At 38.6% G+C, this 72,089-nt stretch overlaps 2 protein-coding genes across 3 annotated transcripts; one reads left to right on the top strand and one right to left on the bottom strand.

Annotated features, from left to right (window-relative positions):
- Positions 1-16,433: 16,433 nt before the first annotated feature.
- Positions 16,434-23,789, bottom strand: GPR65 (G protein-coupled receptor 65). 2 transcript variants are annotated; one of them, XM_041471977.1, is made up of 3 exons: positions 23,717-23,789; positions 21,779-21,874; positions 16,434-18,907 (listed from the first exon to the last, which is right to left on the bottom strand). In XM_041471977.1, exon 3 carries the CDS (start codon positions 18,784-18,786, stop codon positions 17,749-17,751), a length of 1,038 nt encoding a protein of 345 aa, XP_041327911.1. In that variant the 5' UTR covers positions 18,787-18,907; positions 21,779-21,874; positions 23,717-23,789; the 3' UTR covers positions 16,434-17,748. The 2 variants fall into 2 exon arrangements, with proteins under 2 accessions (XP_041327911.1, XP_041327912.1); XM_041471978.1 differs by lacking the exon at positions 23,717-23,789 and having other exon boundaries at positions 16,434-18,910; positions 21,779-21,793.
- A 3,775-nt stretch (positions 23,790-27,564) lies between these two features.
- GALC (galactosylceramidase) lies at positions 27,565-59,106 on the top strand. The gene is given in 19 exon segments (XM_041472080.1): positions 27,565-27,735; positions 27,738-27,823; positions 27,825-27,999; positions 28,880-28,948; positions 30,847-30,910; positions 32,847-32,960; positions 34,311-34,450; positions 36,542-36,580; positions 41,738-41,868; positions 44,062-44,217; positions 46,240-46,364; positions 47,551-47,678; positions 48,133-48,222; positions 49,433-49,522; positions 49,884-50,028; positions 50,417-50,597; positions 52,867-53,030; positions 54,620-54,696; positions 56,434-59,106. Coding segments are annotated over 19 exon segments (2,289 nt in total). The 3' UTR covers positions 56,578-59,106.
- The last annotated feature ends 12,983 nt before the right edge of the window (positions 59,107-72,089 follow it).

Here is a 72,089-nt window from a genome sequence, read left to right as displayed (position 1 = left end):
GTAGGCTCCAAAGTTATAATGATTTCAGTTTAGATTGCAAAACGCCTTTCATGAAAGGGGAATGTGAAACAACAGAAGGCAAACTTCTCCTTAAAGGTAATTCTTACCTACAGATTGCTGTACTGACATTACAGAATGTAAGTCTGTAAATTTGCAAACCTGTCATAGATGTTTCACCAGAAAAAAAAAAAAAAAAAAACCAAAAAAAAAACCCCAAAAAACAAAGCAAAAAATCCAACAATATTCACACATTTAAAGGGTACTATTGAAATACAGAAATATTAACGTGACACAGCATAGCTCTTTCAACTAAAATTTTTCCTATTACATGTTTTAAACACAATGTCACATAAAAGCAAAAACCTTTTGTCTTCCTCACAGGTGGCTGCACAATGCATTTAGCATCTACTTTACTTTGCTGTGCAGAGCCTCCTGATTCTCAGGTGAATATCCCATTTTATTCACAGCCAGCAATCATGCTGGGGAAACCAGCTCATCTGTGCTTTGGACCTCCGACTCCTGCTGTAACTCCTCAATCTGTCTTTCTGTTTCTGTGTGTGACATTTTATGCCCTTTCATTCATTCCAAATAGGTTTTCTCTTTAACCTTGTGGTACCAAAACATTTCATTGTATTTGAAACTAATGGCATTTGGTAATTGGCTATGCACTAAGTGGCAAAGGGCACCTCCAGTAATTCACTTGAATGCTGTTTGAAACGGAAATAATTTGATTTTCAGAAAAGAGCTGTAAGCATACTAACAGTGTTTTCTGAGCCATTAGCATAAAGAAGCTGTCTTGGCTCTGCACTGTGTCTGCTTTAAAATTAATAATTAACACATACTGATGAAGAGGATAAGTAGTAAAAGCTTAAGGGGGTTTGGAAGTATTTTTATAGCTCTTTTTGTTATCTAGGTTATATAGTCCCTTTACTGTAACTTTACATTTCAATATTTAATCAAAAATCCAAAATGTTTCTCATGTTGAAATTGTAGTTTTCTGGCTAATCCTAAGTGTTATCTGTATGCACACAAGGCAGAGAAAGAAAATGAATATAAATATATATTTATGTGTGAACAAAAAAGGGCATATGTACAAAATTCACTGTGGATTAAAAGGCAATGTGAGGCTGTGTATAGGGCTCAGAGTTGGACATTAAACCTTATGATGCTTGAAAAAAAAGGATTGAAAGGTATGACTGACCATATGAACTTTACATGAAGTGAACAGTGTGTCCTCAGTTTTTCCTTCTTCAAAGTGGAAATGATGAATTCATTCTGTGGAGCATTTTGGAGCCTTTAAATACATATTTCAGGCAAGGAGGACAGGCAGAACAGAGAGTCTTTCTAGCTTCTATTATTTTCTTCCGTTTGCATAACAATGTAAAGATTTGTTTTGGCCAAGTCTATCGTATTTAAGTTAGTCTTGTTCATCTACGAAGGCATTATTATCTAATAATTATCAAGACATAAGTATATCTATTTTGTTAAATTACAGATGGGAAATACTTGCCTAAGCAGGAAAAGAGGGGAATAAGGAGAGACACACATGGATGGCCGCTAGCAGATTCACCTGAAGTGAATTGCAAAAAGATCTGACTGACAACCCCCACCAGAAACAGAAGAACTTCCTAGGTGTATATTTTGATATGCAGTGCAAATTTTTTTTTGCCTCCTCTTTCTCAAACCACTTCATTTTCATTCAGAACAATTCTATTCATTTACATGTGATTATACAATGCTGATGGTATGTTTAGTGACAAGAATCACAAAAACCTGCAGGTTCAGCAACAGTTCAACTAACTGATAGATGTTTGTTCCTTCTTAATGGCATTAATTTGGGTGGCATTGGCTTTTAGTGCACATTATTCATGCTCAATTATCATGGAATAGATAAAGAATTGAAAGACACAATCACATCTGTGTTCCTGAATGAAGAGTCTTTGTGAAATGCTTATAGAGATTGAAGTGTCCTCCAAGTGAATTAATTATAACAATCTGTTTCCCAATTCAATTCTGGCAACTATTTCCTTTTCAGAATAGCCAGCTTTGATTTTGTTTACAGATTTTACACAAACTTTGCAACAGACCCATAACCATGTCACCAATTCATTGCTTTCATGAAGATCTAGGGAGGCAGCTGTGCAGGTTCCAGCAGAACTGAGCCCGGGGAGGGAGGGGTGGTCTCCATTCTGTGCCACTGCTGGAGAGCATGAGGGCAAGCCTGTCTGTCTGAGCCGTGGATCAAATTTCTGAATATGGATCATGAATGAGGGACCCCAAATGACTCTGGTACTCAGTCTTTCCAGTTCTGCTCTCTTGGAATGTCACAGAATCACAGAATCATGGGATAAGCTGAGCTGGAAGGGACACACAAGGATCATTGAGTCCAGCTCCAGGCCCTGCACAGCACCATCCCCACGAGTCCCACATGTCTGCCAATAGCACATAACATTGGTGTGGGAAGTGATAGTTTGATTGTTTTTCATAGAGGATTTTGATCTGTTCATGTTGAAGTCTATAGGACAAAAAAAGGCTGAACTTGGCTCAAGTTTGTCAATGTGGATGCACAGAAGTAGTAATAATTTTTTTTTTTAGACTGAAGTTCCTTTTTAAACTCATAAAAGTGTCTTGTAATGTTTATTGCTATGAGATTTGTCTTCAAACCACAGCTGAATTTCACACGTGCTATCAGGGTGCCTTTACCACCAGCTCTCAGAATACACACTTTCGTGCTAATACTTTTTTGTGCTAATACTTTTCTAGACTCCAAATCATAACTTTAAATTGACTCCTTCCTATCTTTACCCACTTTTCCTTTAGTGGGATATCTGCAAATTAATCCTGCAAAAAGCCAGTACTAAACCGTGCCCTGTTCAAGAAAAATTCAGTTCATGAATAAACAGGATCTGGGTTTGCATCTCATTACAGCAAGTCTGAAACTGGCTCTTATATTACTTTGATGTCTGACATAGTTTAATTGATGGTGATCTTGAACCAATGTTGGATGGATGTTGAATATGTGTATGGAAGTACATCATTTCTCTCAAAAGCTATTTCATGCCATTTTTCAATAAGAAAGGAGAAATGCAGGTTGAGGGAGGAATTATTTTAATTGAAATATTAGGTGTCTCATGGTTATTCAGTAAATGAATCCATCATGATAGTGCTGTTTCCAGAGAAACTTTGAAAGTTATTCCCTAGAAACAAATTGAAGATCAATTATCTCCTGCAAAATGCAATCACTTACAGAATGGCTATGGCATGCAATGGGAATAGTGGCAAAGACAGGTTTTTTCCCTTTAGTATATCAGTCATAGTAATCAGCTGCTTCTTTCTTTGTCCTAATAGATAGATTATGAGGAGAAAGTGCTATTAATGTAAGGAGAGATGCTTTCTTGCCAGCATACGCCCTTTTTCTATATGGTGTTGAAATATCTTTAAGAAAGGTGTACTGTCTGTGCCAGTGTGGCACCAAGAGCAATGTCACAGCAACGGGGATATATATATATATACATATAAAGATATATATACAAAGGAGGTCCCTCTGCTAGCTGCTTTCTACCACAGGGCAGACTTCCTCTGATGCCTCAGCCAGAACTTGTGTACTGGGTTTGCTTTATCTGCTAATGGCCATCCACAGCAAATCAGAGGGGGATTCAGAGCCCTTCTTTCCGCAATGTAGGAGAAAAACAGATTTTTAAAGGTGAAAGAACAGCATGAAATGCTGCAGAAATAACTCCTTTAATGATTTGTGAATCTAATTATTATTATTAATGATGATGCCATGCTTAGAGTCATTAGTACAAATCTTAAATAAATGCAGAGAAAGCACTTTTTTTTATAGCCTGGAATTACACATTCTAAGGGATATTCATAAGTAGAAAGCTGCATTATAATATTATGCATTATGTTTGTTATATCGGTTAATTCTGCTGAATTTGTCTAATTTTTGGATTTGCTTATACATCTTAATTAGCCACTGTGGAATTGAGTGCAAATAAAAGATTACTGAAAACATATTAAAATGTTTAGATAAAACCTGTTAAATTATGAGAATGAATTCTGTCACTTATTAAGAAAAATAAATTAATTGACTTTAAATTTTACTGCAGTCATAGCACAAAAGCACATTTTGTTCCTGGTTTTCAATATTAAGAGCAAGTTGGCTTTGTTGCCTGGAAGCAAGGGACAGTAGACTCTTATGGAGATGCCATCAGTCAAGGAAGCTACTCATTTAGCAATGATGTCTTCTATCCTCTGAACTTAGATGGACAACTGTCTTGAAAAATCATGTGCATATGTAAAATGCAGCCTGGCTTTGTCACTTTCACCACTAAAGTTTCATATGCACCACCAATTACATTTTTATAGGAACTGTTTCCTTTGGAAGTTTTGAGGTGTTGATGAAAAAAATCCCATCAGCAATGAAGAGATCTACAAAGTAGCTGAAGAAATGTTTATCCTCTACAGAACTGGAGACTATTTGCTGTATTCTGCTGACCTATCTGAATACCTCCACATCCCACACCCCCTCATCCCTCACATCCAGGGAAAAGATAAGTCTAAGAAAAAACCTGATAGCCCAATGGGAACCAATCCCTGCCACTGTTGCTGGAGAAATGGAAACCCAGAGATTTTTATAGTGAGAGGCCTTAAGATCCCTCTGTGCTACTGGATTCTGAAATGCCTCAGCAATTCTGTATGGTTGCCTATAATATGTTACCCCCCCCAAAAAAAAGACCCCACATCTCTCAAAATAATGTTTCTCCAACTTTCTCCTATGATAAATACTGTTTTAAATCACACAGTGCACACACTGAGCCTCATGCTTTTGTATATTTTTGTCCCTGCCCTCAGTATTGAGTTACTGATTTCAGCATTAGTGGCTGTAGCTGTGATATTGAGGGAGCAGCAGGAAGGAAACTTCAAGGCCCAGTCTGTTCCTCGCTTTGTGTTGCGCACGTGGTTAAAGCACACTCCTGTGCTAGCTGTGCAGGAGGTGGGGCAGCTGCAGCGCCTTCAGCCACTGTAGAAAATCTCTGCTCCTCCTGTCACACACACCTTTTCAGTGTCTAAACATGTAAGAAAGTGATCAAATTACTTCTCAGCTTTCTTCTTGCGTGATCAAATATCTTGAATCCTTGAGACATGCAATACATTTTTCTCGTGCCTGGATCTTCATTTGTGAAATTTGGACTGTGAAGCAGAAAGCGGTTCACATCTTCTAAAAATTGGCATGCACATAGCATTTTATCATACAAAACAACCAGCAGAGAGATGCTTCTCTCCTCTTGTGAACTCATCTGTGCTTCACTCCTAATAAATATTTATTTCTCTTTACTGATGTATTGACAAAGTGTCATAAGTGTTGAACATTTATTTAGCCTTAGTGCCACTCATAAGACAGCACTAATTATTTCTAGGAATTACTCTGCCATAGTTAGTGGTACTAACAGAGATTTGGACTATACCTCATGTATTGATTTCCAGTCACACCAAGAAGAAATGCATTATTTCACAGGTGTGCCTTCTCTGGGGTTACTAACGCAGACTTGGACTTGAGCCTTTTTTACCTGAAAGGTCAGTAATTTAGTAATGCCAGCTAGCTGGCTCCTTTCTCATTAATGTAACAAAGGGTAGCTCTATCCAGAATGGATATTATGGAATATATGTCATGGCCATCTGTTACAGTAGGATGTGGAGAGCCTAGAGAGGATGATTCACAGTTCTGAGGCTCCTATGGAAAGCATAGGGCATACTGGCAGATGGGAAGAGATGGATCCGAGCAGATGGATCTGGGTGTGGCTCACGTCTCACGCACTGGTTTACACTGGGACAGAGCACTGGGGCTAATTTCTTGCCAGCAGGAATAGCCTGCAATGTGCACTTGCAGCAATCACCAGCAGATACCAAAATAACTCTGCTGAGGAGGCAGGCGTGCTCGCAGTGCTGCTCATCCCAGCGTGAGCACTGGCCCGGCAGCGGCACAGCAATAGCCAAGGGCAGTGTTTCGCTTTCAGAGCAGAATGCCAGGGTGAGAAACCACATAACATGTTCAGGTATGACTGCTGATAGTGTCTGAGTGTGCTCTGGATTGACTGGCAGGGCTCCCCAGATGCCCACAGTTTCCAGTCAGTGACAGCGAGGAGACAAGCACATTGACAGCAAAGGTACTGTACCACAGCATCTCCTGAAACAGTGACAAGTAAAGGAATGCCACCATTTGATTGAAGAAGGCAGTTCTTGGTAATGTTAGAGATCATAGTTTCACTTGCAATGTAGTGTTTTCAAACAATATATTAATACCTGTGATGCTCCATAAAAGCAGCCTAACCAAATGAAATGTTTAGCAATGACAGTGTTGTGGAAAAATGAATCACACTGATTAAATAATACTTTCTATTTTAAATTTGAACTTGCCATTACTAATATCACAAGTGCTACTCATTTGATGAAATAGAGCATAGCCCAGAGCTCACCAAACTCCCCAGGAATCATTCTTCACAATCTGACAGGAGCTAGTTTATGCCTTTTGTACACTCATATTGATTTTGGAAAGAAAGTTGCTGCATGAAAAAAAACATTAACAAGGTTAGAAAAGATTATGAAAATGAGAAATAAGTTATATACCTTGTCACAAGTGCTTCCCTTCACTGTTGCCATACCCAGGGAAACAATTTTATTTTTACACTTAGCTGAATTAATTTATTGAATTAGGGAACACTATTGTTAAAAGTCAGCATGTACATGTAATTTTTTATATCTGCATATTTTACGTGAATTCTCAAGTGCAATAGATACAAAAATGAGAGCCACATTGGAGACAAGGGGGTTCTTCCTTTCTGGGCTGAGATGATGACTTCTTTAATATCCTCTTTATAGGAATCACTGTGGTTTAGCACCTCATATGAAATTTAATACTTTTCCACAAATAGCTGACAGTGAGGGAGAAATACAATTATCTCAGGATAAAAAAGTTATTTTTAGAGCTCTGTATTGTCTGCTTGGCATCGTTTTTTTGTAACACTTGATATGTGCACGACATATATAACACATATATAATTGGACTACTTGCTGCACTTGTATTCAGACTCTGAGCCGCACTGTATTCAGACTCTGATCTTATTTATATCTTTGCTGTGGGAGATTTATATCCAGGTGTGGTGGCTGACCACCTCAGCCATAGCTCAGCCATAGCTTTTTTCACTGTCTGGCACAGTCACTGGTAAGGCAAATACTATTGGTAGCAGCAGTTTGCTAGCAGTTAATATAGAAAAATAAAAAGTGTATTTGAAAAATAACAGCTATTATATCTCTGCTTTTAAATTCATTAGGAAAGAGGGACTGTGCTAGTGATGGATGTTTAAGATGCCATAATACTGGTTAGGTAGGAGTGGCCATGCAATACAGGATCACAGCATCCCATAATTCAGGGAAGGGTATTTCCTTGGCTACAGTGATTCTCTGCAAAGACATTTTCCAGCAGCCTTAGATGTCTGTGAGTGCATGTCTATACCTGCACACATGCTGCTCCCCTGCTGCCTGCATGCACTGTGCCCTCAAGAAGTGATGCCCAGCACAAGCAAAGAGCAAAATAACATCCCAGGATGGCAGCATGGCAGGAGCGGGAAGAGCCTAGGCAAAGTGACTCCAGCCTAGCAGACACTCAGCACAGTATCAGGGCTCACTGTTCCTTTAGTATCTGTTTCACATGATCACTTTCCCACAGAACCAAATGTTTCAGATAACTTCCTTATTGATAAAGCTTTTGGGCACATATTTTCTTGTTCTGTCTTGAATGCCATAGAGGGAGAATTATTGGGATGTGTTATTCTTATGGTAAATTACACAACCATTTATTCTTGAAAAAATATTGTGTAAGTGGGAAATAATAATAATAAATATTATTGCTACTATAATTATTTTAAAAATAATATTAATAGTAATAGTAATTATGTTGGTGGGAGCTACTGAGAACATTACCAAAACAGATTCTGAGATAAAAAACAAAGACTGTTTCCAACACTTGAAGTAACAGAGCCTGAAGCTGAAATCATGTTTTCTTGACAAAGATTTATATTCCCAGCATCTGAACATACCACTGGTCCTCCTGACACATTATTGGTTAGTTCTACTTTTGTTGTTGATGCGCATTGTTGGCATTGTTGACAACTACAGACCACAACAGAGTCAATACTGATTGAGGTGAGAGCGGGAATCCTCCCTGCATTCAGCCCTGCATGCCATAACTATCCCAAGGTTGCAAAAGGGAAGAATGGAAAGGTTTTTTGTGTGTCTTGTATGAAGCTCCATGGTCAATAGCTGGGAGACCATTTAAATGTGTATAGCTCATATAGTTATTTGGACACCTCATTGCAATGCTTATATATCTACAAAACATTTCAAAGCAAATAAAGACATTGAATACTTTTCTCATTGCCACTAATATCTGAGAATATGGAGAAAATGTCTTTTTTCCCTGCTTTTCATTGCAAGAGGAAAAATCATCTTATTTAAATAAGTAGTTGTTATTTCTGCCCAGCATAGCACTCTGCAGTTGTTCTGTGTTTATTCACATATAATTATTAATATGATGTAAGAGCTCAGCAAGATTCTTCTTCTTCTCTTTTCTGATCCAGCTGATTTGTCTGTAGTAATTTTTTGAAATTCAGTATAAATTTAGATCATGCTCATGGTATTCTAAGGTAAGGTAAAGACATGTTTATTCTAGTAAACAACTTTAAATTTTAAAACTGCAATTTCTAAGTTACTTCAGTTGCATATTAAAGAGCTCTTCAGAGAAGTAACTGACAGGGACAAAAATAGCCCAAATATAAGGGGGAAAAAAAGGGGGAAAAGCACAGAAGATTGCAGTAACAAGGAACCCGAGTTGAATGTCATCTGTTTATTTTGCCATCACATTCATATGAAACTTCATAGTGATTGGCCCTGGAACTCATTTAAGCTCTGAGAAAATTCTCCTGAATCCTGCTTGTGGCCGCCGTTGTGGTAAATATGTCCTTCCTGACCTAGCTAAAATACTGATACCTAGTGAGGTTTTTTTTTCCTTCCCCAACAACATGACAGTTCCATGTGCTGTGCCATGGCTCAGGGTTGCTTGAATTGGTATTAAAGATGTGAGGGGTTGAGCAGAGATTTCTAATAAATATTATTCAGGACACATAATGGACCAGAGTGGAGCAATATAGAAGAATGAACTTTGGAAAAAGAAAAGAGCAAATGAACATAAGGATTAGCAAAATGGAGGTAGAACAAGGAAGAAGAGAAACCTAAGGCTTTATATTGGATGGACTAACACAGCGTAACACTGAACATTTTTCTTTGTTAAATGTGATGTTGAGATACACATGACTGAAGCAGAAAAATGAGAGCTCATGGTGTACTGCTGTGGACAGCTCCCAAGGCTCGTGTTGGATTTACTCCTGGGTCTGATGGTTGGCAGCCTGACAGCTTGCTGGAGCTCCAGGCAGAGGCTCAAAGGACCGGGGTGGCTCCCTGCAGCCCCATGGGAACTCGGGGAGCAGTGGCCCAGCTCCGTTCTCAAACTTTTCTTCAGTTTAAGAAATACAGCTTTAAACTAGGGACGTTTTCATGCTTTTCCATAAAGCCTGCCTAAACAGACCAAAATCGCCACCTAGTGAGGACAGTCTCTCAGCTCACTCATTTTACACAAGGCTTTTGTAAATACAACTGAGGTAATCTTAATATTCCACTGCATTTAAGTTTGAGTGATAATGATAAACATTATTTTGCAAGAAAAAAACCCAAGAATTTAAGGAAAAACATATTTTCTGAAGTGACAAGAACTCAGGCATTTTCCATAAAATGATATGCATCCAAGCACAGGTGTTCCTACCACCTTTCACTGCAATCATTAATCATTTATTGTCTTCAGAATATATTTACAGGAATCTTGAGTGAAGAGCCAGATTTAATGTCTGTGTTGGGTGTCTTATGCCTCTTGCACAGGTAGTGCTGCAAAAGGTCTCTGAGTTCCTGCTCCTTCTTCCTCTTAATGAATTACTAAAAATAAACTGCATAATTGGTTAAAACCCAAAGAAGTATCCAGAAGTGGTTGTTCCTCTGAATGAATTGCTAAAAATAAACAAACTGCATAATTGGTTAAAACCCAAAGAAGTATCCAGAAGTGGTTTCACTTTTAGTATGTGTGTAATGAATTGAAGTGAATGTGCAACAAAGAAAAGATAAACTCCTATGTACCATGTTGGCACATAGGAGTTTATGTTGGCAAGTTTTTGAAAGGCTTCCAGCTAAATCCATTTTGCAGGTTCCTTTTCCTTGATCTGAGAGATCAAGACACTTTTCTATTATTTCCACCATGACACACCACCTGTAAGTTACATTGAAGAAATAAACTGACTATTAAGGTTTTAAAAAAAGCATAGCAAATCACTTTTAAAATTTTATTTAAAAATCAATTACAGTTAAATATAATATATTTTAGATTCTTTTTTCCTGGCCCACATTTAGTCTTCTAAAATTAAAATTGTAAATACTGTACATTTATAAACATAAAACAAAAGAAAAAGTAAGGGAAAATACACATGAACCTCCAAGAGGTACAAGAACTGTGACATTCAGGTAACCACATGAAAGAATTCTGAAGAAATCGTGAGTATAAACAAAACTGAGACAGGAAGAATCAGGGTTTTTTTCCCAGATAAAGTTATTTTCTTTGACTTGCCTTGGTAGAGAGACAGTTATGGTGCTTACTGCTGATGACTATTTCTAGATCTTTTTGAAACCGCATATGTCAGGCTTATATAAAACCAAAATTTGAATCTACTAGCAGTGTACTAGGGATCAAAAAAACCTTCAGGATTTTTTTTTCTCTATAAACAGGTCTAATTTTAAATTGCTAGATGCTACTGCCTATATTTATTTCCTGCTTTCCACAGAAGTAAATCATCCTCTAAGTTTGACCAGCAGACTTCATCATTAAATGGTCTTCTTAGAGCATGGGGAATTTTCACAGCTGCAAAACTCAATGCAAAGTTACATGTGAAGTCACAGGCAATACACAGCACCCTTCACAATACACTGTGGTATCTTTCTCTTTCTGTTCTGTTCTGAGGTCTGAGTCATACATGAACATTAGACTCTGCGCTGGGAGCCAACACGCATCAGACAGGGAAGGAAGACTGGCACTGATCACATCAGAGCAGGTGTCCAAGAAATTATATCCTGTATTTCACACTTTTCTGGCAGAAACTCTGTAACAAATGTGACTGCAGCATTGTTTCCCTGTATGTCTCAGGATGAAGCTTTTTCCTAGGCTGGTTGTGCTCTGCAGAACCTATATTAGGTTCACATATACTGAGCTGCCAGACAGTGACATGTGCTTGTTCTCTGCATGCCAGGAAGGAGAGCTCACATGTTTGCATGGGGTTACCATGAATACATCAGCAGTCCTCAATAGTTTGACCTTTTTTTTTTTCTGCAATACATTCTGAGAAGGAACAGAAACTTTGGTTTTCCGAGGCTTATTTGTTGGGTTGCACTGCTTGAAGATAAGCAAAGACAGTGAAGCCATGTGTTTATGTTCTCTTTCTGAGTACACAGTGAATCTCAGGAATCGCTTGATAGGTATTTGGCAGAGTTAAGAATTCCTTTTGCCCACTAAGAACTACTTTTTTGTTTAAGAGTCCTTGGGTCTCCTGTGGTGAAACAATAACTAAGAAGATGAATTGCCCTAAGCCAGACCACCTATTCAGACATGGCACTTCAAATTAGGATACTCACCTCAGCCTCACCAGTTCATTTCATTTAAGGATGTGAGCCTAAGGATGTGAGTCTAAGGAATTCCTGATTTACAGGATCAACAGAATGCTCACAGTTGTTTCCTCACACATATAAGTAAGTATGTGAAACAGAACACAGTGTATGGATCTCTCCTTCAGACTGTAGCTTTCTGGATTTAGTACTTGTTGGGACATCTGGTAAGGTACCAGCTATCAGATGAAGGAAACTGTGGTGACAATTTCTCCAGTCATTCAATATATGCCTGAGATATGACTAAGATTGTGATGCAAAAACTCTGTGCTAAAATGCTAGAAATTTGAAATAAGATTGTTCCTGGGTGTAGTTCTTCATGTGGGGTCAGAAAAATAGCTATTACTTTGTTCTTCTGTTAAAAAGAAGGAAGATTTTTTTTAAACAGGGAGAAATGGCAGGTAAGACCAAGATTCTACAAGAAATCAAAATAAAGCTGCAGCAGGTATGAAATATAGCACAAATTTAGGAAATTAATAACCATCTCTCATGGAAAGCTTGTGCAAGTCATTGTTTATGTTAAATGAACTTCAGTAAGTAAACTGAAAGGCAATGTGCTGTATCTAAATGGCCTGAGGAATCATCAGAGAATTATAGAGTGGCTTGGGCTGGAAGGCACCTGAAAGATCACCTGGTTCCAGCTCCCCTGACATGGGCAGGGAAAGTTTCTAGCACTCCAGGTTGCTCCAAGCCCCATCCAACCTGGCCTTGAACACCTCCAGGAATGGGGACTCTACCACTTCTTTGGGCAACTTGTTCCAGTGCTTCACCACCCTCACAGTAAAGAGTTTCTTCCCAGTATCTAATCTAAACCTACTTTCTCTCTGTTTGAAGCCTTTCCCCCTTGTCCTATCCCTACATGCCCTTGTAGAAAGTCCCTCTCCATCTTTCTCATAAGCCCCCTTCAGGTACTGGAAGGCCACTATTAGGTTGTCCTGAAGCCTTCTCTTCACCAGGCTGAACAAACCCAAATCTCTCAGCCTTTCTTCATAGGAGAGCTGCTCCATTTTTCTGATCATCTTGGAGACCCTCCTCTGGACTCACTCCAACAGGTCCACATCCTTCCTGTGCTGGGGACTCCAGAGCTGGATGCAGCACTGCAGATGGGGTCTCACCAGAGCAGAGCAGAGCAGAGCAGAGCAGAGCAGAGCAGAGCAGAATGGAGGGGCAGAATCCCCTCCCTCATCCTGCTGCCCACTGCTTTGGATGCAAGACAGGATTGGCTTTGTGGCTGTGAGTGCACATTGCAGGGCCATGTCCAGCCTCTCATCCACCAGCACCCCACAAAGGTTATATGTGATTGGGCACTGGTACAGTGCTTCTACCCACCCTGTCACCAGCTCTGTTTTTCATCCAGCAACAGATTTGACTTTACCAGGAAAATTAAACAAAAGAAAATAAAAGAATCTTTTATTGCTGTATTGAACCTTTAGCAGTTGCTATAGCAATAACATTTCTCAAAATACTAAATTAAAAGTACCAGCTTTGCTCTTGAGACATCATCTTTTATTTTTTCATCACCTTTTATTTAAAGAAGCTGTGAGTCTGTGCTCCCACCACCAAAATACTCAAAGTTAATTTTGAAAAGAAAAAAGAAAAGGAATTGACCTATTTTCCCACTTTTTTTTGCACCTCCCACTATTTTAGCACTTCCATGACACATTAGTGAAACGATGTGTGTGCTCTGATATACAGTGAGAGATACTATAGAACACACACTCTGCTGTACAGAGGCTGGATGCTGATGACAATACCTCTAGGTTGGCAGAGATGAGAATCTGACTCTCTTTTGTGCAATATCTTCATAATTCACCTGGATCAGGCTTTTTTACATATCATACGATGCAGTCTTCTCCTTAATGTTTTCAGTCTTGTTTTTGTTAGTGTGTTTTTTTTTTTTTTTTAAAAAAACTTTTTTTTTTTTTTTTTAATTTTTTAAAAAAATTTTTTTATTTTTTTTTTTGTTTGTGTTTCTCTTGTCTGAAGCCCCAGTCCAGAACATACTTCATCTCCTTCTAATGTTTCAAAGGATTTAGGTGAAGTAGCTTGGTTACTTTTAATTCATAGCTGAATAGCCACAACTTCCCTGTGTCAGCTTAGGCTAGCAATTTGTCAGTAACACAGCCTTTGTGGTGCAGCAAAAAAAGAAAAAAACTTCATGACAAACACATGCACAATGTGTTTTGCTCTTTCCCCTTATCAGTGCTAGAGCATCACTTATCAGCTGCTGCCTTGGATCAGCCCTACTGGGGCCCTCCAGGTGCAGAGGACTTGGTGGCCTTGGGCAGGGGCCAGCTGCCATCTCGCAGGGCTTTGGGACCACCAGGAGCTGCTGTCTGAGGCAGAAGAATTTTTCAGCAATCTAAGAAATTAGATAGCTACATTTTATTATCATAAAGGGATAGGACCCTGGACTTACCTGAGCTTTTTCATGAAGCCCAGCCACTGTCATGGTTTTCCTTTATCTGGAAGTGAATCTCCAGCAATGCAGGGAGGTACCACAGGAAATGATGCTATGAAAAACATCCACAGATACCCATGTAAGCTGGTCCATGCTATGCCTTTCATAAGCATTGGTGGAATATTAAAGAATATAGAATCTCAGGGTGAAATTTTGTGGAAATGAAGCTTTTTGCAGAAGCTCAGGGTCACTTTACCAACAGAGTCTGTGGTCTCTTCTCCTACTACCTTAGGAATTAACTGCCTGTGCACAGGCCAATGCTGACATGGTGCTGCCATGTCCAGTCTTGTACCTTGCTGATCCCAACCTTGCCTTCCTGACTTGGCTTCCCAGCTTGACCTCCAACCTGCCTTTTCACCAGAAATTTGTCTGGTGGCCAGAGAGCAGTTGGCCAGACCTGCATTTCTGCCTTGCTGGGTGCGTGGGACTGAGGCTTGGAGACGATGCTGCCCAGTCTGCCTGGCTGTCACCCTCACCTCCTGACTCACTGCCCCTTGTGGAGCTGCCAGCTCTCACTACTCCCTGACACAGAGGTTAAATTTGACTCAGTTTTGTTGCTTAGCTTCAGTTTTCATTGTTCTTTAAATTAATTCTTAAATTATTTAAATTAAAAGCCCAAACAGAATTAACATTCCAACCCTTATGGCATGTGAAAGATTTAAAAATGAACCACTGAGTTATTTTTTCCATGAAGTTACAGTGAAGTTTGGTTCTGCTTTCATTTCAATGCTACACTGAAATTTGACCTTCTGTTGCAAAATGCAAAGGTCAGCAGTGGAAAAAAAATCATGATTAAGTAACTTGCACTGCTCCTTGCATAATTCTTCCTTCATAATATATAAGAAGGAACTACAGAAAAAAACCCCCAAATCAGAAACACAAATCCACATCAAAACAAAATTCAGTAAATGTAAACAAAAAAGAAGGGAATGTAATTTTCTAGAGAGGAAAGCAACAACCAGAATAGTGACTACCCACAGGATCACAGGAGACAATTGTGGTTTGAAGGGACCTCAGGGAATCCCAAGTGCAACCTTCTGCTAAAGGGAAAGTCACCTACAAGATCAGATGTTGCTCAAGCTTTGTTGACTTGGGTATTGGAAACTGCTGAGGATGGAGCCCACAGAACATCTTGGTGCAACCTGCTCCACTGCTTATCAGTTCTTCATAGCTCAGAAACTCTTCCTTATATCAACTCTGACCCTTCTTGCTTCAAGTTTTACACACGATTTCTTGTCCCTCCTTGTCCTGTTTTCAGCTCAGGTAGAGTTAAGTTCCTTTCAACAGGTGTTACAGTGCTGTGTTTTAAATTCAGAATGAGAATGGTGTTGATAACACATTGTTGTGTTTTGGCTTTATTAAGTGTTTATCCTAAGTTAAGGACTTTTTTTCTTGTCTCACGCTCTGCCAGTCAGGAGATTTGCAAAAGAAACTGGGAGGGGGCATAGCTGGGACAGGTGACCTGAACTGGCCAAAGGGATATTCCACACAATAGAATGTCCTGCCCAGTAGGTAGCCTGGGGGAAGTCATCCAGAAGGGTGGCTGATCTGGGCTCAGGAATTGGGGTCTGGCACTGGTCAGTGGGTGGTGAGCAATTGTGTTGTGCGTCACTTGTTTCTTCCCTTATGATTATCATTATTATTATAATTTACCATTATTACTGCATTTTAAATTTATTTTTGATCATAAAACTGTTCTTATCTAAATCTACAAGTTTTACTTTGATTCTCCTTTCCATTTCACCTGTCTGTGCGGGGACAGAAGGGGGTTGATCAAGTGGCTGCATGGTCTCTAATTTCCAGCCAGGCTTAAAATACACCACTCCTGCTATGAGCTCTTGTGCAGAGCTTGGCTCCATCTTCTCAATATCCTCTTTGCAGGATTGCAAAGCTGTCATTAGGTACCCCTAAGTCTTGTCTTCTCCAGGCTGAACAAGCCCAGCTTGCGCAGCCTGGCAAGGTCCCATTTCAGAACGTGAAACTAACAGAAAGTATAGACACACAGAGCAACTCATGAAAACAATGGAAATGCTCTTTGCAATGGAGAAATTTTTTTATTTAAACACAGAGGGACTTTCTCATAAGAAGTATCTTATTGCTTGTGACCACTTTATGCACATCCTCCACACATAATGTCAGACCTAAAAGGGTGCTGAAGAGTGCTGGTCAAAATCTTTCCACCACACAAATTTGCTAGAAGGCAATTCCTTTTTTTTTTTTTAATTGGAAAGAAAAATTCTTTCCCTATGAAATAAAAAACAAACATCACCATAACCAAATACTTTTCCTGGAAATTGAGCAAAAGTAAAAAGGTTGTGAGAAGAGAAAAAAAAATGTAATATTTTAACTCTTTTCAGAGGGTCGGGTGTCTGGATGGGACAAGGAACCAGGGAGCGAGGCAGCTGTTTCTGCCTGTACATGAACAGTCCCTGAATTAACAGCTGCACTTCTGATTTGTGCTAACTCCAACTTTTTAAAAATGTGGGTTCTTTTGCTTGCATTCTTACTGTTTGTTGGTACATTCATGCTCTTTGCTGGTTTTCCAGTATTGCTGCCTGGCTTGTTTAATTTTTTTTTAAAACTGCCAGACTGAAAGCCCTGGAACCTCTAGCTGAGGCCTCCATGTGCAGTTAAGTAAATGGATGTAAACCTTACCCTAGTGAGTCTGAAAACAGAACCACACTCCAGATTTTAGTCACAATAAGCAATTCTGAAGGCTGGCCCTTTACATTGCTGAGATGTGAAACCTCACCTTTCTATCCTTCTGTTCCTCCCCTCCATGTATCAGGAAACATTTCATCCAAATTAAAACACTGGTGGCTAGAATTTTCTTCTTTATAGGCACTTGAATTAATGAATCTTCAACTATCTGAAACCCAATACTGGTATTGTAATGAAACTCATGACTTACAGCTATACATTAGAACATATATTTTTCAAGGAAAACAAAAGCTTAAATGCAGGTAAGTGTCCATACACAGGAGGTAAACAAAATACGAAGTGCATGGTCTGAGGGGTATGCTAAAGAAGAATTGGAGTCTTTAATGAAACACAAGAACCAACATAGCAGCATAAATAACAACATGAAATTTACCACACTCCCTCTGTCTTATCAGGACAAAGAGGACTTCAGCCTCCCTCCAGCTTAGTACATTGCAGTAGGCTGGCTAGCAAGCTGCAACAGCAGACAGTGCTGTGGGGGATCCTCAGTAATTCTGTCAGCATGTCATCCTTCTTGACTGTGTGTTTGTTTGTTGTCACTGATTTATATACCACACATGATTTCAAGAAATGTGTTGTTACCCCATTGATTTCATTGACCCTATAGTAAGTTGTTATTGGCTCCCACTACTGGTTTTGCTTAGACTGGTATATCTCTGACTTTTGGGACATTTCCTAGGTACACAAGCTCCTAGAACATTTTTTCTTTCTTTTACTTTTAGGTTATCCAGTATTCCTTTGCATGTGCTGGTTCAGGAAATTTTGACAGTCTGTGTTTCACCAGAACTTCTGTAGGTGATCAGTACAGAGTTCTTTGTAGCAGAACTGCACGGAGCATGTCCTTTCACTTGGTCTTCCCCACGCTTTTGTAGGCACAAGCAACACCTGAGCAAATTCACTATCTCTGTCCGTGAAGTTTCACTCACAAAGCAGTACAGAATGGGATCTGTGATGCAATTCAAACTTGTTAAGGCCTGTGTGATCCTGTAAATCTTATACATCAGCAACAAAAGATGTGGGTCAGAGGTAGAAGGTTCTTTGATGCTGCGGATAAGCAGTACAACATGATAAGGAGTGAAGCAAACAATGAAACTAACTGTGATGTTCACAATAAGTTTCTTAACTTTTTTCTTTTCTTCATCTACTGTGGCTTGGTTATACCTCACTGCTTGGTAGATTTTATGGTAGCAAAACACAATGATTATCAAAGGGACCAAGTACCCCGAGCATATCCGGAATAAATTTATGTTCGCCTGCCACCTTTCCAGGGGGTAGTTATCATAGCATAATATATGATTAGTGAAATTGCAAGGATCATTGAATACTTCTTTGTGCACCAATATGACTGAATTAAAGATGCTTTCCAGAAGCCAAACAATTATGCTGACAATCAATGAAAATCTTCTTGTGCGCAAGTACTGGAGCTTCAAGGGGTGAACTAATGCCAGGTACCTGTCAAGAGAGATGCAAGCAAGGAACGCAGTGCTGGTGTAGAAATTCATATATGTAAGGAAGGCAAAAATCTGACAAAGCAAGGCAGAGAGCCTCCAGTCATCTCCATGCCAGGCATAATCAATCCACAGAGGCAGAATCAAAGAGTACAAAAGGTCAGCCAGAGACAGGCTAAAGATGTAGACTGCCAACTCATTCTTTTTCCTCACCTGAATGCAAGATGCATAGAGTGATATGCAGTTGATAGGAATACTGATCATCATCACAATGCTGTACACAAATGGAAACAAATACTTATCCAGGGTGTGATCATCGTGGCACTCAGTGTTGTTGTTCATTGTCCACCCCGGTAGTATCCTTGAGATAATTCCAGCCTGTGTGCAATAAAACCCCCTGTTGTAGTCTGATGGGTTGTCATCTGTTAGTTCTTCAGGACCTGATTGACAAGATTCCAGCTTTCTGCTACCAAAAAGGAAAAATGTCAGCTATTACATTTCTGTTGTTTTTATGGGATTCTTGGTGTCTTTTTTTTTTTTTTTTTCCTAAAAAAGAGAAACTGTTTTTATGAGATCAGAGGATGTTAATGTTCCCGGAGTTATGAATGCATAGGAACCCAAAATCAAAGGTTGTCAAAGTCACTTAGATGGAAGCTTCCACAGCAGAAGTGGAATGAGTAGTTAAGACTCATTCTTCAAGGAGTGGGGTGGTGTCCTGCAATCCTGGGTCTCTCTTGTGGGAGAGTTAAAGGAGATCAGAAAGTGGGCCACAAATAAAATAACAGAAGTGCACTTTCTATTATTATGGTAAACACTGCTTTGGGCATACGAATATGGCAGATTTATTATTTCAAACAACCTCCTCCCTCCTAAGGCAATGGAGAGACAAGGATAGAAATACAGGGATTCAGGTACCGCTGGATGTTGGGATCTGCTCAAGAAGGGGAAAATGTGTGTCTGGTATCTTTCTGTATTGCAAATCACTCTTGTCTTGTTTGCATCCTCACACATCCCTGCTTCCTCTCTCCTCCTTTATATGTGATCCCACAGAAACCTGCCATCAAGTGTGCTGTTCCAGCAAGACTCACTGCATGTACCAGAAACCCTCGTGTGAAACCCGCCGGGCTATGGGGTTCCTGCGTGCACATGACAATCTCCTGGGTTTCCCTGTGAACATGTCAGGTGGAGACTGAGAACAGTTTTTCATTAACACTTTTTCCCTCTAAAAATTGCAGCTGTGATGCATGAGCTTATAAAGCCATGAGAAATTAAACTTTTCTTAGTCACTTCCAGGACTGTGGTTATCAACAGCTTCAACATGAAAATGTCAGTAAAATGGCAGTCCTGACTAAAGCAGTGGGACTGGAGGTGTTGTGTGTGAGCCTTAGGAACATGTAGAAGAGCTGACCTTTAGAAAGGGTGAAGAGAGGGTAAGAAAGGGTGTACATCTGTAGTTGTGAGACAGCTGACACTCATAGTATCACAGCTCTGACACTCGGCAGTGCCTTTCTCTAGAGAACTAATTGTTACATTCAGGAAATATAAAAAAATGGAAAATATTGGTTGCAGACCAGTTATATTGCCAAATATACTAACTGCTTGAGAGACTGCTGTGATAGCTGGATCTGTGCTTTGAGCTGCAGCAGAGGTGAAGAGGCTCAAGAATGAGTGGGTTGCAAGATAGCACGTCTACAACTATTCTCACGTGGGAAAGAACTCCAGTGCAATACATCTTGTGGGCAGAAACTTTTCCATGTGGTAAGAAAAAAATCAGCCTTTTATAGGTTTGATGTGTTTGTGGGTTTATCAGAAAAACCCAAAACAGGTTTAGTGTCTGGGCTGAGAGGTTATTATATGGATCTCTTGTCCACAAAAAAGCCTCTTTCATTATTATTCATAAAAAAAAAAGAGCAATGACAAAACTACCCAGAAAACACATACTCAGTTTTACCTGCCACTGCCTTATTTGATCAAGTTGCCTAAATTATCAGCTAAAGCTAATCTCATTCACAAGCTTGAAAGCCTAGGAAAATTCTTGAGAAGGACTTGCCAATTTGGTCCATTGAGGAACCTTATCAACATAATGACTAATTAAAAAAAATGCAGTGTCTATATTTAGGACAAGCATAAGATGTCTGCATTTCAGCTTGGTTTCATAAAACCACACAGTAAATAAGGCATTGTAAGCTTATCAGTACAGGTAAGTATCACAAAATAAAAACCTAGCTCTAGAAATTGGATGCCAGGGTTTTGTGACCCATTTCTCACCAAAGAGAAATCAAATGTATGCAGACAGACCAGATGAATCAAAGACAAAATACCTACCTCTTCTCCTAATCACACTTTAGCATCTCTTTTCCTGTGACAGGTCTCTTCATGTCTAAGAGGGAAACGTGCCCTTTCAGAAGCATGTGTGTAATGCAGCAAGTGTATGAGGCAGTGTTTCCTGGTCTCGTGACTGAGGAATTGGAATTCCTTCTCCCTCCCCCATAAACTCTTTCTCTTTTGTTAACTTGTTGTATTACAGACTCAAAATCCTTGTAAGCTCCCAACTTCTCTCTTATTACCCACAACAGATTCTTTTGTATCTATTCGTAGACCAACATGCTAATTTCCTCATACCACTTGGGTTTTTTTCAGCTTTTTCATTTTAGCTCATTATTTCTTAGAATTTCACTCTGTTGATCTTACTGATAATAAGGTAAAACACTTCTCCTTTTATTGCTCTTATCTGAATAAACCACATGTTCTTTGGAGCACGACTTTGCTTTGCTCTTCTGCCACCTGTCTTAAGGAACTAATATCTGAAAGTTTAATTGTCTAATGGCAGGCTGGGACACTAAAAATGATATTCAAAGAAGTCAGTTGAGACCACTTGAAAAATTTTTTGTCCTTCATATTTATAAGTCACCATATCCCATTGCTTTCTTTTCTTTTTAACCAGTATGTTCCTTAGTTCCTATGAACACAGCCCTGGAGGCTGTGCAGCATTCCCAGGAAATCCATGTTGAACTTTGATGACACATTTATGGTACTTACAAGAGGACATGCTTACAGTGATGGTAATAACAAGAAGTGTGTCATTCTGGCACGTATTGATGACCTATACTTAAGTGTGTCAAAGAGCCAGCAAATGAAGCCTACCTCAAGGCACGCTGCAGTTTCTTGCACAGAAATATAAAAGCAGAGAGCACCACTTCGCCCTGATTACAACACATTTCACTCAAATTGCTTGTGGCCTTATTTCAGAGGAAGTAGTCCATATCACACTTTCTTGCTGAGTTGTTTTTTTTTCATAATTAGGACTTTGTAATGCAAGATGATTTTTTCTTACCTGAACGCATGATCTGAAGCATTCCCAGATTTTCTCTCTGCTACTGAGCAGAGCTGCTGGTTTTGCCTAGGAGGATGGTATTGGCTTACAGCTATCCTAAAAAACAATATTTTATTATTTTCCCCAATTATGTATTTTTTTTAACCATCAAGGAATTTTCGTTTAATGATATGGTCTAATGGTTTGACTTTCATGGTCCAAACCAACTGTGACTAATTCCATATATTTGTGACTTATTTTACAGACTTGTTTTGGCATCAGATGTTTCAAATAAAAAAAAAAAATTAAAATTCTTAACAGTAATTTGTTCTTTCAGATACATTATCCAATTATTACCATAGTTTCTGCCTCTGCTATTTTGCTACAGAAAACCTGCTGTACAGGAATTCTGAAGAGTCAGTAAGACAAAAAAATTTAGAGAAATGGACTAGCAAACTTTACGCTTCAAGTACTGTATGCAAACAAGCCTGTAAAGGAGCCCTGTGAGATTTTGTAGTGAAATGTACTCATTATACACTGTATTTGTATCAACACATTTCTACAGCATCTTCTTCAGGTTCACAGAGAGCTTTATATAGTCTCTCCATTTATGACATTTTGAAAGTCACAAAGTACAAAGTTAAATTTTCATAAGCTTAAATACAAAAGGATATTCCCTACTCCTGTCTGTAAAAAAAGATAGGAATATTCACTATATAATAGTATTATATAGTAATTATACTATATAATACTATTATTATTATTACTATTATTATACTAATATTATATTATATAATAGTATTATATAGTATTACTATATAATAGTATTCCCTATTTGTAAGGTAAAAAAGGAACAATGCTGTGAGAGCTAGTGCAGTAGCTGCTGTACTGGTGATATGGTATATCAATCATAAGATGGAAAGATAGATTGTTTTCCTTTATCTCTTTAAGCAATTTCAAAGTATACTGCTTTGTGTTCTCAAAATAAGTTCTATTGCCAAGTTGAGTTCTTCAAGTACAGGGGATGTTCCATAGCTGATTCTTTTTACCTAATGAGATCTTACATTTAAATTCTGAAAAACTTAGCAGTTTAGGAGAGTTTAAATACACCTTTCAGAAACATGGCTTTTTGCATAAAATTAACAGCAGTTTTCCTCATGAAACAATGAATTTCACCCACAGGTCTCCATGAGATTCTGTAGAGACTCAACCAGGTCTAAAAGAGCTCAGCCTTTTTAACTTTAAGATATACTTTACAGACTGTTTCATTGAGCATAAACATTCACTTAATGTGAGCAAACAGGAAAAAAAACCCCATATGTTTTTTAGAATGTAGGCCATGCAGGCAAGTATTATTTTGCCACATCATTAAGTGCCTCATGTTTTCCTCTATGCATACAGAAAGATGTACAATATATTTTCATAGACATGATACATGGCATCAAAGAAGCTATTTTTACCAGAGCTTATTTTTCTGCTAAGTTCTAAACATTTTGCATATTCATATAAATAGCACTGGGTATCTTAACATTGTCTGAAAATACTGGAGAACACTAACAGAAGAGTTGCCAGAACGCTCTGTGAGGCCTGAGGCACATTTTGCAGTGATGGGACAGCTCAGAATGTTGAAAATTCATGCCCAAATACAGTTCTTCTCCATTCTTCCCCCATTTTGTAATCAACAGTATTTTGATCATGGCAATGCCATTACAACAATTAATCAAGTTTTCTTTCATAATCGTAGGCACATCTTTCCTAATTCAATCTTTTGATGTCTTTTGCCTTAGTCTCATGCTTTGGCTGATCTGGGACTGAAATAATCCTTCTCCCAAAGCAATCTTTTCCAGCCCCTTTTGTGTCCCTCCTTTCAGATGTATGATATCAGCATCCCATTAGGGAGAGGTAGGCTGAAACCTGTCCCAGAACGGTGAAAGCTGTCCCAGGCTCCTGAGCACTTACCTTGGCCACCACGTGTCCCCGTGCAGCGGTTCCCGTTATGCCATTGGCAGTGTAACCCGTATCTGCTTCTAAGGAAAGCGTCTGCTTCTGCTTGATCAGATACAGAGACAGGAAGCTGCTCTTAGATAAACAGGCAGCAGTTCACACATCTCTGGTTTTGCTTCCTTTTTTTTTATTTTTCTGTCCCCAATTCCTTGTTAATCTAAGCTTACCCATGAGAAAAAAGATGATGAACAAAGGATGGAAGCAACCTCAGTAGATATAGGAATAGTTTTAGAGACTTCATAAAAGTTTAATTTAAAATATTGCCTAATTATATGAGGTATATTATACACTCCTTATCTAGGAGACATGTTCTGCAGAGAAACCAATCCATAGAAATAAAATGCTGTGTTTTATTTGTTTACTTGTACAAGTTCAAAATATGTATGTTTTTTGTTGCCTGAAGGACCTCACCTGCTTTTCCCTACAAACTGATCACAGAATCAAATAAGAATCCACCTGAGAAGAGCTCAAAAATGTTTTACAATAACTCTAGGAGTGGAAAAGAATTAAGTATTTTCAGAATTTATGAGAAGTTCATGAATAGTTCTAGTTAACAAAGGATAGCAGCATTTCATGCACTATGACAGGTTACATATTTATGTATTTTTATATAAACTGACTCTGAGGTGGGCTGCAGTTTTCAGAGGAGTGATTCTTTTAACACATAATTGTATCCAATTAGACCAGTGGAAAGTTGTTACATGAGCATAGTTCTCTTCTGTCTCTGTGATCAGAATAATTAATTGTATTTTTTCTTAAATTCTGTTTGGAACAATACGATTCTGCTTTAGGAAAGTGGGTACAATTTTACTTAAAACGTCCATCTGTTGAGTAACACCAAAACTATACAGTTTGATGATTCAGATGCTAAGGAGAAATGAAAGAGAACAAATTGAAAAGTTCTAAAATAGGGGCATACTGACTTCCTTGAGAATACCAGGCAGCTCTATAATATTTAACCATTGTATGCAGAGATTTGGTTCCTTTTTTTTCAGAAAGTGTGACCTTTTCATCCACAGATTTTTACTGATCAAGATTCTTACAGGAAGCCTAAACTATGCAATACTTGTGGCCATTCTCAAACTGCTATAATAGCCCCTTTCTGTTTGGTGAATGGAAGAGTACTTGCTTAGATAAATTTCTAAAATAAATTTCAGTCACACCTTCATTTTCACTGAGACAAAAGTGAAAAATGAATTAGACGAAGATCTGTTTCATCACTTTCTGTGTGCTTTTCCTAACATGGTACCTACTAAGTGTCCAGTATGATGGTTCTGGTGTTTTGTTGAGTATTCCTATACTTTGCTAAAGAAAAAATAGTTCTTATAATTATTAGAAATAGAGAAACATAGTTGGAACATTTCTACACTTCTTTGCTGTGATGACAGCAGAACAGAAAGATCAAAGGAAGCAAAGATCAAAGAGAGGAGATGATGCCTTTTATGCATTCTGGAAGTAAAGCTGCACATTAAACTAAGTTCTTAATTGTGTCCATATGCAAAAATGTAATTTCTGATGTAAGCAGCACGATTTTCCAGGGTTTTTGTGAGATCTGGACATAGCCAGTATCTCAGATCAGTCATTCAAGAACAACAGGTGTTATTAGCATTTGATGAGAAACCCCCCCCCCCCCAACCTTGAAACAGAAAAGCATTAACAGAGGAAAACAATCTTATCTAGAAAAGAAGCAATGAGTAAGACCTCAATAAGTTTATTGGTTAAATTTGAGTTTACAAAGGGTCCATGAACAAAGCTGTTGTCAGGAAAATTAATCCACAAATATCTGAGGTTTATGTCCAAAATGGAGACAGAGGAGTCCTGTAACTTTATTTGAATAAAGGGAGATGTCATGGGCATTCCCCATGGGGTCTCTCAAAATTTTGAGGGGATGCAGCCTTCTTTTCATCCTAATTTCCTGGGCACATTTCCCTCTCCTTTCCCCACTGGCTGAGGCACTTGAAAGGTACAGACTTCCTGAAATGTGTAATACCCCCTTATAATGTATACCCCCTCATTTTTCTTTTTCCATGTGTCTCTGTTTTTTTCCCTCTAAATCCAGACATGTAGGACAGTCTTGAGTGAGTAACAGTCTGTGCCAATTAGTGAAATTCCTATGGAATTCATGGTTCCCCCCACTGCTTCTTTCACCTCTCCATATCTGGCCCATAGGTTGTTTGCAAAGACACCTCCTTCTCATTCCTTTCAGTGTAAAGAAAAAAATGGTTCAACACAAGGTCAAGATGCAGAAAGAAAGTTGATAGAGTGACACCAAAATATCCTTTTCCCTCCACCAAAACAGATTATGAGAATGTTTTTCTGTACCAACTGAAAAGGGTGGGCACTCAGCACATCACAGGATTGCAAATACATGTTTTGAAAACTGACAATTTTAGGATCTTGTGAGTGAATAAGAGACTGAATTTCACAGCTGCAGCCTTTTACATGAAATAAATTGATGCATTAATCAATGAATCTATCAAAATGAATCAATTAATCATTCATAATGGTTTTGCAAACCTTCCAGGTGTGCAAAGCTCTACAGTCTGCTGGAATGAATGTGAAATAGGACCAGGAGCATAATGCTACCTCTGGCACTGACTCACAATACCCCTGAGGAAGTCACTCTGACCATCTGCATGTAATAATGGTATCATATAGCTCATTTGGGTGTGAGCAGGCTCATTAGTTAATGCTCAATATTGCTTTAAAGTGCAAAATGTTTTGTGAGTGCTTGGTATTGTTATTTAAAAAGAAATAAACAGGAAACGTCAGTCAGGTAATGTCATCACTGAGACATTAGATCCCTCAATGACAGTGGCAGAGACAGTGTGACAAGAAGAGTGACCGAGGCTCGAATAACAGCATTCTTTATGGTTAGAATGCGTGCAAAACCGGGCTTTTTCAGAGCTCTTACACAACGCAGGACTTTAGCCACTGCATCTCCTCATGGCTCCTTCCTCCTTTAGGCACATGAAGCATCTCGGTGAAACACTGAGGTCAACAGACAAGAGAGTTCCCCATTACGAATGTTTATACGATAATCAAGCTGATCGCCGATCTCCGGGTTACTTTTCCTCCGAGCCGCATGCTTGTATGAACTGGAGTCTGAGGGAACACCCCTGCAATCCTCACGGAAATTTTTGGCGAGCGGCTCAGCACCATCTCGGCTGCTCTCATTTCAACGCGGCTGCCCTACAGCGCACCCCTGAAGGCGTAAACAGGCACGTTCAGCCCATCATAATTTAACCCCAACTTTCAGCATCCCTCTCTGGGCTCCTGTTGACGGAGCTGCTGATCTAACTGGAGCCAGCTGGGATTCCCCGGGAAGGGCGCGGCGCTGCCAGCAACCTCTGCGGGCAGGGCCTGTGTGGGCCTGGAGCCGCTCCCAGCATCTGCCCCTGCGGCGACCCAAGATCCTTCTCAGGGCGCGCTGGAATGCGCTCCTTCAGAGCGCCGCTTTGTGCCGACCTTGCAGGGCCTTTGGTGGCAGCCTGAGAGCGGCGCAAAACCAGGAAGCTGGCTGCGAGGTGCTGGGAGAGCCTGGAAATGAAAGGCGCGCTAGGGAACGCCGTTCTTCGCCCGCAACAAGTATCGTGCCTTGCCAGAGGCCCCAAAAAGCAGAGTCAGAGCCCCCAAACAAGACAGCTTGACTCGGCCCCTAGGGGCGGCTGCTCACGCTGCACTGAACGCCACTCCCTCCGCGGTCCCACACAAACCCCGCCTCGCCTCACAGCCATGCGCCTTTCCCACACTCGGGATGGTCCCGCAAGAGCTTCACTCGCTGCTCAGTGCCCAACTCCAGCATGGCGACACGCGCCTCACCCGCTTGCCTTGCCCTTTCTCAAAATGGCAGCGGTAGCCTTCAGCCGGGCGGGGCTGCCCATAAAGGCTGGGAAGCCTGCCCGCCCTCCTTTCCCTTGAGCAGGATGGCGGCAGGGGCGGTGCCGGGCGCTGCTGCCCCGCCCCGGGGCTGGCGGGCGGCGCGGTCACGTGCCGCGTTGCCGGGCAGTGCGGAGGCGCTGCGGGGACGGGGCGGCCGCGGGACGCGGCGGGAGCGGAGCTGGGCCGGGATGGGCTGCGCGGCTCTGCTCTGGGGCACGATCCTGCTTGCCTGCAGCTGCGGCCCGGGGCCCCCCAGGGTCGGTGCCGCTCCGCTCTTGGCGGCCACCTACGTGCTGGACGATGCCAACGGGCTGGGCAGGGAGTTCGACGGGATCGGGGCTGTCAGCGGCGGCGGGGTGAGCGGCTCCGCCGGGGCTGCGATGCTGGTTCCCTCGGCGCGGCAGGGGACACCTGGGCTGGGCATCCCGTCAGTGGGGGCGTGTGGTGGCTTCGGCGGGGCCTGGGCCGCGGGTGTCGCCGAGGGGAGCCCTGAGGACTGGCGGGGTGTGGGGACAGCCCCACGACGTGAGCGGGGCTCGGCGGCGGAGGCCTGGAGGCGCTGAGGGGAGCGGTGCGGGCAGTGGGTCCGGCTGCGGGGAGATGGAGCCGGGCTCCGCTCTGCGCCAGCCCTCCGGCCACCTGCGCCGTGGCTTTTCGGGGTGCCCAGGGCCAGCCGTGTCCTGGGTGCTGCTGAAGGAGAGCTAAGCCGGGTTTTATGTAGAGGGTCTTAGTAGTCCCTGCCTTTTAAAATGCTGGACGAGCCACAGCCTCCCGTCGTCTTTCGTGTGGTCCAGGCAGCAGGGCTGTGAGATTCCCGGAGCTTTTATTCCCAGTCTGGCCTGTTGCGATGCTTTCTTTGGCCTCCCCGCTGTGTGCCCTGTGAGCTCCCCTTGCTTTGGCATATGGTGAGCCATAGGAGCAGGAGAAATGGTGCTGGGAGGCAGCTGCCTTTTGCTTGTCATAAAGCCGTGTGATCTCTTTGTTTCTCTGTTCTTTGGACTCTGTTTTCAGTAAATTCCAGGTAACTGGAGTACAAAGCAGTTGCAACCTGTGAAACCAGAAAGGCGCAGCTGAAGGTTTAGAAACAAGTTACATAGGGGCTTAGCTGAGTTCCTGGTGCTATAATTATTTTTGTAGGTTTATTAGCTCTGTGAGAGGCACAGACTGAAAAGATGGGATGTAGCTAAACGTTTGAAAGTTGTGTTTTCACATTTTTGTGTTTTCTTTCCATTTTAGGCCACATCTAGACTCCTGGTGAACTACCAAGAGCCTTATCGCTCTGAGATTTTAGATTATCTGTTCAAGGTAAAGTTGGTTTCACTGCTACAATAACATTAATTTTCATGCAGAATTTCTTACTGTGTAATATGGGAACTCCTACAGTATATTCTATGCTGCTTGAAATTAGACAAAATCCCATGTTGTAAAATGTCTATTTTAGCGCTGATTATTATCAGAACCTTAAATTTTAGGTGGTGTTTTTGGTCAGGAGACTGTTTCTTCATATTGTTGTAAAAATTCCTTTTGTGTTTTTACAATGTGTTTTGAAAATATGTTTTCAAAAATGTGTTTAACTATATATTTGATCATCTGTGTGGGCTAAATCATAAGTAGTTTCTGTGGCTAAAATTGGGGGTTTAGCTGTTCATAGTGATTGAAGCAAGGGGGCCTTAGAGACAGTTGGGTTTTTTTGGAGTACAGATAAATTAACATAGCATAAAAATGACTGTGCAGACAGCAGGTATGTAACAGCTTATCTATATCAAACTAGTCTCAAGTATAACTGCAGTGACTCTAGACGGTGTAGTGAGTTCATTGGTTTGTAAGCTGTGTTACTTAGCAAGTGTAACCTGCAGAGTTACCCAACTTAATATATGGTAAGATTATTGCACTGGACATTAATAGCTTGTTTTGCTTTTGGCACTGTAAATTACTCTGCTGGAAGAGGATGTCATGTCACTTTCAAGTAATGCAATCCAGATGGCTGGAGGGGAATAATTTACCATGCAGTTTAAAGAATTAATTTTCAAGGGTAGAGTAAGGTGTAATATGTGCCTGGGGAATCAAAGCTGATTTTTTTTTTTTTTTTGAGATTAAAGCTGTGTATTACTAATATGGATGTTCTGATTAGGCATGTGGTAAAAGAAAATCTAGAGAGATCATGATTTTCAAAGAATTTTTGACATACTCTTTTACCAAAACTTCTTAAACTGTCATGTTTGGGAGGGGTGTACCTTGCCTCATTCTCCTTGTCTTTTAGTGTAAATCAGCTTTCATGGATGGGAGAACAAATGTGTTAAAAGTTTAAAACAAAAAATTGTCAAAAAGAGAAATGGTAAATTGGAAATAGTTAGTTTGCTGTTAAAAGCAAACAAAAATCCCAAATTTGTAAACCAAAAGATATGTCATGTATGCAGCATTTTTTAAAAAATCAAATTGCATTCTTATGTCTTAAAACATTTTTTTAGATACCAAAATTATACTTGGGCAATTCCATGGAGGAGGCCAGCTTATTAGTGGCTATTAAAATAATGATAAATTGTAACTTCTGGCTTGAGCAATTCTTAAGCCATTAATGGCTGGAAGAACATATTTGCAGTAGAATCACCTGTATGAGCTTGAATTTTATATTTGGCTCCAGGAGTCTGGTGCCAGGGGAGGGGGATAGTGGAATAGCCATTTGTTTTCCAGTGTGGTGGGTTTTTTTTTCTCTTGCCTATCTGTGTGTAGTTTCCAGATTATTCCTGACCTGTATGTATTCTCTTTCACATAAGCAGTGTAACACTTTACAAACAAGAATAAAAAATACTGTCTTCAATAATTTGATTTAAAAGAAAACAAGTTTGACCACTAACAACATTAAATATATGAGGTGTTCCTCATATATTCTGTGTATATTCTGTGTTCTGCTTTAGTAGTGCTTTAGTATTTTCTTGAGCATAAACTATTTAAAATTTGCACAGTTGTGGAGAAGTGTTGTTAATGGTGCAAGAATCAATGAAACTGTTTAAAGATCAATGTACTATTTATCCTGGAAGATTTTCTTTTGAAAAGCAGAAATTTGTTATCTCTCATTGCATTTATAATGGGTGCTTATAAAGGTAAAAAAATTGCATTTACAACATGCTCAAAATTGTACACTGACTTATCTCATTCTTCTTGTTAACAGCAGGATTCTGTTTTTCTGTCTCTATTTTCCACAGCCAAATTTTGGTGCTTCTTTACATATGCTCAAGGTAGAGATTGGAGGTGATGCACAGTCGACAGGTATGGATTTTGCATGAGCAGCATTTAACTTCTCATTTCAGTGATGCTGTAAGCAGCGTGTGCTGCACATGGAGCTGAGGCATGGAGGTAGCTGAACTGAGTTGCAGTAAACCATAATGGCTTGTACAAGAGAGATTTGCACCAACATCCTGGAAGCAGTTCTCACTATCATATGGTTAATAGGTTGCATTCTAGAGCAAATGCAGATTTCTGGTTTTTCTCCCTTATAGTATGTTTCTGAGTTGCAGAGCATTTCTCACGCAGAAGTTTTGCAATACCAGATACTATATGTCTTAAAAGCATGACATACAAAAGGATCTGATCAGAAACAGTTACATTTCTTTGGTTTAATTAGCTGCAATGTTTCACTAGAGTAGCATTGGCTTGCAGTAGGCAGGATTTTTTTTCTTCCTGGGAAGAGTTGCAAATGAAAATGTTTTGATGTAATTTGCCTAGCCTATCTACTACACTTAGATACAGGAGAAATTTAGTATCTGTTTGTGACCAAAAGCTGAGAAGCAGAGCCTACAGCTTGTATTTTTTTTCTTTTTTGGTGTCTTTCTTAAAGTAACTCTGGCTACATCAGATACAGTTAATAAATAGAAAGCATAGAATTTGGTTTTGTGGTGTTTTATATATAAATATATCTATTTATATATATATATTTGTGTATATATATACTTGTATATATATATACATATTTTATATATACACTTTTTCTTCCGTGATGTCTGTGTTTTGTATATTTATATAGTTAGATACTGTTTTTCTTTCTTGTGTAAATTAACATGCTGAAAAGTACTATGCTGGGTTTAAGAGCTTGGCAATGAATTGCTGGTGGGGGGAATGGACTCGTCTTCAGGCATGCACAGCTCAGGAGACTGTCACATACTTGTGTGATGGTCCAGTTTTGAAAAGAAGAACAAAAAGATGCATATATTTCAGTGCACTAGACTGCAGCTCTTCTTCTGGCCTGAGAGGTGTGATCAGGAGTTCATTTGAAATGTGATATGAGGCCTAAATTTGAATCTTATTGTTCTCTGTCCCTGACAAACTCACATATAGCCTAGTGTTAGTAATGTAAAAAATCAATCCTGATTTCTGTGATGAAATGTGCTGTATCAGCAGGCTTCATTTAAAACAAAGTTTCATTAGAAGAGGTCTCTGCGTACAATTTAACATCAGTTGCATAATTGTTGCAGTCATGTACACAAGTTATTACTTGACTTTGGTGTGTAATGATTTCCCATGCAACACTGATTCTTTTGCACCTTTCTAGTTTGTTTACCTTTGTCTGAGGAAATTCAGCACATAGCATTAAATTCCAAAACCTTTTTCTGCAGTCACAGTACACTGAAAATTATAAACTAGATATTTTGCTGTAAAAATAAAAAAAAAAAAAACACAGCCTCTTTCCTGCAATTGAAAAAATTCATGGTAGCTCCTTTCTTTTCTCTCCCTGGACTTGCCTTGTGCAGAAGAAACAAACTATAACCTTCTTTGTTTGTTTTTTGGTTTAGAGATAACTTGCTTGTATAATGATTTTTTTTTCCTCTTAATCTTAATGCTGTAACATTCCTAGTGGTTGTTAGTATCAAGATATGAGACAATAGCAAATATAGATATAGTGTTATCATAGCTAGGAATATAAAATGCCTAATAGTTAACCACATCTGATGTTAAAAGCAGGCAAAAAACCTTCAAAATAAAAGTATTAAAATTATGCTAAGTTAATATGCTTAAACAAAGGGTAGCAAATCTTGTATTTACCTCCCACTATTCTTTTGGCTTTGAAATACACACCAAGGAACTTGTGAACCATGTTGGAGATACGTGCTTGCATACTATGTTAATGAGCAATGCAGCAAACTTTATGATGTGTAACAGCTTATGACACAGAAGATAATTGTGAGCTACCTGTCTCTTTCCTTCCCAGATGGTACTGAACCCTCCCATATGCACTGTGAAAATGATGAGAACTACTTCCGGGGCTATGAATGGTGGCTGATGAAAGAAGCTAAAAAGAGGAACCCCAACATTAAACTGATTGGTAAATTGCTTTGAGCTTTTTGATTTAAATACCTTTTTATTCCTCTGACTAAATTACCTATCTGACCCTTAGTTAACAGTTTAATGGAGAGATGTTTTGATGTTGCAGTAGACAAAGTAGAATCTCTAATATTTGTTAAGCTTTTCTTGATGCTTATGGTGTTTTACCTTTATAGCAGCACGACATCCTGACAAGAAGCATAAGATAACAAATCTCTCGTAATTTGCTTGTATTAAGTAACTAATGCTTTTAGTGTATTGCAGCAATGAATATGATTGATTTATCATGAGAGATGAATTTCTGAATAATTGAGTAAAAATAATCGGGAGGGATAAAGTTACTGCAAGCATAAATATGTAAATCTTACACACATTGCATTTGATTAAATGTTCTTATTACAAACCAATCACACACCTCTTCACTGTAGTGATTCTGGTCTTCAGATGTGTCCTGCAGGTGTAGTTGAGTTGTAAGAGGAGTTTCCTCTCTTCCTGTTTTGATTGTAAGTTATGTGTGTGTTGTGACAACACAAATGTGGAACCCTAGGTTGTATTTTTGTCTTTTGGATATACAAATGTATTTCACATGAAACAAGGTAAGAAGTCTGTTGGTTAAAAGGTCTTAAATCCCTCAACTTCCAGGGGGCTTTACCATATCCAGCCATGAAGCAAGCCTTAGTGCAGGATTTGCCATTCAGGTTCTGTTAAGCCAACTATTTATGACTAATTGAATTCTTCCCTCACATCAAGCTCTCAATAAAGGAAGGAGGGTTTACTTTTAAATTAGCCTGTGGTATCTTATACAAGTTGGCTGGATGCTTAGCAGCATCTGGTTAGATTAATTTGTTTTTCTTTTTTACTACAAGATCCAGTGAACAGCTGAGACTTGGAAATGCTTTTTCATGATCCTAATCTTCCTTCTTCCATTATGATCAGATCATCGTATCTTCTTAAATTCATGTTCAGGCCATAAGCAATTTTTTATGTTCTGTATTGACCCTTTGTCTTTAGCTTTGTAAATTTTTATCCTAAAATCTTTCGATTTCTAAAGCAGTGAGAGCTAGTACCATAAAAAGGACAAATTATATGTAATCAATTGTTCTCTAGTAACGAATGCTTCCTAGCTCATAAAAAAACCCAGCTATTAATTGCTTGATCATAGTTTGTATTAGACCATACTCTGCAGTTGGAGAAGTTACGTTTCATTGTCCTCACTGGAACCAAGCCAGTTTCAAGTGCATATTTGTTCCTTCATTTCAGGTAGAGCAAATTGCAGCTTGCTCTTTAAGCCTATTGAGTAATGTAAACCAACCACTTACCTTATTCGTTTGTTTTTCTTCTCTCTTTCCAGGGTTACCTTGGGCATTTCCAGGATGGATAGGGAAGGGTGAAAATTGGCCCTATGACTATCCAGATATCACTGCTTACTATATTGTTTCTTGGATATTAGGAGCAAAACAGTATCATGATTTGGACATTGATTATATTGGGGTCAGTAAAGCAAAATCTCCTGTATATTTTATGTATATTTTATCTATCTTCACTCCTAAAATCTTGCCTCTCATTGTTGATGACTGGAGGAGGAGGAGGATGGCAAGAGAAATTTTTTTTTGTAATTGCAGTTTTGGCTTGTACTGTTGCCAGGGGAAAGGCAGTAGTTGTGTTAGTTTGCAGTCTTCCTGGAGTGATGGCTGTTAAAGCAGAAAAAAATGTCAAATGGTTCCTACCTTTACAGTTCTAAACTAGTTACCAAATAATTAGAGAGTTCTTTTTCCTTTTCTGCTTTGTTCTACTTGCCTTTCAGCAGTTGCCAGATAACAAAAAGCATCAGTTAATGCAGTTTGAAAGTCAGCTAACATGACTTAGCATAAAGTATGGTTGTTATTTGGCAGAGGAGCACTCCTCTACAACTTTTTGCATTTTTACCTGAATCATTTATCGTAGATAAAAGTTCATGTTTTGCAGTACAACTATTGTGTTGTCCTATAGTGCAATATATGGAAGTAGTGAATGAATGTCTGAGAAAAAATGTCATAAATTGGAGATGAGAGAGAGAGAAGCAGACAATCTGAACCCTTCAAGTTCACTATTTGAGAAAGAAAGTGTGTCTAGAATTCCTCTAAAATCAATCCTATACTTACTGGACACTTATTTTGGAGTCTTAAATGTTTTGACATGAGAAGTTTAACTGCAGAAAAGCTGAGAATTACTTCAGCAGAACAAAGCTTCTAAAACTGTGGTTCCCATCCCTTAGAAGTCCGATGTTTCTGCTGCAATGTGGGAAAGTGTATCTCAGTATCTCATATGTGTCTCCTGGAGAATGCATTCCCCTTGATGTTACTGGCTTATTTCACTTGGGTCAGTCTTGCACTGTTGGTAACATAGTGATACTTCAGCAAATCAGTTGTGGGGAGAGGAAGAATAATTGATGTTACATTTTTCTCTGCCCTGTGTTTTTGGAGTAGAGTCAAGGTCTGCACTTCATGTATTTGAGTAATATTGAATTCAGTGTTGTTACTTCACAGTAATTAGCCTTCTAAATTCTCTCCTTCTAAGAAAGGGTAATTTCTGCTTATCCAGGCAATGTGATGGTATTGTATATTGTCTCGTTTCTTTGTGGATATAATCTGAAACACAGAGAAACAGTGAGAGGTCTGTGAAGGCTCAGAAACTGTCAAAACAATGTCAGTGCTATTATAGTTGTACCTGGTTAGTCTTTGCCACTCTTTTTGCTGTGAGTACATGTTCTGTATCACTGTTTGCTTTATGATGAGATGAGCCTTTCAGTAAGTAATGTTTTGATTGGCTCATTTCTGAAGTTTCATGTTAGCATTTATAGGAAGATGTAGAAATATAAAAATCAGTTGTATTTACCCGTAAGCTAAACCTTTACTGGTGAATGTGAGTCACAGTGTTCATGTTGCAGTTATAAAAAGAGACAAGGTTTCTGCCCATGGGCCAGAGGGTTCTTTGAAAGGAAGACCAGTGCTCCTGCTTTTGAATTTTGAGCTGTTTAGCTTAAACTTTCTTTCCATAAAAGATGGAAAATTTAGAAATTAGCTCATTTTGTGTCTGTTTACTTAAAATATGCGGGATCTCTTTTATGTTCAAGCTTGGATGTAGTCCTGTGTAAATTAGAAAGAACAGTAGGCTTCATCGATTTTGTTCAATATGTTAGTTTTTCTGGCTCTCCTATGTCCATGTATTGCAACAGGGGCCCATTCATTAGGCCACACCTTGAAGCCACAACATGTTTCTCAATGATTCCTAGCAAACTGTAGAGCCATTGGTAATGTAACACTGCAGCCATTGTAGAGCTCAAGCAGCTCTGGCGTTCTTGTCAGCGAGAAGGCAATCAGCAGACCTTAGAGAAAGATAAACAAGCACCCACTAGGAACTTTCATACAGAATTTTCCCCAGAAAAGCCGATAACAAAATCAACCAGCACTTCCCTCTAGCACACGGAAACCATGGAGTTGATTAATGGATTCTATAATCTTACATATATATATAAATAAAATCTTTTAATTCTCCATTGACGTATCCTGATTTTTCTAAATGGATTTTACTTTCTCTTTATAGATATGGAATGAAAGGGCATTTAGTAGCAAATACATTAAGGTATGTATTCTTTTCTTATTTCTGTAAAGTGCTTGTTGTACCATACACAAACAATTAGCTTTTCTGAATTTGTGTAGGAAAGGGACCTTAATTTTGCAACTATATCACTTACTGTACTCGATTTCTTGTAGTTGCATGCATGGAAAGATAACGTGTTCATATATCTAGATTGTTTATTTTGTGTGTCTGAAAATGTTACTTTGAACTTTGGGCATGTCAGTGTATGCCAAATGTTAGGACTTCTAAATTTTTATGGAAGCTTCAAATGATTCTTCTATCCTACAAACTTAAATCATCTTTATACCAGCTTGGCTATAGCTAGAAGTCCAAGATCTAGAATTGCTTAAAATTCTGTAGCTAAGTTCTGTGATTACAGTACCCTTACATACTGCTATTAAATCAAAGTAAAGGCTTTGTGTTTTTCACTTTGCATAATTCAGTACCTTTTGTTCTAAAAAGCTAGAAGAACACAGTATTTCACATAACCAACCTTAAGACAGCTGTAATATTTCTCACTGCTGAATGCTCCTGCAGCGCCCCCTACCCTGCTTTGAAAACTCTCTTCTGTTTGGTACATTGTCTTGCAATGAAATCTTAAGCACAAGCTCTTGCTCTGTTCCTTTCCTTGTTCTTCCTTGAGGCTAAGACACAATGGCATTACCTCTTCTTAAAAGCAGACAAGACTCAGAGAATCATAGAATGGCTTGAGTTGCAAGGGACCTTAAAGATCATCCAGTTCCAATCCTCCTGCCATGGTCAGAGACACCTTCCACTAGACCACTTTGCTCAAAACCTCATCCAGCCTAGCCTTGAACACATCGGGGGATGGGGCTGTACATTTCCCCTTGTCCTGTCACTACGTGCTTTTGTAAAAAGTCCCTCTCCGTATTTTCTTGTGGGCTTTCTTAAGGTACTGGAAGGCAGCAATTAGGTCACCCCAAAACCTTCTCTTCTTCAGGCTGAACAATCTCAAATCTGTGTCATGTCACCTTGAGGCTTTCTTGTCTGCTTGTCTTGGCTTGCTCATGTGGGGAGAAAGAATATGGAGAACAAACTGTTGAGTCTAGGGGCAACATTCTACTTTATAGCTTTTTGAATACTGTTGAATTGGGACGGAGCATTTGGCTTCTAGAGCTGAATATTTAGTTTAAAATTTGACCATAAAATCACCCAAATATTTACTGAAAGGTATTGGCCTTCCTTCCACTCTGTGTTAACTGATAAGAGGTTTTTTATTAAACACCTATTTTACCATTCATTCTCTTACAATGTCACTTGGCACCACTTCTCTCATCAGCACTATAGTTCTGTTTGCAGTCTGCCATTTCGCAAGAGGGCAATATACTGAAATGTACTACTGCACACCAAACATTTTCTGTAATTACTGTTAAGTACAGCACAGATAAGCTCTTAGTTATCTGGCTAAATTTTTACTTGTACTAGATACTTCATCCTCTAAGGCAATAGTTATGTTTCTTAATAAGTAGAAAAAAAAAAAGAAAGAAGTGGAGATTCTAATGCTTCTAAATTCTTGTTCAAGAAAACCCTGTTCTTTCAGTTATATGAACACCTCCCTGTATGTGAGGGAGCTGTTCTGCAAATGTGGAATGTGTTTTGGGTGCAGGCAGTTCTGTGCCCTTGGTACTTCTCTTTCAGCATGGAAATTCTGAAATCATTCATTTTGTTCTTCTGAGCTGTCTCTGTGGTTAGCCAATTTTTCTGAGTGTCTTGGTAGCTAGAATGCTTTAAATTGCAAGGACCTTCTAGTATTATGAATTTTAATTTTGATAGACTGTGTTTCAAAGGTTTCAAACAGCTGAACAGAACTTCATTGCTACTTTTCTTCTTAGTAAGCTTTATGTCTTAATTAGTTTTAGATCTAGGCTTTGATTGTCATCAACACTTAGACTTTTATTTCTGTCCTTATTTGACTACATGAAAAAGAGAAATACTCCCTATTCTTCTTCACATATCCAGGGGCAAGAAATAATTTGAGGGTTCATGCCTACTGATCTTTGAATCAAGTTGCAAAAATCTTTTTTATGCGTGCATGCATGCACACAGTGCATCATTCTTTTATATCTGAATTTGAAAAAAGCATTTTAAACCGTGGACTGGGTTTTTTTCAGATGCAGCTGTATGTGCAAGCTGCTGAAATATATTTTTAAATTATTTTCTTTTTTTAAATTTCTGGTTTGAGTTTTCAGATAGTATCAGCCCTCTATAAGTGTGGTTCATTCTTAACTATTAAGACTGAGTATATTTTGTGTGGGTATCTTTTACCTAAGAAGTTCCACAGACAAATGTGAGCTGTTTATCATCTTTAACAGTGAAATAGTAAAGAGAAGCTGGAAAGACAGAATAGGAATTATTTTCTGCTGGCATGTTTGAATTCAAAGTTGGTTGCCCTTAGTTTTGTTGTAAATAGGCAATTCTAGATTTATTCATTTCTTTCCTGAAAGTTAGTGAAACATGAGAACCAAGTAGTGGGTAAACTTAAATATTAAACACTTAAAACATGAAGGATTTTTTTTTTTTTGTTCACTAAAATGGGCAGTGAAAAATGTTTAGGTGCTCTTCACTTGAACAGGACAGGTGCTTGGCAGAGATTTCTCTTCTTGTAGAGAGCTGCATGAATAGGTCTTTTCTAGTTTAAAACTTCAATCCCTGTTTTTTCAATGTACTTTTTTGGGGATCAGGTTAACTTTTGTTTCTGATGACTTGGGGACGTATATCCACTTCCACATTTCAGCCAGCTGCCATTTTCAGATTAGTTTAACATGACTGACTTGATGATAAATCCATTACTTTTGTGTAATGAATTACATACATGCCAGGGAGTCAGTATGTTGAGAGTGTCCAAGTGGAGTATATGTGTGCACTTGTGGTGTCAAAAGTTATCCAAGTGATGAGAAGCCCATTTTTGGGTAATGACCATCTCAATATCAGTGGTAACCCTTCAGTTTTAAATATTTACCATTAACTTCTTCTTAGTTGCCACCATAGCTCTTGTTTGAGAAGTGAGAACTTTTCTAATCCATCCTGGTCTGTAAATAGAGGCTTCCACTGACTCCTTCCAAAGTTCTTGTTTTCAGTCTTAAATTTCATGTTGCCTCATTGATGAAGGCTGTACTTTAAGTGGTGTTGTCTGTTACTAAGGTGCTTCGACATTCTTTGGACAGACTGGGTCTATGGAACATTGGCATCATCGCTGCGGATGGAGATTGGAACATCTCAAATGAGATGATAGTTGATCCCTATCTTAATGATGCTATTGAGGTAGTCGGGTAAGTGTGGGAGAAGGGAGGCCTTTTGAACATTGCTTCCTATCTGTAAGTCTTCCTTTCCATTTTCAAGAGTCATATACTCTTATTTCATACTTCCTAGCTGTTTCCATTTTTTCCATCATTATGTACAGTGGTGATGGATTAGTCTTTCTTGTCTTTCTCTCTTCTTTCAGTTTAGTACATGTCTAAGCTGACTTTATCACTCTTCTATAATTTCTTTCAAGTGTCCATTTAGGAGCTGTGTTTTAGGCTTCTTAGCACTAGCAAATGACAGGAAACTTCTAACTAATCTGCATGTGCATGTTCCAAGTCAGAAAAAAACCTTAGGATTGGATTCTTGGTCTGCAACTGGTTTTCATTTTGGGTGAACTTGAGCTTTCAGAGTGGAACTTATCACCCTGGGACTTTCTGTGGCTGCAGCTGAGATTTTTCTGGTTATGTACTAGAGCTAGAAGTTTCTGTTTCTTGGTTAATTTCTGATAACAGATAAAATTAGAAATGCATGCACTGACAGTAACATAGAAGTAAAAACAAGCACCCAAAGTTTGTAAACTAATACAGCCTATCTCAGTTTTTTCTGTTGGTGTTTCAGCAAATGTCAACTCAACTGTTTGCCTTCGCTCTTTTTCCATAATACACTTTTTTACTTGCTTCTGGCAATTTACTCTGCTGCTCTTGCTCTTTTTGTAAACTGGTTTCTCAAAATTATTAATCATTTTTAGAAAATTACATTTTCCCAGTGGAAATTACCTATGCAGATACAAATTGCTCACTTGTGCTACATTTGTTAACTTGTTTATCTCTGTTGTTAACTTTGCTGTGATAAGAGCGTTCTTGTGGTCACTCATGTACTGTTTATCCTCTGTATGTAAGGAAATATGATATGCTCATCATGGTTTAAGTGAACACATGGTTGAAGGGTTATAGCAAGTCAGTTAAGCTGGGATTTTATAAAGAAACTGCTTTTGTATGTGTTGAGTTTGTAAACATCAATCATAATGGTCTAAAATAAACTTAAAAAACTTTCTTAGGTTAGGCAAGACTTGCAGCTCAGCAGGTGCATTAGGAAATGTTTTAGTTATGATTTCTATGACAATACAGCTTGAAGAATGAATGCACTGACTGTGTAAGGTTCTTTTTTCTTTAAGGGCTTGGCAGAATCAAGGATAGGAGTACTTGTTTTTGTTTGTGCCCTTAGAACCACAGACATGTTTTAGTTCTTTAAAATGGAAATTCTTTTTGTCAGAGGTTTTTCTTGAATGTCATACAGATTTTTCCCCACGTCCCCCACCACCACTGATCACAAAAAATGAAGTGTCAGGTTTGCCTGTGCAGTGATTTTGTTATCTATCAAGAAATTAAGATTAGTACAAAACAAGAATACCATGTTTCTCAACCAATGCTGACTTTAAGGTACTGTCATAGAGAGTTCTTGCTGTACTAGTGAAAGATAATAATATTTGTGTCTGTCCTTTAAATGCTCAGGTTCAGAAAGTTCATACACAGTCGTGTAGTTTACCCATCAGCACTGTAACATCTGATCTGCAAATAGAGTATCTTGCATGAAATGCTTTATCTGTACTTTTGTGTCTGTAAGAAGAACAAAACATTTTTAATTTTTCCTTTTATCATGTAGTTTGGAATTCAGTATGCTGGAAGAAGGTGTCCTTTGAAGTCACTTTGTGCTTGACAATCTTGTACGTTTTGTTTGGTGTAACAGTTGCAAAAATATGAATTGAAGCATAGTACTTTTTCCAGGTAGTGCTGAAGAGGATGCTGCCTTTCCCAATATAAAGTTTTGACTGTTTGAAAACCATTTTTTTTTATTTTTCCCTTCTGTCTGTTCTTTACTCTCCTTTTTTCTTCCAAGCTGTTGAGGTACACATTGGATAAGCATGGTCTGGAGCAGGTGAGGATCATAGCCAGCGATAGACTGTGGGAGCCCATTTCCTTTGTCATGATGATTGACTCTGAGCTCCACGGAGTGGTCGATGTGATTGGGTAGGGGGTTCTCTCTGTTCTTCTTTCTCGGTGGTTTGTTTATAGTTTGTCTTCATCTTATTTATAACTAACACAGACAAAGATTTAGCTCTCTGTACTCTTACCTGCAAAGAAAGGATTGATACAATAAAACTTTCTTACTAACCCAATCAAATCATGCAGCTCTTGTCCCAGTTACAGCCTCAACCTTTAATTGAATCAGGAGTTTCTGCCATGCTGAAGACTCCTGTTGGGCATGGTTGGACTTTTGATGGATTGAAGGTTTTTTTGGACAACACTGTTTATCCTGAGGATTTTGTTTACTCTTAACTGGTATGCAAAAAGTGCTTTAGCTTTACAGCTTAGTACATGGCCTTGTAATTTCCACTGGCTTGTTACTGAAATTTTGTGATCCAGAAATGAATTTGGGTTGTGATTCTTCTTTGAGTTACAATGGCTTGATTCTTAGTTCCCATTTTGTTTTAATGACAAATTTGTGTTTGGAAAACATGGAACCAGCTGACTTGTTATCCTAGTTCTGGGTTTTGTCATATTATTTTACTAGTAGAATAAGTTTGAGATTGATTACTGACTTGATGGCTGAATGGAAATGTGTGTACGAAATGTTCATTAACTTTTCTTTTTACTGTAGCTCTAAAATTTACTTACTAGGTCCCATAAACTTGCCTGACCCAATCATGTTTCAAATTTGTCAATTCCTTCCTTCAATTTGACTTTTCCATTCATCTTGATATATGTGAACCATAGGAGGTGTAGAAATGAAGGCTTTTTCTGCAAATACATATAGGAAGGCAGAGTCATCTACCCTTGCTATTAACCTCCTCCCCAAATTCTGAACATGAAGAGTATCCTGGCAGTTTTTCATAGGTGGAGTCTTGGATCATGTCTGGATGAAGCTCAACAGTTTTTACACTGTCTAAGTAAAGTGTATTTGCTTAACTCTGTAAATGTAAGTTTTACATCCCTACTCTGATTCAGTCTTAACAGGGAAATTTAATATCACTTGTACATTTCAGCTTTTATTGGGCAGGGGTATTGACACTTACACCTTTTCAGGAGTGTAGAGAGACAAATTATTCCTTCTCTGCTTTGTTTTGCAAGCTATGCACTTTATGCCATTACAAAAACATTTTGCTTGGTACTAAGGCAATACTTAGGTTTCCAAGCCAAAGGGGAAATACACAGTAATCTCTACAGCAGAGCAGAATGTAGCTGAAATCCCTACTATCTGTTACATTACTGTTAGTGCAGCTACATGAAGGACTGCAACACTGGGAAGTAGGTCATTGTCCACTAGAGGGAAAATAATGAAAGAACCGTGAACAGTCAGCCTAGAAAAACTGGTGTTTTTTGTAGTCCTGCTACAAATGTATCAGTTTGTCAAGTTGCAGGCTAATAGTTAAGGAAATAGTTTCATTTTAGCGTATATATTAAGTGTGTTCAATGAATGTGCTAAGCAAGGAAAATCACAACCCTATTTTTTGCAAGTGGTTTGAAAGGTTTTATTTCAGTCAGCAAACCTTGCACGGTGGGTCAGTGCTGTGACTGAGTATAATCAAAGACTCCATTGGGAGAAAGAATGTCTCCTCATACTAAGGAAGATCTTGAAAAGAAAATTAGCTATCTTTATATGGTTCAACTATTATCAGTTTATACTTTGTAACTTCTCGAGTCCAACTAGCATGTTTTTTTGAAACCTGAGTATATTAAAAAAGATTTACAAAATCAGTCAAGTTCATGTTTAGTTTTAAGACATTCATGCAGCTAAATTCTTAGCATAATGCCTAGTGCTGTATCTTGCTGTTGGTTTTACATTATTTGTACTTTTGTTTAGGATAGTATGAGTTAGCATGTATTTTCTCTATTCAGCACATTATGGTAATGACCATCTTCAAGCTCAATTTCAGGACAGAATTTGCTTTAGCAAACTGTGAAAATTGCATGGCATCTGTAAATCTAAGTTTATCTAAATGCTATCATGTAGCAGAAGAGATAACCTGCTGATGTAAATACAATAAGCTCTGGAATGTTACAGCTCCCCCTTGTTCAATTTTCTTGTATTCTGCTTGTATTCCAAAGAAACTTCATCTTTCATTTTCAGTTTGAAGGAAGTGAATCATAGCTGCTATATGTACTTCCAAACTTTATTTTCTCGTTTTACTAAGTGCTCTTTCTTTTCAAAATATTGTGTAGGGCTCATTATCCTGGGACAAAAACAGTGAAAAATGCCATATTAACTGGGAAGAAACTGTGGTCATCAGAAGATTACAGTACTTTCAATAATGATGTTGGTGCAGGCTGCTGGGCTCGGATCTTGAACCAAAACTACGTGAATGGAAACATGACCTCGTAAGTGTTGGGCACTGTTGCTTACTTCACAGCTTGGGATGTAAGAATAATTTAAAGTGCTGTATAACACATCCATCTGCTTTGGTGAGAAAACAGGTAAACTGAAAGTTACCCCAATGTGGTCTGAATTCAAATATTGTAAGACAGGAAGTCTGCTGTTCTGACCTCTTTCTGGAGTAGAGGTCCCACAAGTTGCAATGTAATCTTATTCCCCAGCACTTGATGGGGTTATGCAGTTTATGCAGTGGCTTTATTCAGTTCATATCAGATGCTTTTGAGAATGATGATAATTATTGAAAGGAAAATGTTCTTACGAAGAGGTAACATTGGAGGAAAATATCAATAAAACTAATTGATCATATTTCTCTTTAGGTCTTTATCAGATTGTTTTTAGCTAAACAGATAATTACAGATGTAATTATCTAGTTTTTCCATACCACTTCTTTCTCAGAATCCATTCTTAAACATGCGTGATAAATTTACTGTTTTCTGCACATTTTCTTTCCAAACTGAAAACTGTAAGAAAAATAGTCTTTTTACTGGGAAATTATATAACTCAGGTTTAGAAAAGAATAAAAAATAAAGTTTGATGTTTCTGGTGCAACAGCTGGTAATCTGAAAGAAAAAGTTTGATTAAAGAAAATGTAGGCGTCAAGATGTAAGCAAAGTTGTTCAAAGCTTTTAGATGCTTTGTAACTTCATTTTGGAAAAATAAAGAGAAATATTCTTGTCTCTTGCTTCAAGTGGACTGCAGAAAATATTTACTGATATTGTAAAAGGGAATTTCTTTAGTCACCTTATTTCTAAAAATCTTCTGTCTTTTCTGCAAGCTGAAATTTTCAAACAGATGAATATTTCCTGCATGAATTCCTGAACATTCTGCTTGCTTCTTAATCCTCATATACTTTAATGTCTTAATTTGGGGTCTTTTCCCATTGTTTTCCAAGCTCTTTCAAATTATATATGCCCCATTTCTTTTGCAGCCTAACAGCAAGGCATATGTGTTGTATTTTGTAGAATAGTTCCAAGTCCAGATGTCCAACAGTGAAGTTATCTTAGCTTCAATACTGAAAACAAAATCTTTCTGACGAAAGGCAGCTTATCTTTCGGCTAAGTTTGTTTCCTTTGAAGCTGTTTCCTACTTTTCTTTCCAAGTTTGAATCAACAGAACAGGTCTGATGTGAGCAAGTTGAATTTACAATTCAACAGTTGTTTATTTTATGGTCACGTTTTTGTAGGATTCCAGGATCTCTTTTTTATGTATGTATAGAGTGATAAGTCTGTGGCAGTGACTTTAGAATGAGGCCTTTGTATGCACCTGTATGCAACAGCAAAACAGATTGACAGCTTTTGCCTTTTGCTTTACTGCTCTGTTAAGCTGTATTTCCATACTTAAGGCCCAGAGGTCTGTAAGTTTAAAGTCCTTGCAAAGCGTTTTCAGTGAAGCCCAAATCAAAGCGCGTGAAGTGATTATCCTTGTCAGGATAGAGCAAACAACTCCTTGAGGTTGGCTGGTTAAAGTTGTTTTCTATTTGTTACTTATATGGATAAAGATCTTTATTTTTTTTTGTGGTACTTAACTGCTACCCTAAAAAATTCCACCCAAAACAACTACCACCATGCACAGAAATAACCACGCAATCACAAAAACCTCAATGAAACAACATTCAGCAAAAAGCTGCAGACTTTGCTAACAAAAGTTTTTCCCTTCAGAACTGGAAAAAACCTCAAACAAATGGAGTCTTTACCCTCAATACGTATTTCTTTTAATGTAAAACTTTTTGTGGTGCTCTAGCCAGAGAATTTACCACCAGTTTTGGAAGAATTTCTCAACACTGATTTGCTGATTTGCTTTATTTTCCTCTCCTGCTGGTTTTCTTTTTCCTTTTAGCTAGAAAGATATTCCCTCCACCTCCCAAATTATTTTCATTGTATGCTGGAGAAAAAGGAGGAATGGATTCTTGTACTAAGTTAATCTAATACTACCCATATGAATGGAGAAAACACCTGTGTTTCTTCCAGAACAATTGCATGGAACCTGGTGGCTAGTTATTATGAGGAGCTGCCTTTTGGTAGATGTGGATTAATGACAGCACAGGAGCCGTGGAGTGGCCACTATAAAGTTGAATCTCCTATCTGGATTACAGGTAAAAATCTTGCAATTATAAATTGGTGATCTGACACCAAACATCACTGTATTTTCCGAGGCCTTTATTTTTTTAGTGTTTTTATGTGGATTATTTTTTGTACCAAATTGTGGTTGATTCATGGACAGTTTTGTGAATACATTAAGAAAGAAGAAAATAATCTCATTTCAATAGAAAGCACAAAGATATAATAGTAAGGGAAATATTTATACTTGACCTTTAACTGTATCAGAAAGTAATAAGCTACTGCCTTTATAGCTGTTACTATTGAAATATTTTGATCTGAAGTGCCCGTAAAGGTTAATGTGCTTTCCTGTTTCCTTTCCCTTTTTTATTTTTAATCTTTGAGTATCAATCAATTCTATTTGGTACTTTGCAGTTTGCAAAAGTGGAACAAAGAACCTCTGTATTTTTTCCCTGCTTGACACTCTTGTCTTGTGTAAATCAGCATTTCCTTGAGCTTGGGAAAGGGAAGCATGTTCATGTAGTGTCTATGGACACACGGATTCACTGGCTACTCTGTAGTCCTGTAATATTTTACTGTCTTTGCTGCAGTTCTGTAGAGCGACTATGCAGTGCCATGAAGGAGGAACAAGACAAATGCTTTAATTTTTGTTCTTCTGCTAGTTATCTATATTGTAAAAGCATTAAAGCAAAACTGGTCACAGTTTCCCATGAATAGAACAGCTGAGCAGTTCTTACTGTGTCCATGTTGCTCAGGATTTTCATGATCTGGGTCATATTCTTCTTTGATAGTTTCACTTACTTTCTGAAAACCCTGCTTATTTAGTTATTCCTCATAAAGTTGCCCATCTGTGCTTTCTCTGCCATTTATTTGTTAAAAAGAAATGTTTATTATATTTAAAGAAAAAAAAACTTGGAAAAATCTGAACTGTGATGAATATTCAAATACATGGCTACCATATATCGTTTGTGCTTAATGTCTAAATAATTACTATCATTTTAACTGTTTTGTCTGCCAGTGTTGATATTTTTAATTTTCCCATAGTGTAATTCTTTAATCTTTCCTCTTACATAGGTAAATTTTGTTTTGGAAGTTCTATTACTTTCTTCCCCAAATAAGGTTTCAGTTTTGTCAGCATGTATAAAAAAGAGATTTAATTAAGCCTACAAATGTTACCATTTCTATTAAGTCTTAATTATTGTATTCTGATTTTTGTCTCAGCACACACCACACAGTTTACTCAGCCAGGCTGGTCATACTTGCAAGTGGATGGACACTTAGAAGGAGGTGGCAGTTTTGTAGCTCTGACAGATGGCCTAGGGAACCTTACCATCATCATTGAAACTATGGTATGTGCATCAGCAATTCCAGTGGACTAGAAAAGTTACAGCAAATGTTTTGTTATGAAGAACCTGTCTTGATTTACGTAGTTTGGTATCTGTGAATGTTCTTTGATACTTGTAGCTTTATTAGTGAGTTCACTAGAGGCTGTTTGTTCTATCTGAAGTTCAAATACCTTGTTGAGACTTCCTGGAGGCCAGTATATGTGCCATCTTTGTCCTTTTATTACACATTAGCTTTAATTGGATGACATACTGTGAGGAAGTTATATCATGTGCTTTCTTAAAATCTGTATTCAGAATAAAATGATTAAACACTGCAATTGCAGCTATTAAGATAACAGTGAAATAAATTACTGCTCTTTTCATTTCAGTTCTATGCTGTAGGTTTTTAATGAATGTTGCCGTGTGTTGCATTCCAGTAATGTGTGTCTCTTCTGTTACATTTATTTTTTTTCTTCAGAGTCATAATCATTCTAAATGTATCAGGCCTCCATTGCCAAATTTCAATGTCATACCTCAGAGAGCAACTTTCTACCTCAGAGGGTCATTTGTAAGTAGATCTTGAATACATGTGATCAACCTTGTAAGATGAATTGCCATTCATAATCAAATACATGCAAGTCAGTATTACAGGTTGCAGTGTCATAACTGAAATTGTAGAATTGCTGCCTCTCAGTCTAATCATCTGTATATTGAAGAAGAAATTTCATAGGACAGAAATGCAACTAAATTTTGTTTAGAATATATTCCAAGGCTGGGTGCTCTGACATGCTGACATAGTTTGTCGGGCTGGCACAGCCATGGCCTTTCTAGTTATCAGTTAATTTTCAGGGGAATAGCTGTAGTTGATTTTATACTGTAGATTTTGTTGCTGCATCCTGTGAAGAGGTATTCTGGGAATCTCCCAGCTGTTGATTTGTTTGTTCTATTTTTTAATCTCGCTAAAGTACATTTCCCTCTGAAATGTGAACAATACTTTCATGGTGTAAACTGGAGTTTATTGTGAGTTGATTTGGATGATTCCTTCTCAGAATTTGACAGTTACTTATTTGGAATTTGATTTTGATTTTTTGGCAGCAGTAATTTCCTTTAGAAGGAGATAATTTGGATGATACCTTTGACAATAAAATGGTTCACTTAGGAAAAGTAGTTTAGTGTCAATTTGGATACACGGCTCCCTTTTAGGCAAGTATCAGATGGCTTATCCAAATCAAGCTCTAGGTCTCTTACTTTGTTGTTGATGTTGGTAACTGAAAAGAAATCATAGGGGTTAGGTGTGATTAAAATCTGATAACTAATGTTGTTGGTATGCTGCTCCAGCAGAAGGCTGGAGACATGTAAGCAAAATACTTTGATCAAAAATTAAAACCAAAGAGCTAGCAACTAGACAGAAGGCCTCATAAAAGTGAAACTAGTGGGATATTATTTCAGTCTGGTTACTTCTTGGAAGAGAGCTTGTATCCAAGGTGTATTGTTGATGATAGAGAAGCTAAAGATTGTGTCTGTGTTTGCAGTGCTTTCTGTCTTTATAAGAAACATTAGGGCCTGTTAGGGTATTGCCTTATTGATGTATAATCTATAAAAATGTAAGGCATATGTAATGATTAGATGAATAAAGTTGTGGCCTCTAATGTGATCAACAGCTTTAAAGTAACAAAAATTAGACACCCTTAGAGGACTGGTATTTCTTGAGTTGAGTATTCAAGGTTGCTTATTTTGCTGTTGTTGTGTTTTAAATTGTATGATGTGTTCCGTTGTAGTATATGGTAGAAACCCTTCAAGTGTGGCATTCTAGACTTGATTTCGAATTTGGAAACTCCAGTCTTTTCCAGCAACTCAATCCTTTGCAGGTAAGTTGATCAGTTTTAATTATCAGTCTCTCTGCAGTTTCAGGTGTGTCTTCCCTCTTTGGTGAAACTTCTCAACTTTCATGCTTAAGCTGCATATTTAGGGTGTGCTTTAAGGTTGTATGACTACACTACACTGTTGTTTGACTGTTGTACACTGGCTGTGTACAAACGTACCTGGAGGTAATAACGAGTTTGGGGAAAAGGAGTTTTAAAAATAGCCCAGAGATATTTAAATGCTGAGGCAAGAAGATGGGATTTTTGCCTTAAATCAGGACTTCAGAGGATCTTCTTTACTTCAGGAGCTTGGGTATTTTGTCATTTAGTTGTTAAATTTTGCAGCTTGAGCATTCTTCAATTTCAGGTATGGAAGGGAAGATTTTCTTTAGACCTAAATGTGGATGAAGTCTACACTTTAACCACACTCAAGACAGGATGGAAATGTGGTTACCCAGAGCCGCCTCCTCCTCAACCCTTTCCTTCCATTTACAGTGATGATTTCAACATACGTAAGTCAGAATTCTCTTATCCCAAAACTTCATTCACACAGATGTATTTGTAATGTAGGAGGGCAGTAAGTTATGTTATTTGAGTCATCTACATGATGTAGCCTGAAGATCTATTTTGCTTTTGTTTATTTATACCTGCTTTTCCAACAAATTGCACCTGTATGAGTGTACACCTTATGCTTTCAATGACGTTTATTTAATTTCATGTCTTACCTGGTGTTCATGTGTTTGCAAAACTGGTGTCTGCTTAAAAAACTTCTATTTTGGGGACTGCTTTGATATAGCAAGTCAAAAATCTGGAGAAAATTTTCAGGGGAAATTTCTGAAAACAAGTACACCGAAGAAAAAGAATATTTTAGAGTTGATGTGTATTTTATTTTCTGAACAGGTAATCCACCTTTCAGTGAAGCCCCAAATTTTGCAGATCAGACAGGTGTATTTGAATACTTTGTAAATGCTTCTGACCCAGGAGATCATGTGTTCACACTCCGCCAGGTGGTGGTTCAGCGGCCCATCACTTGGGTTTCTGATGCAGACCAGACCATCAGTGTCATAGGAAATTTTAAGTGGTATGTAAATACTCTTTTGTAGAGACATTTGGGGAAATGTCCTCCTCACTAGTGTGAGTAACGATCAGTTAATTTGTCTCAAGCCTCATTTCTCTTGGACAGAGGGCTTTTGCTTTTGCCTTCAGATTCTCTGTAGACCTGTAGGAATGATGATTCAGGCACTTCTAAAAGTCATTGAGCCCTTCTCAGGGCCAAAGGTCAACTGTGTCTGTCTAAATGACTCTTAAAGAATGGGGAGTCCACCACATTTCATGATTGTTTAGCCTAATGCTACACTGTCTTAGAATGGCTTTTTTTTGCTGATGTCCTTCTGGGCATATTTGTTCAAGCTAATATTTTACACTAATGGATCTGAGTTGGCATACTAGAAACACCAATGTGTGCCCTGAGTTTCTTTTTCCTTACGTTGGACCAAGAAAATGATTAATTTTGAATTACAGTATTTTGAGTTATTTGTTAGGAGTTTGATCAGTCTCATAACTCTCAGACTATTTCATTTATATTTCAGTTGTATTTGTTGGAGACTGCCATCTTCTGAGCAGTTCCTAGAATTGTGTGGATTTGATGCCAATCCTACTTCAACCACTTTTATTTCTGGGTGAAAGTAACTGCAGTTTACTGCTTTGATTAATGTGTGGTTACAATTGTAATTCTTTCTAAGAGCTAAAAAATTGCTAGGAGTTACAATGATGGCAATTCAGAATCAAGCAGCATATTTTAGAATAATATTTATTTAAAATTAATAAGCATTTGGGAAAGAGCCTGTTAACTAATTATAATTTTAATAGTAATAATAAACTTAATGCTAAAAGCTTTCTTTTCTGCTTAGAGGCCTAATCTAAATTCTTTTGATACATTCTTTAAAATAGCCATTTTGTCAGGTTTTTTTTTCACTTTAATTGGATCATTGATCTGGCAAATGCTTTTTCAGAACTTGCTTCACACTTCTAATTGTCTGGATATGTGATTGGATCACTTTAATCCAAAGCCTGGAAGAATACCACCCTCTTGTACTTGGAAGTTGTTCTTCAGTTATCTGATGTTTTCTTTTGCAGCCCTCTGTTAAGAAAAGTTTCATATTGTCCTTATAACTCCCTATATATGTCTCCCTATCAGCTTTCCCTCATTGAGTAAATTATACTCAGGGATTCCTAGAACAGTTACGTAGGACATATTTTTAAATTACTGTACTGAGATTCCTAAAAACTTCTATTATTTTGTTTTCGTTCAGTTTCTTTCTGTGTCTTCATCTTGCTTTCAAAACCAAGCTTGCTTCCTGAATATTCAGTTGATTATTCAGGTTTTACTGGTCTCTAACTTTTTATAATGCTAGTCCTCAATTTCAGGCCCTCAAGTTTGTTTGCTTCATCCTCAGTTTAAGACTCAGCTTGTCCCTGGCAGATATTTTCAACAATGGACACCTTCTATTGAAATTCCGAGCCAATCTTGCATTAAATTTCTCTGTAGGATGATACTTTACTTCAGTTGTCAATGGAAATTTATCATGAATCAATTTCAGGATTTTTTAGTTGGTTTTAGTTTGGATTTTAAACTTGTGCACGTGAAAGCTTTTTGCTCGCTTATCCTGGGTTTGTTAGTGTTTTTCTCTGATGGTTTTATTGAATCTGGATATATTCTGAAAGTATTACTGTGTAATACTGCTGTATTGCTTTGAGTCTCTTTATAATGGCGTAAGGGAAATGTTGGGGGTCTCTTTTTTGATAAATGGGGAGGCAAGAAAGTAATCTTTTTTGTGTAATGACTATATATTCAAGAATCTGGAGCATTACATTAGAATGAAAACCCAGGTCGTTCTTGCTACTATGTTAGAGGTGAGAAGACAAGTTGCTAGAATAGATATTCTCTGATTCAGGTATCAGCTGAGCTGCTGTCACACAGAGTCTTTTCACATTCTGTAAATAATTATAGATAATTATTACTTTGTAATTAGGTGACCTTGTGGCTGTATCTGTATTGCAAGTGCTTTCAGACATGGGATGTAGATCCATTAATAGAGGGAAAGAATTTCTATGGTTAAGAGCCTTGTAGTGCAGCTCTGAGGAGGAGGAAGTTGTGTAAATTTTCTGGGTGCTATTTGATGGTTTTGGTATTACTTTGCTTTATTCTTCTTTACAGCTCTCATTGCATGCATAACACAGTGCTTTACTGTTGAGCTGGAGTATAATCTTAGAAAATCAAATAATTTCTAATACTGCCTACTCAAAAAAATGGATTTCTTCCTTGTTAAAACACTAATCTTCTCTTACAGGGTAAACGTGACAGTCACTTGTGACATCTACATAGAAAAACCTCGTGATGGAGGCGTGTTTATTGCAGGAAGAGTTGACAATGGTGGGATATATGTGCGACATTCCAAAGGAGTTTTCTTCTGGGTTTTTGCAGATGGCACCTACAGAGTCACTGGTGACCTAGGTAAGCAGTTCTTTGCAAAAGGGGATGCTGGCATATTGACATGTCATTTTGATAACTTTGATGAAAATAGGTAACATTCAGATTTTAAACTTCATTTGTCATTACTATAAATTTAACCTGTTGGTTCTAATGATGGCCACTTTTCATATGTGGAGAAAGCATCTGAAGGCTACTGGCTGGCCCATTTCTCAGGCTCAGCTTTCTGGAGTTTTTGTTTTTCCACTTACAAAGTCTGTTTTACACTAGCAAATATGAACTATTTTGCTTTTTATAAATACTCTGATACAATATTAATTACAGAAAGATTTGATCTGTATTCTTAAACTACACATGAAAAAAAAAATCCCGATTGACATGAAATGGCTTTTCTTAGAGAGCAGTTCAAGTCACTGTACTTCCATCTGGCTTAAGTGATGATCATAAGTGGCCTCCTGTTTCCTCAAATTATTCATCCTCCTGTTAGTGTAGCTCAGTGGAGTGAGGACATGTTCTCCTTGTGATTCTAACATTCCTGTGTGTTCATCTCTAGAGCACTTGACAGGTACTGGCCTCTTTAGTTGTTTAAAGGCATTTCCTATCACTTTAGGAGTATATATTAAAATTTTCAATAGTTTCTGATGAGTCAAATGTAGCTTCTAGATCTAGAGTATATCTGATAAGATATATTTTTTGTGTGTGTGTGTGTGTATTCCTGTATTCCTTTCCACTTCTACCATAGACAGGTAGCATAACAAAGGTTTTACATAGCTTCTCTTAACATATCAGTGTTCTCTAGGGAAACTTTGCAATGTGTAATTCCATAAAAACTTAAGTCTCAGCTGTATGGAAATACATACTTGTGTTTAGGATCGACTCAATTTTTTATTTGTAGTAAGACCTAGCAACATTACCTGATTAGTTTCTCAGGCTATCAGAAGTAATTTTTCCTAAATGAAATGAGTGGATTTTGATCAACCACCTCATTATTTCAGGCTGAGACTCTTGTTACACAATATGATAATTTTTTCTGTACAGATATTTTCAGTCATCTTTATATTTTTCTAGAAGGGAGCCTGAATGTTAAATTATCTTGCTGTAAAAACTGTCTACTGAATAAATGAAGACTTGTAGCACTTAATTTTTTTCAGGTCTTTGTTTTCCCTCCAGGTGTCAATCACACCCCATTTTTGCTTAGCTTAAATTTTGGGTAGAACTAAGCAACATCATAGTGTGGCAGCTGAAATCCTGTGATTTTAAAATAGTTACAAACAATTAATAAACAAGAAGATCTATAGAATGAGCAGAGCAATAGCTACTATCACCCTTTGTGAACGTGTACTGTCCATAGAGTGAATCCTCATCTCATGACAAATTGCTGAGAGCATTGAGGATTTCAGTGAGAAAGCAGTTCTGGCTAAACAGGAGAATGTACTGATAGTACAGAGTCCAGGTTTGCGTATTAAGCCTTCCATGCTGCAACTGAAATTGTTAAAATGTCAATCCTGAACACTTCTGAAAAATAGATATTATTATCCTTTCGCTGGCTTGGTATTTATCAGTTTCAGCAAAGAGCTGAAGTAACACTTTGCTAACTTAAGCTTGTTTTGCAGCTGGAAAAGAAATATTAATGAAAGGACTTGCTGGTGTCCGGGATAATGCATGGCACACACTTACTCTGAACATTCAGGTAAGGATGCAGGCAAAAAGCTAGAAAACCAGTTATGAAACTTCCAGTCCTAAATGGTTTAGAAAAAGCTGTGCTATACGATTGATGGTGTACTTGCATTAGTTTGCCCTATCAAAACCAGAAACAATGCCTGTTACATTGAACCAATATTAAAATGCCATACCAAGTTCTGCTGCCTGTATTGTAAAAGAGATCCTGAGAATCTGTAGAAGGTATGGGAAAATAACTGGAAAGCTGTATTGAAAGCTGGAGGTAGAAAGGTCAGAGAGGCAAGTCTCTTTATTTATCTGCTGGAAAGGTGGTGGCCTGGCTCCCTGTTCTTAAGATGATCAGTAAAATACTAAGGTAGGCTGTGTTACAAATCTGTCTCCCACCAATTCCCTTTGCAGGCTAAGGCCTTGTATGTGGAGCTAGTAAAGGACTGGAAACTCAGATGAGCTGAGTTCTTTCTCTACTGTGTTGGAAGAGCACAGGCATTGTCTTACTGTATAAATGGGCTGCAGTTAATGAGGAGCCTGTCTGCATTTTTTTCCTTACTTCCTTCCCACTTCACCTTTTTTAACCATAGTGGCTTGGGGAGGAAAGCAGCCCCAAACTGTACTTTAAATATCCCTGTGTGCTTTGATGGGTGTGTCATTGTGCAAGCACCTAAAAGGCTTTAAGTTCCTCTTCTGAGTGCCTTTTCCCTTTGTCTAATGTAACCTTTGCAACTCCAGCTGGCTTGAAATGTGGGGAATCCTGGCTGGGAATTTTTACTACTGAAGGTAACTCTTAAAATTATGCACTGAGTCCCTCATGCTAGAATGCCACTGAGTATTAGAAGCTGTTTTTTGTCTCTTGTAGTGTCACATTTGGATACAAAGGGACATTTGCACCTAAGGCATTCACTGAAATGAATGTGGTTTAGTTTTGGCTTTGGTACACTTACATTTATGACAGTGTTTGCCATCTGTAAAATGGGCCAAGACATGTGAATTTGGTTATTAATCACTTAAAACTACAAACAGTGTTGGTAATTTTAAAATTACAATGCTTCAAACTTCCGTCTGCATTGTTAAAGTATTTTGTACCTAGCATGTCTTTGGTGTAATGATCGAAGTACAGAGCCATCTTTAAATAATTCTTACGCTGACTCCTTGAAAGACATTCCTTGCTTTTACCTGTGTCTTTCAGATTAAGAAATACAAGTAAGCTGAAGTACTTTTTTCTAAATACTGTTAAGTGGAACACACAAAAGATAAATTGTAATTTTTCTTGAAACTGCTTTGAATTTCAACATCTTGAAGTGGCTTCAGTGACACTTGAAAGTTCTACTCTTTATTTCAGCTTAATTACTAAATTACATCTTTCTTTACTTTTGACTTCTGCCTCATTCTGCAGAAGCAGTGCCAAGTGTATCATATCACCTTAAAAAGGTTGGGCTGTTTTGAAAGAGTCTGAATCAAGGAAGAGGAAAACCAGTTTACCCTTCAGATTCTACACTGAGTTAACAAAGCTGTGAGTAGGAGAGGAGGAGCCTTTAATGTGTTCACTGTAAAGGCATTAGATCTGTTCCACAGAGCTGATAGACAGCAGAAGGTTCTATGCAATATTTAGATGAATCTCTGCATGAAAAAATGTGTGAAATGTAGTTGAAAGTGGACTTGACATCCTTCTGCTTTGTCTTGTCTCCCATGTGAGCAGGCTCAGTGTCTACACAGACCCTGGATTTTACAAAGCTAACATTTTCTTTTTCAGGGCAACTCGGCCTCAGGACTGTTGAATGGTTATCCACTCTGGGAGAATGTCACCGTTTCCAACCCGGGGAACGGCTGGGCTGCCCTCGGAACTCGCTCCTTTGAGTTTGCACAGTTTGACAACTTTCACGTTGAAGCTTGCTGAGGTGGCTTTGGCATTTGGAGAACCTGGTTCTCATGTTACTTTGAATGAGAGCCAAGTCAAACTGGAGGAGAGCTGAGTGCTAAACTGTGATTGATCTCTTGGCAAAGAGTCTGGATTCGGTCCGTGGTGTTTGTTAAAGGTTTACTTGAGTAGATATCAACATTATTGTAGTTTTATCTCCTATTGCTGTGGGTTTTTGCCCTTCAGTTTTTGGGGGTAAATTTTAGTTCTAGGTAATGATGAAAACAAATTCTTGGATTGAAATATCTTTTAATAACAACATCTTAACTTACCAGCTCACTTCTAAAATAACTTTAGAAGTTAACAGAAGACAGATTCCTAAGCTGCATTTTTTAACACTTCTTCTATTACGTCCATTGCTTTCACTGTGAAAGAAAAAATTAAATGCCAGTAAGCCTTATGAGCCAGTGGGCCCCATACTTTTGTAGGTCTATCATTCTCAAATTTCATTTGGATAAAGTAGCTAGATTTCCTATAGTAAAAAAAAAGATGTTTTGTCTGTTTTTTTGCTACAGTCTGTGACTAGACTTTGCAGTTCTCCAAATGCATTTGATTATATCTTTCAACTTTTGTTGCCAGCCCTAAAATATATCCTATTTTCAGTGGAATGGAAATGTGCCTTATGACTGATCAGGGAGTGCAGCATGTGGCTTATTTCTAATCTACCTCCTCTTTCCACTGAAAGGGTTGAAATGGATGAAAAGATACCATAACTTACAGTTTGTTGATGATAATATTGGGTTTTTTGCATAGTACAAAGAGTAAAAACATTGCATCATGGATATTTCCATGTCAGGTCACATGTGGAAACTGGCCTTTTGTTCCTAGAAACTTGGGCAAACATTTCTCTCTTTTGATGGATTTAGAGCTTTGAATAGGAAATAATTAAAGCCTAACAATTATGTTTAGTTTATTATATTACTGTGGCACAGAGGAGATATGGATACTATCACTTCCTGGTATAAAAGAAATTAAAAAAAAAAAAAAGCAGTCTTTGTCTTTAAGAGTTTGCAATCTGATCACAAGGTAAGTAACAGTTGGTGGACACAGAAGGAATTATTTAGTGTACCAAGCAGTGGTAATGACAGAAGAGTATTTGTTTTTAAACATTTCCTGGGTATCATGGGATGAAATTCAGAGGATAATTCAGATCTTTGGGAATGGAGGGATTCTGTTTAGCTGTTGCTTCATTTTATTTTTTCCCAAGTTACTGTGTTATTAAAAAAGCAATTAATTGAGAACATGAGGTACTGAATGGGTTTTTCCTCACAAGCATTTGCAGTTCAATTTGCTCCAGAATTTTTCTTGTTTGTTGTTGGCCAGTTTGAAGGAAGATGATGTCCATTCCCTTAATGAAATGTGATTGCTGTGTCCATCTACTTTTCACATTCACATCCTGTTTAATTGACTAGCAAGTTGTTCCACATACTTGACAGAGCTCTGTTAGCTGTATGAGGCCATTTGTAGCAGGCAACATCTGGAGAAAAAGATTTGCAGTGTACTTTGATTTATAGAGATTATTCTTCTGATCCCCTTTATTTTGAAGGCTGATTCCAATAATTGTTAACTTGAGTCTTTGAAGTTGCCATCTAATATAAAATTAATGTTATAGAGATAATTTATGGAAAAATTTTATAATGTTGATCTTCCATTTTCATTTTTGGAGAAGGCTTCTTAAAATTCCTTCTCTAGTAAGTAAAAATGTTGTGTCTTTTAGCTGTTGTATTGATACTACTTATTCATACTTGGAAATTTCATACATGCCAGTAACCTTGAAAAATTATTTAAACCACTAAACTTTAAAACTCTTTAAAAAAGAGTTCTTTTTTAAAAAAGAGTTATACTTTAAAAAAGAAGACTTCCAAATGTTAAGTAACTGTTTACTTAAGTGGGTGAAAAATGAAAGGCAATTTTCCATGTAATTTTCAAGTATGGATGCAGATCTGTTCATTACTTGCTTGATTTCCTGAGGAATGTCACTGGTCACTCCACATGTGAAAGAATCTAATTTTAGGTCCTCATATTCAAGTAATATGAGTATAATAATCTCAGAATAAATTTATTTTAGCTGTGATGGATTTCTGTAGTTGGATGCTTCTTGGAGACTTCCTGGTAGCTTCTGTGGGTAAAAGCAGAGAGATCAGCAATGATGCAGTTATTCCAAAGGAGCTGTCCATTTTTTTAATTTTCTCATGCACTAGTGTAATAAACTGTATTGTTATATTGTGTACTGAACACTATGTATTTTATCACTGGAAATGTTGATTTTTTTTTTTCCCTAATCTTAATTTACAATGTTGGAGGATTAAAGTGTTATGAACAGAGTAAGTGATTTAATGGTGACATAATGTTATTCATCTTTATATGTCTGTAATTCTTCACCCTTCAGTAGACTGTAATATGTTTGGCAATAACAAGCTGTCGGGTTTTTCACTGAGGGGTGGATTTAAGTTGTTGATTATAAATGCTAATCACTCCAAATGGACAAATAAAACACTTAAAAACGCTTTATTTGTGCAGAATGCTTCTGTAAAATGGGTCTTGTTTTTCTCCAGCAAGAAAGCTGACAATTTTTCCATTGTGATTTCTGATAAATATGCTTGATATTAACTTAATTGGATTGAAGAATATAGCCAACCAGTCCATTTTAAAAATATCACAAAATCCATTCGCATTAGGACTTGTGCTATTGATAAAATGATTTTCTTATAGCAGTCAATATACATTTTGCTTCTTTCTGGTTTTCTGATTTGGATTCTTTTTTAATTTATTGAAGGGAATTAAATTGTATTTGAGGACCAGTGATGCAAAACTGCTGAGTACTAAGGTCATGTGAGATTTAGCTGAAAGTCAGTTTGTAGCTTTGGAAACAGACAGTGTTGTAAGGATGTACTTCTATGGTTTAAAGGCTTCTTTATTTTGAATATCCTTTTGAATCTATCTTCAAACACAGTATTTTTATTTTTTTAAGCTAAACTTTAGGGTTTGATTTTGCAAGGAAGGGAGAAATTCCATAGAGCTAGTTATGTTTCCCAGTGCATTGTGCCCGTAATGTCTTACCCTGGAATTGTTACCTTCCAGTAACCAGCTATGTGCTACCACCTACACAAAACACTGCATCAAAATCAATTCTGTCCCTTCTCTGCTACCATCTTTGAGGTTAGACTTGAGCAGTTCTTGAGATTTTTAAACTCATACAAAACACAAGGACTCGTTTGCTTTAAAATTACAGGAGGCTCTTTAGGCTCCTTTTGCAGCTGCCTCCTTGTATCTCTGTATCAAAACTAAATTTCTACTTCCAGATTTGATTTGGAGTGGTAGTGGTTTGCTTTTGCCTTATAGAATCAGTTTTACTGCATCATAGCAGCAGGTTGTTTGTTTTCACTTAATAAATTTTCATTGGTTTACCTGAAGTTTCTGTCCAGAGTCCATTTTCTGGAGGGGAGTGGGTATTATGAATTTAACCATCATAATTATGGCTGTCTTATTTCAGCAGTATGGGCAAAGAGGGACAGTGCTTGGAGACTTTATTATCCTCTCTTTGATGTTTTTGTCTTTTTTTTTTTTTTTTTTTTTTTTTTTTTTGGGGGTGTGGGGGGGTTTTTTGTTGGTTTGGGTTATTTTTTTCTCATTTGTGCTTTTGTTTTGTTTTTGTTTGTTTTTAAGCCCTTTGTAGGTACTACACTCATACAAGTCTAGCACATGCTGGGAGTGGCAGACAGGCAGGTTGTAAAAACCCTCCAGTTTTGAAGACTTCCTAGGCTGGTAGTGGAATCATCAGGTAGCTTTTTTAGAATTCGGAGTAGTGTGCACTGAAAAGTGAGCATGAGCAAATTCCTCTTGCTGTGCTCCTTCCATTTATGCCCAAGTGTCACTGAAACAATAAGGGTTGTGTTTCTAGAATTTGTGTTCTAAAAAAAGCCCAAAAGGCCCACTAGTAATTGAGCAGAGGAAAATGTGTGCTGCAGCAGTGTTGCCAAGCTTTTGCTCTGTGCCAAGATACTTCTCTGCGGTTTTCATAGTGGCTAAGACAAACAACTGTGAAACTCTGTTTTTCCCCTCAAGGAATTATGTTTGGATAAGGTTAAAAACAGACACACAGCCCAACACCAGTTTTGTCAGGGGCTCCTGGTAACTTGCAATGAGTGCGTTAAACCTGACTCTTACTTTTGTGTACCCCAGGCTAAACCTACACATGTCTCTGGAAAGCAGAGATGAAAGTATTCTAAAAGTATTTGTTGGAGTGCTGACTTTTAAATTCTTTAAAATGCCTTTTCTGTTGGTATCAAGTGTACCTGACTGAGTTTGACTTCACTTAGTGCAGGAGAACAGTAATCTTTGGTTTTACTGTGCTCACAGAGGCATTTCAAAGATATTACTGTCGTAGGGGGTGTCTCAGTACAGAATTAACTTGAGGGTATGTAAGAGGAAACTGAACCTAGCGTGTAATATTATTCTAATGTTATGCAGCCATGGTCTGGGAATCCTTCATTGTCTAAAACAGAGGTGGTAACAACAAAATGACTGTTAAAAAAACCAAACCAGCATCACCAACAAAAAAAACCCCCAAACTGCACACATGTTCTCAAATAGTACAGGGAAAAAGCAAAGAACAGTCTGGATTTAACTTGGCTTCCTTTGTTCAGTTACTGCTGGAAAATACAGCCATCTTCCTTACTGTTTTCCATGGACAATGATTCAGTTAAAATGTCTATAGAGAATACAAGACTTCATTGTTGCTAAAAAGCAAATGCTTAGCTAATTTTAGGCACTGCTGTTTCCCAGAAGCAGCAGAATCAGAAAAGGCTAGAAAACATGAAACAGGTTATGCAGCTGAAAGGCATGTCTGTGATGTGTGACTCAGTCCCTCTCCTGGTTGCAGAAGATTCCTTACCTGTGAGCATAGCAGCAGAGCTTTATGGAAAATAGAAGGCAAATATTTCTCTGTTGCTGCCACCCCCCTTCCAAGTTTTTGGGAAATTTTGTGTACATTGGCCAATCTGAGATCACACAGAAGTGACTCTAGCCTCTTGGCTGGATTACATAGTGTTAACAGAGTCATTTGAAAGAGCAGCTGGCAATGGCTAGCAGCAAATCCTGTTAAGGATGTCCATATTCCCTTCTGATGTGATTGCTCTTGTAGTGGGAGCAATAAATGGTAGTGTTCACTGGCAAGAGATCAGGCAGGTTTTGTGCTGAACGGAGGTGCACACAAATGGCTCAGTGCAGAGATCTGTAAAGCTTCACTGGGATCCACAAAGTCTCTGGCATAAGCTGCCTATTTCCTGTTCAGTCTAAGATTGCTGTTTAATGTTCCAGCTTAATTTTTTTTCTTGCAGCCCAGCTGATACCTTGTCCTAAATAAATTGTTTTGCCAGCATTATACGAAACATGCTCGGTGCACAGGACAAGCCTGTACCAGAAGGAGGAGGCTGAGAATGCTCTGTTGATCATTCAGCCCATCTCCTTGATAGATAGACTGTACATTTTTAGGATGTGCCTTACTAGACTGCTGAGACAAAAGGGTGACAGAGCTCCCACTTCTCTTTTGTAGGTGGCTATTCTATAGATTTTGAGACAAACAGCATCATTGCTTTTGTTTATGATCTGTGTAAGGGGTGCAGGGAGATCATTCAACTTTTCTTCCCAATACATAAGAGGAAGGTTGATACTACAGAATGCATCTTGTGTTTATGTAGTTCTAGTATTTACTTGCAGGATGAATTGAGCCCTTCATGAAACACCTGTGATTCTACCTTGAGAGACAAAATACTTTGATTAGATGAATGCTTTCATGCAGATACATCAACTGAGAACACCCAGTTCCCAAGCCAATGGAGTTTCTCTTATGGTGTTGCTTCACTTCATTTCAAATACCATAGTATGATATAATTTTTTTTCCCTAAATATTAGTTCTAGTAAATCTCCACAACAAAAATTCCAGCCTCCCCATATGTAAATACATTCAGTACATACCTTGGTTTCCTTTTCCTTTCCTGACTGTGCTTTTAAAATGGTGAATACTTAGGGATATCTGTCACCCTTCCCAAACAAATACTTCGCCATATGAAAATGCAACAATCTTCATCTTTTAAACAACTGAATCTTTTTACCTCTGTATTGCAGCTAACTATATTTTTCTTGTGCTGGATCTGAATATTGTCACATCACTTGATTTTTATAATAAATAATATTAATCTAAACAGGCTCTGCAAGGAGGCGGCAAAAGGACTATGTAGAAATCTATAATTTCTTGTGGTGTTTTAGCCCCCAAGGCCCAAGTGACCTTACCTGTATTTTTCCTTTCTCCCACACATTTTCCAGTGCCATTTAGGGTGGCTACCTGGGTAACATCCTCAATGATTGAAGGTGGCTGTTTTTCTTGTGTGTGGCATGGTGACTTGGGAATGATAAATGCCAATCTTCTGTACCTTCTCTGTGGAACTCAACCTCCTGGAAGTCAGGCAGGTTTTTGATCACTTTTATTATACAATCAGGCACTGGAATATAATAGTCTGGAGGATTTTCTTGCTTTTCCTTTGAACCATGTTTCTTTGTTGTTTTTAATAATTTTTTTTTCTTCAAGAAGCGTGATGCAGAAAAGGTACTTGGTTGCTTTTATTACATCAAAACCTGATTACAGTAATTCTGTGTTCAGCAACTTCCCTGATGAGCCTATACTGCATCCTCAGATGCCTTTGAAGACTTCCGCCGGGGTTAGTTATCTGTACTAAGTCATTTCAGATGGCAGTTTCTCTGAAAAAGTATCTAGTTTCCTCTTCAGTAACATACCAGTTCTAAGTGTGGTGGTGTTTTCTGCCCTTTGATCTTTTAGCATTACATTTGGTAACTGAAATATCTTTTTCTCCCCATTTCTACCACTTCAAAAGATGGTGGGCCACATCCCGCTTTAATCTGCAAGGACCTCAACACCATGCAAATATTACCCATGTCCTCTACTGCAAATGAGAGAAATATACGTTGCATACTGCATTTTTCTGATGCTCTAGAGTCTCTATTTAGGTTTCTCTTTGTTGGGACAGTGTTCTGAAATCAGAATACAATGAATTTGCGTATGAACCTGTATTGAGATTTCAAAATGTGCTCTTCTGGTTTTAAGTGTTTATGGAGCATTGTGTATAGTACTCCTGCTAAAAATCTGGATTTTTAAATAACTTTTAAATTCTCTACAGTTACCAGAGCTTTAAATGAGTGGTGGATGGAGGTCTGGAGCACATCCTAACTTTGTTCCTGGGATCATTTCACATGCCTCAGTTTCCTCATGAGGAAGCACACAGGGATACCATGGCACTAAGCACGCTTGCTTAGTAGACCTAAGTAGAAACAGAGCAGCTGCTTTAACTTCCTTCCTACAAAGACTTAATGCATTAGTGGGGACAACGTTGATTAACAGGTCAGTGTCACTTCCTGTTGAAATTGTGAGGAAATGACTGCCCTGAGAACAAGCCACTGTGGGTGTGCCTCTGCTCTGTGTTAGAGGTGGTAGGAGACTGAAAGGGATGAGTTTATTTTCATTTGGATCTGCCACTGAACATACTGCCTTTTTCATTCTTTGTCTGCACAGAGCAGAGATAATGCTCTGCCTCTAAGGATAGTCACACTGTGAGTGGGGGTCTCTTCAGAAAGTTTTGGAAAGGACTCCATTGATTCTGTGTACATTGGAATGCTGTGGGTTCACAGTCTGACAGTCTCATAGTATAGAAAAAACAGGCAGGAGTGGTGGAGTCAGTGAGCTGAAGCATAACATCATCGACAGCTGCCCACTACCTGCAAGGAGATCTGGAAAAGGTAAGGGGTGCATGCTCTGCTTCAGAGTTGCCTTCCTAGTGGGGCCAGTAGAATGGAGATGAGTAGGATAGATTGGAAATGTTTGATATAGAAACACATGCTAGAATGATGTAAAGCTTACATAGTGTCTTAGAGTTGGATCAGTCTCTGCGTATTTAACATGACTTAAAATGGTAGGAGTGTTATTGCATCTGTAAAAACCTGAGTTCATAATATGTTCTCATGTCCAGGCTCTCTCATTTTTTTTTTTTTACTGAAAAAAATGATGTAAATTGTACCCAGCAAAAGAGCAGAACAGTACGAGAGAAAAAGAAGGCCAAGTCTACTTTTCTGTCTGCAGTCACCTTTCCTCAGTGTTGTTCTCCTGAAGCTAATGAGCACTGCTCATATTATTGTGTGACTATAGCTCCTTCTCGTCTGGAGACCCAAGTCCCTGTGAAGAGTCTCTCAGTTCGAACCAAAACCAGATAAACAACAATGCTATTCCAGTTCACTGAGCGTGACTGACACGGTATTTGAAATCACCACTCAGCCCAGACAGTCAGGAGGGGTAGCTCATACTTCAGGCTGCAAAAAAACCCCACCTCATTACAGCAAGTCTGATCTGTTCTCGGAAAAAAAATCTATAGTGGTATCACAAAGATTGGTTTCCGAATGAAAAATTGAGGTTTGACATGAACCTTAGGACTTTTTATCTTTTGTGACAAGTTCGTAAAGCAAAAGAGGCCCTTGCAGTGAGTGCTGGAGGCACTAGATGGCAGTGGAAGCATGGCTGAGGGAGCAGCTGTCTTGCGGGCTTTGGGGCCAGCTGCTCTGAGCTATGAAAACAAGGAATGAAGGCAGCTTGACTTGAGAAGAAAGATAAGGTTGAGACTACGGGCGGCCTTCTGTGCACAGAACTCAAGGCTTCCCTTACAAGGAATACTAATTCCTCATTTAATAATTTTGCATCTCCTTAAAGCAGATTAACCTATAAACCCCTGAATGCTCTGTAAAGCGTCTATTACCTACAGTGGTTTGTCTGGATCAAAACCATTAAATGAAGAAAAAGCCAATTTCTAATTGCTGCCAGTGGCACAGCTTTTGTGTGAGTCTCGGTAATTCTTAACTCTTGTTCAAGCTAAGAAACGACCTGCAGTGATTATTTTTAGAGTACAATGAGTTTGCTCTTCACTGCTACAGCCTATATGCTAAAAGCCTCTGAAGTGCCCCAGCCCCACTATCAGAAGGTCTCCCTGCGAGCAGCTGTGTGTGCTCTGAGGCTGTCTGGGAGAGCTGTGCTCGTGTGCAGGTGGGATCACAGGGTGAAACCTCAGACTCGAGTGGAGGAGAATGCTGTGCAGGAGCTTTTTACAGTGTACAGCTGCGAGATGGTTATTTCCCAGCAGTCTGAGGTTTTCAGAGGTGTGGGGCTCATTTTTCTGCTGAAGTTTTAAAATATGAAATTGATAGCTTGGGCAGCTGCAAGGGATGGAGCCACTGTGAGAGAGAAGCAGCAGATTTGTACTGAGAGGAATTGTCATCTGGCTTAGACTTGAACAAGGCAGTCCTTTGCTCAAAGGGGTCTGGAGACAAGGAAAGGCAGCAGCTCTGTAAACATGTGAAGGGGGGACACAAAAATCACATCTGCAATTGGAACTGGTTGGCTTTGGGGTGATCAAGAAACTTACGAAAAGAAAGGGGTCAACAGTGTGAAAGCAGAAAGGGAGGATGGGTTTGTCCATTATCAAGTGTCTCAGAACATCATAATCTGAAATATGGGAGAGGTAAATGAGCAGTGATTACCGGGAAAGCAATTCACTCCCTCATGCCAGGTTTTCAAAAGCTTTATGTGCTGTAGGTTAATAGCCAGCTATTTGCTATTTGCTTTCACTCTGAATTAAGCCCCAGGCTTCCTGAGGGGATGTCCTTCCCTGTCCCCCACAGACCCCCACGGTCAGGCAGCATGACTCTGCGCATCAGTGTGGGCTGTCTCAGCTCAGCCTCTCCAGCAACACCTTATCAAGGAAATTCCTTACTCAAGGAATCCAGGGTTCCCTGGTTTTCTTTCTGTACCTTTTGCATCATTCTAGAAAGAGCCTACCTGGATGTATGCAGGGACTGGGAAGCAGAAAGTCTTTGTGTAAATTAAGACCAAGATACAAGATCCTGACATGAAAAAGTATCACTATGCCTTGTCTTCTGGGAAACAAAGTGAGAAATGTTTCTGATTTTGACAGAGATTGTTGCAATAACTAGAGGATGTGTGAAACTGAAGTGGGGACTGTTCTGTAGTCCTGCTTTTATGTAAGGCATCCCTGTGGTTTGCTTCTTTAAAGAATGGATATATTATATGTACGGTGGGGAGAATGCACAAGGCAAGGACTTTTGTGCTTATTTGTCTTGTTTGTCTTATGTGGCACCTGAGACCAGTATTTAATGAGAGTTTCTGTGGGAGAAGAAGATAATGTTTTCTGTGGGAGAGTCGTGCCCCTCTATCAAATGAGTAGTAATGTCTTTTTTAAAAACTACAGAAATTTTGATTATTGGTTTATAATCTTAACATTGTCTGTGTATTTCTTTGTCTGTTTTCTTTATGAAGTTCCTCTGAGTGCTGGTTATTTTTAGGGGCCTTTAGGTGCCCTGTGCTTCAGGGTCATGGCTCTTTTCCTTGTTTGCTCTGACAGAAAGTGATCATCAGGAACATCTCAGGTTTTCATTGTGCTTTTCCTTGCTATAACTTTAGTTTATTGTGCAAAAGTGAGAAAGAAATGTGGTTACTGAAACTTTGACAGGTTTTCCCTTTCACCCACAGTGCTTTGAAGGCAAATTGCTTACCCAAAATGTGCTTGGATAAGTGAAGGATATGCAAGAAACGGAGAGATCCCAAGATATCATGTGGCCTGTTGAGGACAGTGGTTTTTTGCAAGTATCTTTGGAGCAGGTGAGTAATAGGGGCCTGTCTCAGCCAGCAGGATAGCACCAGGATAACTGTGCTTTGTATAACTGGTGCAGACATGCAGCTTGGCAGCCTGTTAGCAGTGTTTTGAATAATTTTGAAAAGCTCCTCCTGCATTATTTAGTGAGTGGATTTTTTAAGATGGAGCCTTTAGCTCCTGAGAGAGAAGGAAGAGCCTGGGCGAGATGCTGGTGTAAATCTGTTCTTGCCGGTTGCCGGTGGGCGCTCCCGTTGATGAATTCCCCAGCAGTAATGAAAATTCAGCTGTTTGGGCATGATGCTGCAGTGCTGTGGGTGCTTGGGCTGCCCTGTGCTGTAATGCAGAGCACAGAACAGTGAAGCTGAGGAGGAGGAGGAGGAGTTCTAGTAAGAGAACAGAGCTTTGCCTCAGAAAGCCGTGCGCAGTGCCCGGCAGAGCACAGGCTTCTGAGGGCTGTAATGTGGAAAACACCACAGAGAGCAGGGCTTGTGTCAGCCCCTTGGCCAAGGGAGTGAGGCAGGGTTCCTGGGAGTAGCTGGCTGAGCAGCAACCCTTTGCCAGCTGCAGGATGTTTTAAGCAAGGGAGTGGAGCTAACTCCCAGGGGGAGTGAAGATGGGGGTGACCTTCAGCAGGAGCTGAGGGTAGTGAGCCCTTCTGCAGACCAGTTCCCTGGATTCTGGTCAGGCTTAATTTGTGCAATCTGTCCTTACAACTCACTTGGTGAAGAATTCAGACTGAGAAGCCACACAAAAAAATGTGCAAAAGTGAGATAAAAGGTCCAATAATTTTCCTGGATTTTCTTGTGCTTGAGGAGCATAAGAACTTGGAGGAACTTTTTCAGTGTGATTCTTTGTTAAATCCACTGGGTGCATTTGGCACATCCCCCTGTCCAAAAACACCAAAACAAGTGACTTTAGGCATGACTTCCTGTGAGTATTTCATGGTAAACATGGGCAGCCCTTTGAAATGCTGATTTTAGAAGTACATATTACCATTCCAGAGCATAGCAGGATTTTTCAGATAGAAGAAAGAAGAACTCATACCAGAGCAACCCACAGCCTGGCAGTCGAGTCAGTAGGAATAGATCTGGACCCTTGTTCTCCATGCTTTGCTCCTGGAAATTAAACTGACAGTCTGTTTTTCCATATTGTTGAGGCTGATTGCTACTTTAGGGGGGGGATACATGAGGCTTGACTCAGGAGTCAGACTCATCTTATGCTAGTTTACAATTGTTGTCAGATGAGTTATGATATTTGAGATGAGCTGTTGTAAAAACATATGTATGTTCTTAGCTGGCAACAAATTTTAGTATTTTAATGATGCTTAAGACAGCTCCAGCATAGAGAAGACACCCTATTAAAACAGTAAATCAAGCTCTGCAAGCATGATAGCTGAATTAGAGTTTGAGCTATTCCAACGTCTTTGCATTCTGCTTTGTTGCTGATGTGTACATCCACAGATGTATAAACTATTTGCAGTTATAGTTTTGCAATTCAGTGTGTTGCTTACAGCAACAATACATTTTAAGCAAACAGCACAATATTGGATCAGCTATCACCAATAAAGCTAGTTTTGCTTCATAAAATCCTCCTCAGTACATTCCTTCTTTTCCAAACTGACTACCTTATAAGCCAATTGGAAGAAGCATCTTGAAGAAAGACTAAATACCTGAATAATGGAAAAATATGTTTCCCATTTACCACTGTCTTGTATAGATGATGGGCTGGGGAGGGAGGTTAAGTAGTAGGGGGTAAAAACTCTTTTTCCTGGTTTTACACTGAATGATTGTGGCAGTATCTGTATCTTAATAGACTGGTCAAAGGAGAAATCTCAGGTACTGTGACATGAGAAGGCATCTTGAACTGTGCTCAACCTTAATTTTTTCTTTTATGGAATATGAATATTAAACATCAACCCTAGCTTAGTCTGACAGATAAGGTTTAACTTATGGGCTCTCTGCTCTCTGTGTCAGAGATCTAAATCCATGTTATCTCTGGCTTCAGAACAAGCTCAGTAGCTACTTCTCCTCTACTTTCAGCTTCTCATCTTCTCTCTGCATCTCTGACTACAGGTAAACAAAATCCTTCCATCTTTTGCCTTTCAACTACACAAGGCAACACTGCTTAAAATTCTGGTCTTTCATATTCCATGAGCCCCTGGGAAGTCAATAAATGTCAAAGAAATGTTGATTATTTGTGTATTTATTTGGTCTGTGCTACATTTCTGAGAAGGCCTTGTGGCATTTGGTCATCACACTCTTAGAAGACATATCACAGGGTAACTGCAGTGGACATATAGTAAAAAAATGTAGATGTTTCCCACACTACAATGAATCTGTATTGTTCTTGAGACGGTACTGCTTAGTAAAGAACTTCCATCTTCATTATATTTGTTGCAAAATGACTTTCTCCGTTCTCATTTTTTTTGTGTGTGCTCTTTTTAAGAACTCATAAGAAATTTTAGTGCGAGAAGGAGCCATGCTGGTCTTAGAATATGTTCATTTCACACAATAATTTTTCTCTGAATCAGTTTCAAGTCATAAGTGGTCTCTCATAGCAAAGGCAAAAAAGAAGAATCGCATCAGGATGATGCTTAAACCCTTTGGTAGGATTCAGGTAAAGATTTATGGCTCTAGCACTGGTGATAGCATCTTTCCAGCTGCACAGTTTGTGCCCTGTGATGAATTGCCATTCCCTCTTATACAGTTTTACCAGGCTTACTCTGGCACTCAGCTTTGGATAGTCATAGATAGTCTCTGAAAAAAAGCCACTCTCCAAAGGTTTGCAATGAGCAGAAAGATGTGAGTCACGCATGCTTGTGCTGGACTTGAGAAGATTGGCCAATATACTGTTGACTAATTCTTTTCCTTTAATGAAAAGCTGATATGTGATTGTTATTATCCCAGCAGGAGAGACTGCTCTCTAAGTCTTATCTACATTCTGTAAGAACCCAATATGTGGCTTATCATCCATAAAGGGACAAAATGTTATGCCTTATGCCTGGATTCAAACCAGTAGTTCACAGGCAGTCGAATACTTCAAATACCTTGTGCTCAGACTGCTGAGCCGTGTCCTCTAAAATCCGTCATCTGCTGCTGTGTGGTAGTTAAAGCTGGTAAACTGGTAATGCTTATTTAATGAATTCTAATAACTTGTTTTTATGAGTAATCTGTCAGGAGGCCCCATTCCCTTTATGCATTTGTCCATCGATCTGTTTACGTGAACAGCTTTCGCTCTGTTATTTACAAATTACTCTCAGATTGTGTTGTTCTCCATTTAGAAAGTGCTGACAGTCCTGTGGACAAGATGATGTTTTTGATCAGATAATCGATGTTCAGATCATTTATGACTAACAGGAAGTAAATCAGAGGCCTTTCAAAAGGATCCCATTGATATTACTGGCTGTTGGCATGCGTGGTGACATGTTTTTTCTCCCAAGTCACCCATGTACACAAATACATCATTTATGACCATTTAAAAAAATTATTAAAAGCTGACACTGTGCTAAAGTAGAACAAATATCAGCTAATGGTTTATTGTTGTTTGGTATTGTTTTTAAGCCTTCTGGATGTGTGTTGGTTACTTTGTAGGCCAGGCAGGGACAGGTGATTGCCCAGGTGATTCTGCAATAAGACAGTAAGTGTAAGTTATATCTGGGGCAGCAGGGAAGAGAAATGTATAGGGGAATAAAGGTTACCTCCAAGATATTAAATACAGGCAGATCCACATCTTGATGGCATACCCACTTAGATGGAAACACATTCACCTAAGTGTGCATAAAATATTATTACTTTTTTAATGGGTCAATTTAGCAGTAAGACCAAGAATTCCAAGGTCAATTATTTGTATTTTTCATTACTGTAGATAATAAATAATATGGCTGCCAATGTCATTGGGGTACCATTTTACTGAGTATGAAGGTGGAGTGCTACAGGACCTGCAAGATGATGATAATTTCTGGCAACGCAAGACTGCAGTCAACTGGGAAAGAAGTTTATTACTGACAGAATTTTTACTATGCTGGCTCTAAGTTTATTAAGCAGTATACTGCATAATTTCTGTCAGCATATTGTGTCATTTTCTGAGCAATATAATAATATTGCTTTGAACTTCTAAGTGCCTTCCATTTCGGTAGCTTCCTAAAAAGTTATACCCATCTTAATTGCCATGGCACCTCAGAGAGGCAAAGAAATATTTTCTTTCCCCTGGGAGATCAATACTACTTTTAGCAGTGAAAGTGAAGTGAAATGAAAGGCTCAAAATCAAGCTAAAGGTTTGTCAGAACTGGGCTTGCAAAGGAAGCAGAATCTTGTGTCTTAGCTATAGGATTGACAGGTCTCAAAGCAGCTGGTCTTGGCCACAGACTTTCTGCACAGCACTTAAGAAGTAAATTCCTTTTGCTTCAATTCTGCAGATGTGACTGTATTTCCTGCTCCTTGTCGTGGCTTTTGTAGGAATGGGTTCTTTGGGGCAGTGTGCTTTCTGGAGTGTGCTTTGCTCAGTGAAATGGCTGGGTTATTTGAACACTAATCACAAAAACCAATTTCCCCCTCAGAATAAAAATGCATATTTACAGGAGTGTCATTTTTCCTCAGACAGTGATAGAATGGCTTCCCTTGTATAGTGCAGCACAAGCACAGTTTCTCCCGGGACAGCTGCCTGAGTCACCTGAGGGAGAGAGCAGTGCCTTTGGCTCTCTCAGAACATGCCTGGAGCACCACCACCCGGGCACACTCAGGTCATCAGTGTTCATAACCTGGCCAG

Source organism: Pyrgilauda ruficollis, unplaced genomic scaffold (genome assembly GCF_017590135.1).
Source record: "Pyrgilauda ruficollis isolate IOZ18807 unplaced genomic scaffold, ASM1759013v1 scaffold28, whole genome shotgun sequence".
Taxonomy (NCBI): domain Eukaryota; kingdom Metazoa; phylum Chordata; class Aves; order Passeriformes; family Passeridae; genus Pyrgilauda; species Pyrgilauda ruficollis.
This window is presented reverse-complemented; position numbering and strand designations above follow the sequence as displayed.

Bases quoted from the DNA above. Each gene is read 5' to 3' on its own strand.
- GPR65 (XM_041471977.1), bottom strand. From the start codon at position 18,786: ATGAACAACAACACTGAGTGCCACGATGATCACACCCTGGATAAGTAT.